The 69,784-nt window shown below is 52.6% G+C and overlaps 3 protein-coding genes and 1 pseudogene across 3 annotated transcripts; 1 reads left to right on the top strand and 3 right to left on the bottom strand.

The window, feature by feature from the left end:
* Window positions 1-7,407: 7,407 nt before the first annotated feature.
* On the bottom strand, window positions 7,408-8,548 carry LOC128820898 (olfactory receptor 6M1-like). Its single transcript, XM_054001740.1, has one exon. The coding sequence runs from the start codon at window positions 8,431-8,433 to the stop codon at window positions 7,432-7,434; it is 1,002 nt and encodes a 333-aa protein (XP_053857715.1). The 5' UTR covers window positions 8,434-8,548; the 3' UTR covers window positions 7,408-7,431.
* A 38,232-nt stretch (window positions 8,549-46,780) lies between these two features.
* Window positions 46,781-52,068, top strand: LOC128820883 (uncharacterized). The gene is made up of 14 exons (XM_054001723.1): window positions 46,781-47,055; window positions 47,398-47,462; window positions 47,907-48,055; window positions 48,377-48,524; window positions 48,770-48,957; window positions 49,045-49,182; window positions 49,458-49,572; window positions 49,746-49,886; window positions 50,082-50,258; window positions 50,392-50,547; window positions 50,707-50,808; window positions 51,055-51,157; window positions 51,421-51,477; window positions 51,750-52,068. The coding sequence occupies exons 1-14, from the start codon at window positions 46,935-46,937 to the stop codon at window positions 51,947-51,949; spliced, it is 1,860 nt and encodes a 619-aa protein (XP_053857698.1). The 5' UTR covers window positions 46,781-46,934; the 3' UTR covers window positions 51,950-52,068.
* A 2,667-nt stretch (window positions 52,069-54,735) lies between these two features.
* LOC128820894 (serine/threonine-protein kinase pim-1-like) lies at window positions 54,736-57,784 on the bottom strand. The gene is given in 6 exon segments (XM_054001735.1): window positions 54,736-54,916; window positions 55,145-55,294; window positions 55,550-55,729; window positions 56,374-56,740; window positions 56,945-56,995; window positions 57,139-57,784. Coding segments are annotated over 5 exon segments (1,269 nt in total). The 5' UTR covers window positions 57,703-57,784; the 3' UTR covers window positions 54,736-54,916; window positions 55,145-55,187.
* Window positions 57,785-68,626: 10,842 nt separating this feature from the next.
* Window positions 68,627-69,784, bottom strand: part of LOC128820900 (olfactory receptor 6M1-like) — a 1,418-nt pseudogene continuing 260 nt past the window's right edge.

The raw sequence follows: 69,784 nt of genomic DNA on the forward strand, positions 1-69,784 counted from the left end.
AACTGGCTAGATATTCCAACGGGGTTTTCCACTAAATTTCTTAGCTCTTTCCCAAATCCCCAGACTTCAGAAGCTGCCAAAGGTGCATCCACAAACCTAACTCCCCCAGCTGCTCTACCCATAGGAACCCCTCTAAGGGGAAAGAGCCCCTCCACCCTTGGTGCTTTGGATCGGGTGCTACAATACGGCCCTTTTTCTAAGGCACCAAGCAGGGAAATAGTAGTGGAGAGAGACACTGGAGGCCAGGGGGCATGCCAGGTGATGAACCAACCCTGGGCAAAGGTGGCCTCAGCTCCTAAGTGGGAGGAGGCAAGGAAACTCCAGCTGGAGAAGGGGAAGAGGGAGTTGGGGAGATGGTTGAGGAAACTAAGGGAAGGGACGATGAAACAGAGGTGGGAAAATGGGGGAAAGGAATCAGGGACTTAATAGGAGGGGCTGAAGGACCAACTGGGGAAACTGTTGGGGAAGTAACAGGAGCAGAAGGGGACAGGCAATGGAGGGGGTCCCATTCCTTTATTTTTCTAGTCTCCCCCTCTCTATTCCCTTTGTCTTCCTCTCTATTTCTTTGTAACTTGCATATTCTCACAGTCTCATTATTTATCGAATTCTCCAGCCAGCAAGCTGCATGAGATAGTTGTTCTATATCAAGGCCCTCTCTTCTGATTACACATCCACTGATCTTGGGTTCCATACCACGGCCACTCTCCCCGTAATTCTAACTTCGGCCATACTTCCTATACTGTAATGTATCATCTTACTCTTGTCTGGATCCTTCATGATCTCCCGAGAATCCCATTAGTCTAACAGTTGCCCCAAGGGGCTGTTAGGGGGAATTCTCTTTGCTTTGGAAGGATTTGCTCTTTTACTATAACCTCTTCCCATTTTCAGGCCTCAAAAACAAAAAAAATATATACCTTAAATGGTGCTTCTATCTAAAATGGAATATACTGACAGGCAGCTAAAACGCATCTGACCCCTCCCAACTTCGTATTTTGAATCACTTGACTAAACTTAATCTCTTTTAACTAAATTCCCCTCTTGGCACTTTACATTGTCTCTTGGCCAGGACAATCACTAGTCATACTCGCATCTATTATCTTCTGTTCTTTTTCTTTTTGGCCTAAGTTTTGAACTCCTTGATGGACTTTCTAGCCTTGTACCCCTGCTAAGTTCTGCCCAAACTCTTACTTGGCCTTTTGCCTAACCTTCTTACTAGGCTTGGGAAGCTTGGTCTCCCTGCCGAGGTAAGGTCGAACGTCCTGCCGAGCCTTACACTCGAACTCCGGCCAAGCCCCCTTGCCTGACCCTACTAGGCTTGGGAAGCTTGGTCTCCCTGCCAAGGTAAGGTCGAACGTCCTGCCGAGCCTTACACTCGAACTCCGGCCAAGCCCCCTTGCCTGACTCTCCTACTAGACTTGGGAAGCTTGGTCTCCCTGCTGAGGTAAGGTCGAACGTCCTGCCGAGCCTTACACTCGAACTCCGGCCAAGCCCCCTTGCCTGACCCTACTAGGCTTGGGAAGCTTGGTCTCCCTGCCGAGGTAAGGTCGAACGTCCTGCCGAGCCTTACACTCGAACTCCGGCCAAGCCCCCTTGCCTGACCCTACTAGGCTTGGGAAGCTTGGTCTCCCTGCCGAGGTAAGGTCGAACGTCCTGCCGAGCCTTACACTCGAACTCCGGCCAAGCCCCCTTGCCTGACCCTACTAGGCTTAGCTTGCTTGCCTTCCTGCCTTTCTGCTTACTCGGGTTATTGCCTGCTCTGACGGGGACATCCTGCCCTGCCTTCCAGGGACATTCCCCTATCTGCTCTGACGGGGACCTCCATCCATGCCTGCCATGGACATCCTACCTGCCCTGTTATCCTGTCCTGCCTACTGGGGACATGCCCTCTGCCTGGCGGGACTTGCTGCTCCTGCTTGCTAGGACATCCCGCCCTACATGCCCTGTTATCCTCTCCTGCCTGGCGGGGACATGTCCTCTGCCCGGTGGGGACATGACGCTCCTGCCTGCTTGGACATCCCACCTGCCCTGTTGTCCTGTCCTGCCTGGCAGGGACATGCCTTTTGCCTGTCGGGGACATGCTTTCTGTCTGCCAGGTACATGCCCTCTACCTGCCAGGTACATGTCACTCCTGCCTGCTAGGACACCCTGCCCTACCTGCCAGGGACATCCCACCTGCTGTCCTATCCCATCCTGCCGGCGCCGGGGACATGTCCTCTAGGACCTCCACATCCCACCTGCCCTGCTGGGGATATTCCCCTTGCCCTGATTGCCAGGGACTTACTTTGCCCAAAGGGCACCTCCACATGCTCAGAGGAGGGCCTGCTTTACTTCTAAGGAGACGCCTCAGTCGCTCCTCTATTCCACTCGCTTCCCCCCGTTCCCGGCCGGCCCCTTCGCAGGAGTCCGGAAACGCGGTACTAGCGGGTCCCTCTCACTTCGGGGGTCCAAGCTGCCGGCCCCCGTCTCACTCACTCACTCATTCGCTCGTCTCCCGGTTTTTCTTACCCATCCGATGCTCCTCTGCGTTGCTCGTCTCACGTGGATCCTAGGGTCCGAAGGTAGCCAGCAACTCCCGAGGGTCCCTCGAAGCAGATGGTCGAGCTGTCCAGCTATCCGGGGGTCCTCTTCGGGCGTGGCTATCCCGGACGAGTCCCCAAATTGAAATGAACAGGGCTAATGCCTTTATTAATGTTCAGCTCTTTATTAAAAAGATCAGCTGGGCAGGGGGCTCGACGCAGAGCTCGCCCCCGCAGTCGTAGCTTTCCCAGGCAGCCAGAAGGAAGGCGGCGTGCAGAGTCGGTCACTGGAGTCCCGAGCAGCAGCTGTCCTTTCTCCTTTCCTTGTGGCACACCGGTGGCCCGAGGATGAGGAGGCGTGGTGTGCAGAGTCTGTTGCTGAAGTCCAGAACAACAGCTGTCCCTGCTCCTTCCTTGGTGGCAGCACCAGGGCTCTCTGTCTCTATCTCCCTGCTTCTCAGAGCCTAATACAGTCTGTTCTTTCTTAGGTGATGGCGACGGTTAAAAGCCAGTCAGGGGATGTGTTTCCCTCTTCCTCAGCTAGGGCATTTGTCTAGACTCCTCTATTGTGTTCAGTTTTTGATTTATATTCATTTTTATCTCCTAAAAATACTCCCATGATCCTAAGGGGTTTTTATTTGCATGTTAGTCCCAGAATGGCAGCGTGGAGGGGTGGGAGGCCAGGTAGTTTAGAGAAAACAAACAGAGCAATTAGCTAATTAGCATTTCAATATTGGTACTTAGCTAGAGTTAGTAGTTTTCTTTTAGTGTTGCCATGGGAACTAGGAAAGCCCTGCCCGCGTCTCTGGGGAACACCTGGAAACTGTTCATAACAGAGAGGAGCCAAAAATCTCCCAAGATGGGGTTTGGAGGCCTCATCACATAATCAGCAGGTAGAGGCTGCGGGCTCTGGGCTCAGTGGTGTGGAGACTGAGGACAGAACAGGAGTAGCCTGGGAGGGATTGAAGGGTGGTTTCAGAGAGGCTGGAGCTTTTCTTCATAGAGGACATAAGCATGAGAAGGAAATAAAGACTCCAAGTACAGCTGGGGTGGCCCAGACTGGACACCAGGAGAAAGGAATTTCCCTCCCAGGGCAGGGCTGTGGTGCAACACGTCCCCAGAAGGAGCCTGGAGCAGCCCAAGGCTTTGTGTGGCCAGGCAGGGGCAGGCAGGAGGCAGAGCTGTCAGCAAAGGAAGGGGCCAGCCAGGTGGGGCAGCCGGGGGATGAGGACAGCCTGCAGGGACAGAGGCGCAGGGCAGGGACACCGTAGGACAGCCTGGGCTGCAGAGGGCACAGGCATGTGCAGCAGCTGCAAGGCCCTGACAGAGCCAACCTGTGCAGCACTTTGGCCGTGGCTGCTGGCCCTGGCTCCAGGAGGGGACAAGTGGCCCTTGCAGCCCTGCGGCCTCATTGCCTCCTTGTCCCTGCTCAGCAGTCACACACAGACACACAAACAGAAATTTAGAATAGGCAGGAAACAAACATGGATGAAGAAGATTGAGTAGGATAGGAGAGACTGTGGAGATCAGGTACCAGGACCAGCCAGCAAAGTCCACTGAGAATCCCCTTCTGCCCATGCAATCCTGGAATGGTTTGGATGGGAAGAGTTCTGCAGTGCTCATCTCATCCAAACCTCACGATGAGCAGGGACATCTTTCAGCAGATCAGATTGTTCAGAGCCCTGTCCCAGCTGGACCTGAATGTTTCCAGGGATGGGGCATTGACCACCTCCATGGGAACCTCTCCTGGTGTATCACCAATCTCATAATCAAAAATTTTTTCCTTATCTCTTCTTATCTGAACTTCCCTTCCTTTAGTTTAAAACCCCTCCCCTTTGTCCTGTTGTGACAGGCCCTACTAAAACCTTTGTCCATCCTTGTCTTTCCAATGAGCCGGGTTGCCATGGCAACTGCCAGGACAGGTGACCCAGGTGTCACAGCCAGTGAGGGTTGCCATGGAAACAGTGCCCAGCACGGCCCCTTTCTGTCTGGCTGACCTGGCCTTTGGCCCTGGCACTGCCCTTTGCTGCTGGTTCCGCGGCGCCTGAGCGGCCAGCGCGGCACAGGGCAGGTGGCCGTGGCACAAGGCCCCAGCACGGGATCCCCTCTGGCTCTGGGCACTGACAGCAGCCCTGAGCAGGGGGCCCAGGGCAGGTTTCCATGGCAACCAACCATCACAACGCCTCCAGGCCTTGGTTGCCGTGGCACCAAACTAAGGAACGGGTCCCTGTGGCCGTGGCCGTGGCACCTGGCGGCACCAACGAGTGTCACTGCAATTGTACCTCCTTGGAGGCAGCTTGGTCTTGGCACACCCTTGAGGAGCATGTCTGTTTTTAGTGGGCAACTTGGCAGATTAAGATTGCTTAAAAAAAGAAGAAGAAAACCCTTCTTTGGCTGTGTGCAGTGAGTTCTCCAAGCAAAGCAGGCCCCAGATGAGGAAGGAGAGGCAAGATGGGTTGGGGAATGTGGAGCAAGGTTGTCCCCACTGGGTTGCATCTCAAGGCACAGCTTCTCTGAGCAGGCCAGACCTTCTTAAGAGAATCCCTGGATCACTATGAATCACTGAATACTGCAATCACCTCTGCTAGAAAGAGAACAGTAATGAAATATACCCTTTAAAATAGGAATAAATATTTCTTAGAAGCTCTTTGAAATAATTCTCCATAACTGTAGTAGGAAAACTTACTGATGAACTGCACCAGGCCAGAGGGAAATCAAGGCAGAGCCATGGCTTATCCGGACTTGCTTGATCATTATGAGCCCCATGGAGCCCTCATTTGGAGCTGAGCCCTGGAACCTCAGGGCCCGAGAGGAGATTGCACAAACCTTTCCAAGAGTCCAAGTCAGATGAAAAGCCCAAAGTGTCTCAAAGCATTAATGGGACCCACTGAGGTCCATCCCCAACACAGGCTCCTGATGGACCCCTTGGAGGAGAGAACTGGAGGCCAGGATGGCACAAAAACCTCTCAGACACTCAAAATGGCACAAAAAACCTCTCAGTATGGAAAGGAAAATCCAAAATACCTTAAAAATCTTGAGTATCTCAAAGCATTACTGAGCCCCACTGAGTGTCAGTGCAAAGCTCTCAAGGGACTCGTTAAAGCAGATAATTGGGGCCATGGTTGCACAAACCTCTCACAGAGTCTGCATCTAAAGGGAAACACCAAGTACCTTAAAGTAACTGAGTACCTTGAAGCATTCATGAGCCCCACTGAGTGCTGTTCCTGACAAAGCCTCTCCAGGGAGTAATTACATCAGATAATTGGAGGCCACGATTGCACAAAGCTCTCAGAGACTCCAAGGCAAAAGCCAAAGCCAAAGTCCTTTGGAAAACCTGCAGTCCCTGGGAGCATTGTGGAGCCCCCAGGGCCATTCCTGAGCAAGGCTCCCCAGGGACTCCTTCCAGCAGATCCTTGAGGCCACTGGGATGTGGGCTAGGGGGAGATGCTGAGGGAAGGACAGGGGGGTGACAGTGCTCAGCCTGGCTGGGGCTGTGCCAGGAGGCCCCAGTGCCTCAGGACAAGGTGTCTCCTCACAGCCCTCGGTGGCACAGACACTGCTGTGCCCCGGGGCACCCAGACTGGGCTTCTCCTGGGCACTGCCAGCCCTGCCAGGGCCCTTGGCCATGTCCAGCACAGCTTGTCCTGCATGTCCCACAGCTGCTGCTGTGTCCCTGCAGGCTGCACACTCCCATCTCGCTGCCCCCGGCTCTGCCCTGCATTTCCCTTTCTCTTCTCCCTGATATCTAGTGTTGGAACATCTGAGAAAGGTTCAAAGCTGTACCGGGATGCTTTAGACTGGACAGGAGAAAAGGTTTCTTTACTGAGAGGGTGGTCAAGCACTGGAACAGGCTCCCTGGAGAGGTGGCTGATGCCCCAAGCCTGTCCGTGTTTAAGAGGCATTTGGACAGTGCCCTAATGCCTGCTTTAACTTTTGGTGACCCTGGAGGGGTCGGGCAGTTGGACCAGACCCTCATTCTGGTCTGAACTGCAGATCATTCCCAGCGGGACTATCCTGGTCCAGTCTGTCCCATTCCATAGTCATACCTGTGCACGGATCCCTGAACAGCTGTGCTGGGACACTCGTCTGCTCAGCAGCTTCCCCTGGATTCCAGTCTCACAGCTGAGGCATTTGGGCATCTGAGCCCTGAGCCCACAGCCCCATTCCAGGTGCTGGTGCAGACCAGACACACCCCACACCCCCAGACCCCTAAGTCCAGTCCCTCCGGTCACTCCGTGGCCAGCACCGTTGGCAGGTGGGCTCTTTGGTGCCCTCCCCCAACTGCTGCCCTCACACCCCCAGGCTCCCATGCTCAGGCAGAACAGAGATTTGCTCACACAGGGGGAGAATTCAAGTTTAATGAGAAGACAGGACAGACTGCTCTGGTTGGGGTCCTCCCCTCACCTTCCCACAAGTCCTGTGCTATCCAAAACTGCTCCTCCCCTTCATCCCAAAACGTGTCCTACATGCCAGGGCAGCAGTCCCCTTAGTCCAAATGGTGACCTGCTCTCAGTGACTTTGGGGTTTCAAACGTGGACACGAGGGCTGATGGCTGTCCCAGGAAAGGAGCTGGGACAAGGTGTCCATTGCTCAGGAGCTGTAATTTGGATTGCCACTTGCCACTGTTGCGCTGAGCTCTTCTCTGTTTTGGAGATGGGCTCTTAATGAGCTGGGGGCTCTCCAGTGATGGGCCTGGGAGCAGCCAGGGCAGAGAATGAACTGAGTTTCTCCTCCTGCCATTGTTGGTGCCCTGTCTGGGTGTGCAGATGAGTCTCTTATCTCTTAACCTGACACAAGCCAGCAGGAGCATCAGTCTCCTGAGGCAGCCGTGTTTGGAGGCTGCACTCACAGGCACTGGTAGTGTGCAACAGATGACATCAGATTCTTGGGATGGCTTTCCAGAAATGCACCATGGTTAGGGGAAAAGCTTTGTTCTTGCCCTGGCAATGGATTTGTTCAGGGCCAGGATCACAGATTTGTTCCGAAGGCTGTAGATGAATGGATTTAAGAATGGGTACAGGACTGTGTTGAGCAGAGCTACAATTCTGTTGGTCCTCAAGGAAACATCTTCTGCAGGACACGTGTAGAGAGCAATGCAGCTCCCATAGGCAATGGACAAGGTGATGAGATGGGAAGAACACGTAGTCAAAGCTTTCTTCCTCCCAGAGGCTGCTGGAAGATGCAGAACACAGAAAAGGATGCAGGTGTAAAATGCCAGAGTCAAACATAAGGAACCCAGCACGACACACGCTAAGAAGACAGAGTCTATTTTCCAAAGCAGGCTGGTGTCAAAGCAGGACAGTCTGAACAAGGGGGAGTTGTCACAAAGGAAATGGGGGATCTTGGAGCCACAGAAAGACAGCTCCGAGAGGAAGAACAGCCGGTAGCTCAGCAGGGCAAAGCTGAGGAGCCAAGCAGCAACAACCAGGTGGACACAGAGCTGAGGCTTCATGATGGCAGCATGGAGCAAAGGTTGGCAGATGGCAACATAGCGGTCAAAGGACAGGACAACGAGCAGGATGAACTCTGTGCAGCCCAGGGCAAAATAGAAATAGTATTGGGCACAGCAGCTGCTTCGTGAGAGAGTGTTCTGACCAGAGCTCAGCATCACAAACAATTTGATGCTTGTGGAGGATGTAAAGCAGATCTCCAGGAAGGCCAGGTTGCTGATGAAAAAGTACATGGGGCTTTGCAGCTGGTGATCCACACACACGAGGAAAATGATGGTTGCATTCCCCATCACTGTTGTCAGGTTCATGAGCAGAAGGACCCGAGAGAAAAATAGCTGCAGTCTCGGATCAAGCTCTGGGAAACCCTCTAGGATGAACTCAGTAACTGCTGTTTCATTTTCTGGTCCCATGCTGAATTCCAGCTCATCCTGCTGAGACAGGAACATGGCAAAACCAAGTGGGATCATTTCACAGTCTGGACAAACATTTCTATCCTTCCTTCTCTGCTGCTTTCTTTTCCTGCAGTCTTGCTATAGAGCACAGAGATTGTGCTTCAAACAATTCTCACACCCTGATTGTTCTCTTTCCCATTTCAGGTAGAGAGCTCAGAGATTTTCTTGTGTTCTTTCTACCTTTTCCAAACACTCCCAAAGAATTCTTTCACCAGAACAGAGGATTCTAAGGAGCTATTGGCTATTTCCCCCCATTCCTGGGAAATTCCCAGCTCACTCAGACCTACTGCAAACATCTGTCACACCCATGCGCCAAACACCTCTCATCTACAGCACAAACACTAAACGCTGAAATTACACCAAATCTGTGCATTGAACTTCCTTGTTTCTGCTTTTCAGTACTTGCCTTTGGACCAGGAGTCCCTGAGGAACTGTTGCTTCCAAAAGAAGCAATCCCAAGTATCTCTTTTGCAACCCTCTGCTTTCTTCCACAGCTTTTTCCTCTCTGTCTCTTCAGGAAAGGAATGGGGAGGGCAGAATAGGGACCAAGTAGAACTTGGATTTTTAGTACTCTAAATGAGGACTGGAATTTATTATGGATCCACACAGAGTGTCACAATCTGAGCTGTCACCTGTCTGCACCAAAATGAACCTGCACAGAGCAAGGGAAAAGTGCCAGGAAGAGATTTGTAATTTTTGTTTTATGTGCCAGTTGGTAGTACCCAGCCTCCAAATGTTCTATTGTCTCCACTGGCTACAGAGGGAGCCTCGAGAAAACAAATTCTCCTGGGTGCCTGCAGGGGAGTAGATGAAACTCACTTTTCAAGTCTCAAATCCCTGATTAATTAAGTAATTAAGTTACTCTGTTTTGAAACCAAAATACACAGCTAAGAAAAGATGTATGAGAAAAAATATATGCAATAAAGACTGGTGTTCTCCTTTTCAGGTTTTTTGATTTGCTTTTCAACATGGAGAAGAGCAGAGCAGATGACTGTGAAAATAGGTTTATTTAAAATGCCAGGGGAGAAGAGGAGAGGGAGGGTCTGAAGCAGTGAAACAAAGCTCTGTTCATGTGCAACCAGAGCACTGAAGTCATCGGTCCCCTGGGTGGCCCAAGGGCTCTCCCATCTCATTGTCCACACAGAGCAGAGGAGAGCCTGGTCTGAGACAGGCCATCAACTTGAAACCAAGTGACTGAGTTCAGTCAAGAGCCCTCAAAATGAACCAACTCTAAAATGAGCACAAATGAGTCACCTTCAAAATGAACTGTGGGACTGAAATGTTTGGGAGCTCTCCAGGTGGGCACTCGGGGCAGCCCTAGAGATGAGCACATCCTGCTGTGCCCAGGTTGATTCTTGTGCATAAATGCAGTGATCCCCACCCTGGGTGGAGGCTCTGACTGCTTCAGAGACCCCCCTGTAGCAGCTTCTGCCGCACAGCTGAGTAAAACGGAGCAAATTCCAATTCCATAGGATGCTTCCACACTCCAGAGACCACAGGGCAGGCGGATTATCAGAAGCAATCGGAACAGCTGTAAGTGAAGCCACATTTGATGCAGTTGAAGGCTCTGTTGCAAAGGACACTCTCCCAAAGTGAGTTATTCCACAATTCAGTCCGTCTTTCCCCTGAAGGCTCATCAAAGAAGAGCAGAGGAAGGAAGAAAAGAGACTTGCTGTTAATCAATGTGCACACTGTAAGAAAGAGAGGCGTTTGAAAAGGGACTGTCCGCAGGTACAACACGAAACTCCCCTCTCGTGGCCATCACCGATGGTCACTGCGGGGGACCAGAGGATTCTTTCCCAGCAGAACATCCGGTCACAGCTAAGCTGGGACAATGAGGAGTTAGGATTTTTAGTGGCTACAGGAGCTGGTTGCTCTGTGCTAAATACAGTAAAAGGAAACTTGAGTAATGATTCTATAACAATCATTGGTGCAACAGGGAATCATGAAACTCAGCCATTTTTCCAGCCCATTGATTTTAAATTAGGAAAACAATGGGTGACTCCCCAGTTTTTGTATCTACTCCATTTACTTAAGCCTCTCCTTGGACAATTTCTTGGAAAACCTGAATGCTAAAATCAAGATTAAAATGGCAAAATGCAGGTTATTACTCCAAAATCTAATTATGTGGAAGCCTCTGTTTTTGCACTCCAATCTTCAGATGTGATCCATCTGCCATCTGTATCACTTGAGGATGCAGTAAATCTGCTAGTCTGGACTGGAGAGGTGCCCCAGTGACCCAGAAAAGCAGAGCCTGTGAGAAACAAATTGAAACCCTGAGCAGGACCAGTAAGGCAGAAGCAATACCCTTTGAGAAAAGAAAGTTGTAAGGGGTTATTATCCCTTGGATAGATTTATAAAAGAAAAGAAAGATTAGATTTATAAAAGAAAAATTTATAAAATGAGGCCTGTTGAAGGAATATGAATCCAAATTTAAGAGCCTTATTTTGCAGTTAAGAAGGCAAATGGAGAGGATTAGTGGCTGGTACAGGATCCTAGAGCCATACATGAGACAGTAGAAGATATACACCCGTCCGTAGCAAATCCTTGTACCTTGCTAACAAGCTAGAGTGAAAAATTAAAATGGTTGAGAGTGTAGAATTTGAAAGTGGCTTTTTCTGTATCTCTTGGAGTAGTGAAAGTCAAGAACTATTTACTTCTGAATGGGACAGTCCAAACACAGTGAGAAGAGCCTGGCTGACTTGGCCAGTTCTACCCCAGGAGTTTAAAAATACCCCCATGATATATGGAAACCAAGTGGCAAAAGAACTGGAGGAATGGAAACATCAGAACCCTCTTTGGAGTCTTGTTCCAGTCTGGAGATGGCATTCATCTCTGAAACTGAAACTCAGCAGCAGTTCAGGGATCAGACTGTGGCATTGTGGAATTTTCTGGGCCTAAGTGGATACAGAGTACAAACAGTCCAGAGCACAGAACCCTACCTGGGATTCAAAATCCTCCAGGGACAAAGGAGGTTGGGACAGGAAGGAAAAGAAGCAATTTGGCAAGTCCCACAGCCACGAACAATGAGAGAGTCACAGGCATTTCTCGGGGTGTGGGATGATGTCAGCTGTGCATCAGCAATTATGGGCTGCTGCTAAAGCCTCTGTGTGAGCTCAGGCAGCTCAGCAGGGCTTTATAGTCTGGACTGGTGTGGCATGGGCTGCCTTTTCACAGCTCCAGCGAGCCCTCATGCGGGCCCTGTTTTGGGACTCTCAAACCCCATGGACCCATTGGATCTGTTTTTTCCATGTGAGAGACAAAACCCAGCACGGGGAGTGCTGTCACAGTTCCTGGGGACTGGAGCAGGGCTGTGCCTACTTTTCACAGCAACCAGACAATGTCAGCCAGAGCTGCTGGGCTGTCTGAGGGCAGTAGCAGCTATTCTTCTCTTCATCCAGAAAGCTAAAGAACTGACTTTGGGACGGAGTGTTATAGTTTAAAAATTCTTTCAACGCACAGCTCAAGATGAAACCTCCTAGGGATTTAAAGAAATCTGGGCCAAATTTCCTTCATGGTTACCCAGCTGGGTTTGGTTAAAACATCTGTTTATAATGGTCACCACAATAATTGCTGTATGGATTTAGCTTGCATCACGATTCAGTGTTAAAGTGCCCTACACTATAAAACAAAATAGAGATATTGAGAGACCGGTGCCCATAAGGAGCTGAGTCTCAAGAAAAGGGGGGACTTGATGAGGGCAGTAGAACAGAACAGCACAACCTTGGAGAAACAGATAAAGGATGTAACTCATGCAAAGCACAAGCAGGATGCCAGCTCTGCTCTGCAAGGCTGACAAAGCAGAAGTTATGCAAAAGAATGATATTGCCCTTACTCAAAAGCAGGAGTTGAGGAACAGCCATCTAAAAAGGACACTGGATGTTGGAGACAGACCCCAAAGAACCACATAAAGACTTCTGATAAGGGGTGCAACTATGTCAAATAATGTCAAAGGAAGTGGGGATAGCTCATGAATATGTAATCAGTGTGTCTGCAAAAAAATTCTTCACTCGATGTTCACTGCACTCAAATGGATGTAGGATCAGCCAAATGACTGCCATGCTGTATGTAATGAATAATATCTACTTTCAAATACTCAGAACTGTGTGAGAAGTTTTCTATCCAGCACATTTCAGTATCAGTGCTGTCCTTGACTCCATTATGCCCCACAGTTTCACAATGGCCCCTTGGTTCCATCAGGCCCTGCTGTATAACAATGGACCCTTGGTTCTGTACTCTTAAAACGGCCTCCTTGGTTCTGCACTGCCACAATGCTCTCCTTGGTTCCACGAGGCCTTGGTGTGTCACAGCAGTCCCTTGGTTCCATGAACTGCCATCGTGTCACCCGCTTTCTTGGATCTGCAGTATCACAATGGACAATTGGTTACAAGCAGCCCTGCTGTGTCACCATGAATATTTGGTTCCATGGGGCCCCACAGTGTCACAACGGCCCCTTGGTTCCACGAGGCCTCGCTGTATAACAACGGCCCCTCAGTTCCATGAGGTTTTGTTCTGTCAGCAATGGTCTCCTTGGTTCTGTAGGGTGAAAATGGCTGCTTGGTTCCATAAGGCTGTCAGTGTCACAGGGCTCTCCTTGGTTCCATGAGGCTCTGCAGTGTCACAATGTCCCATAGTTTCCAGGAGCTTCTGTCCTATCAACTATGTCCTTTGATCCAAAGACGCCCCACAATGTCACAGTGGCCCCTTGGCTCCATGAGGTTCAATAGCGTAAGCCGGTTGCCTTGATTCCAAAAGATTCTGCTGTATCACAATGGCCCCTTAGTTCCATGAGGTTCCACAGCATCACCATGGTCTCCTTGGATGCGCACTATCTCTGTAGACCGTTGGTTCCATGCAGCCCTGCTGTGTCATATTGGTTCCTTGGTACCATGAAGCTTCACTGCACAAAAATGGAATCTTGGTTCCACGAGGTTCCATGATGTCACAATGGTCTCCTTAGTTCTGGAGGGTAACAATGGAGCCTTGGTTCCACGAGGTTCCATGATGTCACAATGGTCTCCTTGGTTCTGGACGGAAAGAATGGAGCCTTGCTTCCAAGAGGTTCCATGATGTCACAATGGTCTCCTAGATTTTAGATGGTAACAATGGAGCCCTGGTTCCACGAGGTTCCATGATGTCACAATGATCTCCTTGGTTCTGGAGGGTAACAATGGAGCCTTGGTTCCAAGAGGTTCCATGATGTCACAATGGTCTCCTCGGTTCTGGACAGAAGGAATGGAACGTTGGTTCCACGAGGTTCCATGATGTCACAATGGTCTACTAGATTTTACACGGTGGCAATGAAGCCCTGGTTCCACGAGGTTCCATGATGTCACAATGGTCTCCTTGGTTCGCGACTGTTAACAGTGGAGCCTTGGTTCCATGAGGTTCCCTGATGTCACAATGGTCTCCACGCTTCTGGACGGTAACAATGGAGCCTTGCTTCCATGAGGTTCCATGGTGTCACAATGGTCTCCTTGGTTCTGGAGGGTAATAATTGAGCCTTGGTTCCACGAGTTTCCATAATGTCACAATGTTCTCCTTGGTTCTGGACGATAACAATGGAGCCCTGGTTCAAGGAGGTTCCATGACGTCACAATGGTCTCCTTGGTTCTGGACGATAACAATGGAGCCTTGGCTCCAAGAGGTTCCATGATGTCACAATGGTCTCCTCGGTTCTGGACGGAAAGAATGGAGCCTTGGTTCCAAGAGGTTCCATGATGTCACAATGGTCTCCTAGATTTTAGATGGTAGCAATGGAGCCTTGGTTCCACGAGGTTCCATGATGTCACAATTGTCTCCTTGGTTCTGGACGGTAACAATGGAGCCTTGGTTCCAAGAGGTTACATGATGTCACAATGGACTCCTTGGTTCTCGACTGTTAACAATGGAGCCTTGGTCACATGAGGTTCCAAGATGTCACAATGGTCTCATTGCTTCTGGACGGTAAAAATGGAGCCTTGCTTCCACGAGGTTCCATGATGTCACAATGGTCTCCTTGGTTCTAGACGGTAACAATGGAGCCTTGGTTCCACGAGGTTCCATGATGTCACAATGGTCTCCTTGGCTCTGGAAGTTAACAATGGAGCCTTCGTTCCAAGAGGTTCCATGATGTCACAATGGTCTCCTTGGTTCTGGACGGTAACAATGGAGTCTTGGTTCCACGAGGTTCCATGATGTCACAATGGTCTCCTTGGTTTTGGAGGGTAACAATGAAGCCTTGGTTCCATGAGGTTCCATGATGTCACAATGGTCTCCTTGGTTCTGGATGATAAAAATGGAGCCCTGGTTCCACGAGGTTCCATGATGTCACAGTGATCTACTAGATTTTAGACGGTTGCAATGAAGCCCTGGTTCCACGTGTTCCATGATGTCACAATGGTCTCCTTCGTTCTGGACGGTAACAATGGAGTCTTGTTTCCACGAGGTTCCATGATGTCGCAATGGTCTCGATGTTCTTGACTGTTAACAACGGAGCCTTGATTACATGAGGTTCCATGATGTCACAATGGTCTGCCAGATTTTAGACGGTAGCAATGGAGCCCTTATTCCACGAGGTTCCATGATGTCACAATGCTCTCCTTGGTTTTGGTAGGTAACAATGAAGCCTTGGTTCCACGAGGTTCCATGATGTCACAATGGTCTCCTTGGTTCTGGACGATAACAACGGAGTCTTGGTTCTACGAGGTTCCATGATGTCACAATTGTATCCTCGATTCTGGACGGCAACGATGCAGCCCTGGTTCCATGAGGTTCCATGATGTCACAATGGTTTCCTTGGTTCTGGTAGGTAACAATGGAGCCTTGGTTCCACGAGGTTCCATGATGTCACAATGGCCTCCTTGGTTTTGAATGGTAACAATGGAGCCTTGCTTCCATGAGGTTCCATGATGTCACAATGGTCTCCTTGGTTTTGGAGGGTAACACTGAAGCCTTGGTTCCATGAGGTTACATGATGTCACAATGGTCTCCACGGCTCTGGACGGTAACAATGGAGCCTTGGTTCCACGAGGTTCCATGTTGTCACAATGGTCTACTCAGTTCTGGATGGTAACAATGGAGCCCTGCTTAGAGGAGGTTCCAGGATGTCACAATGGTCTTCACAGTTCTGGGCGATAACAATGGAGCCTTGGTTCTACGAGGTTCCATGTTGTCACAATGGTCTCCTTGGTTCTCGACTGTTAACAGTGGAGCCTTGGTTCCGTGAGGTTCCATGATGTCACAATGGTCTCATTGCTTCTGGACGGTAAAAATGGAGCCTTGGTTCGACGAGGTTCCATGATGTCACAATGCTCTCCTTGGTTTTGGAGGGTAACAATGAAGCCTTGGTTCCATGAGGTTCCATGATGTCACAATGGTCTCCTTGGTTCTGCAGGGTAACAATTGAGCCTTGGTTCCACGAGTTTCCATGATGTCACAATGGTCTCCTTGGTTCGCGACTGTTAACAGTGGAGCCTTGGTTCCATGAGGTTCCCTGATGTCACAATGGTCTCCACGCTTCTGAACGGTAACAAGGGAGCCTTGGTTCCACGGGGTTCCATGATGTCACAATGGTCTCCGAAGTTCTGGACGGAAAGAATGGAGCCTTGGTTCCACGAGGTTCCATGATGTCACAATGGTCTCCTCGGTTATGGACGATAACAATGGAGCCTTGCTTCCACGAGGTTCCGTGATGTCACAATGGTCTCCTTGGTTCTAGACGGTAACAATGGAGCCTTGGTTCCACGAGGTTCCATGATGTCACAATGGTCTCCTTGGCTCTGGACGGTAATAATGGAGCCTTGGTTCCAGGAGGTTCCATGATGTCACAATGGTTTCCTTGGTTCTGGTCGGTAACAATGAAGCCTTGGTTCCACGAGGTTCCATGATGTCACAATGGTCGCCTCGGTTATGGACGGTAACAATGGAGTCCTGGTTAAATGAGGTTCCATGATGTCACAATGGTCTCTCTGGTTCTGGACGGTAACCATGGAGCCTTGGTTCCACGAGGTTCCATGATGTCACAATGCTCTCCTCTGTTCTGGACGCAAAGAACGCAGCCTTGGTTCCACGAGGTTCCATGATGTCACATTGGTCTTCTTGGTTCTGCACGGTAAAAATGGAGCCTTGGTTCCATGAGGTTCCATAAGGTCACAATGGTCTCCTTGGTTCTGGGCGGTAACAATGGAGCCTTGGTTCCATGAGGTTCCATGATGTCACAATGGTCCCCTCGGTTCTAGACGGAAAAATGGAGCCTTGGGGCCAGGAGGTTCCATGATGTCACAATGGTCTCCATGGTAAGGGACGGTAACAATGGAGCCTTGGTTCCACGAGGTTACATGATGTCACAATGGTCTCCTTGGTTCTCGACTGTTAACATTGGAGCCTTGGTTCCACGAGGATCCGTGATGTCACACGGGTCTCCTTGGTTTTGGAGGGTAACAATGGAGCCTTGGTTCCACGAGGTTCCATGATGTCACAATGGTCTCCTAGATTTTAGAGGGTAGCAATGGAGCCTTGCTTCCACGAGGTCACAATGTCACAATGGTCTCCGAAGTTCTGGACGGAAAGAATGGAGCCTTGGTCCCAAGAGGTTCCATGATGTCACAATGGTCTCCTAGGTTCTGGTGGGTAACAATGGAGCCTTGGTTCCACGAGGTTCCAGGATGTCACAATGGTCTCCTTGGTTGTGAATTGTAACAATGGAGCCTTGCTTCCACGAGGTTCCATGATGTCACAATGGTCTCCTTGGTTCTGGTGGGTAACAATGAAGCCTTGGTTCCACGAGGTTCCATGATGTCACAAGTATCTACTTGGTTCTCAACTGTTAACAGTGGAGTCTTAGTTCCACGAGGATCCATGATGTCACAAGGGTCTCTTTGGTTTTGGATGGTAACAATGAATTCTTGGTTCCATGAGGCTCCAAAATGTCATAATGATCTCCTTGGTTCTGGACAGTAACAATAGAGCCTTGGTGCCACGAGGTTCCACGAAGTCACACTGCTCTCCTTGTTTCAGGACGGTAACAATGGAGACTGAGTTCCATGAGGTTCCATGATGTCACAAGGGTGTCCTTTGTTCTGGATTGTAACAATGGAGCCTTGGTTCCAAAATGTTCCATGATGTCACAATGATCTCCTTGGTTCTCGACTGTTAACAATGGAGCCTTGGTTCCACAAGGTTCAATGATGTCACAAGGGTCTCCGTGGTTCTGGACAGTATAAATGGAGCCTATCTTCCACGAGGTTCCATGATGTCACAATGGTCTCCTTGGTTCTGAATGATAACATTGGAGCCTTCGTTCCATGAGGTTCCATGATGTCCCAATGGTCTTCTTTGTTCTGGAGGGTAAGGATGGAGCTCTGGTTCAAGGATGTTCCATGATGTCACAATGGTTTCCCCAGACCTGAACGGTAACAAGGGAGCCTTGGTTCCATGAGGTTCCATGATGTCACAATGCTCTCCTTGGTTCCAGACTGTAACAATGGAGCCTTGGTTCCAAGAGGTTCCATGATGTCACAATGGTCTCCTTGGTTCTCGAATGTTAACAATGGAGCCTTGGTTCCACGAGGTTCCATGATGTCACAATGGTATCCATGGTAATGGACTGTAACAATGGAGCCTTGGTTCCAAGAGGTTGCATGATGTCACAAGGGTCTCCTAGGTTCTGGTGGGTAACAATGGAGCCTTGGTTCCACGAGGTTCCATGATGTCACAATGGTCTCCTCGGTTATGGTGGGTAACAATGAAGCCTTGGTTCCACGAGGTTCCATGATGTCACAATGGTCTCCATGGTAATGGACGGCAACAATGGAGCCTTGGTTCTACGAGGTTCCATGATGTCACAAGTATCTCCTTGGTTCTCGACTGTTAACAGTGGAGCCTTAGTTCCACGAGGATCCATGATGTCACAAGGGTCTCTTTGGTTTTGGATGGTAACAATGGATTCTTGGTTCCACGAGGCTCCAAAATGTCATAATGATCTCCTTGGTTCTGGACAGTAACAGTAGAGGCTTGGTGCCACGAGGTTCCACGAAGTCACAATGGGCTCCTTGGTTCTGGACGGTAACAACGGAGCCTTGGTTCCATGAGGTTCCATGATGTCACAATGGTCTCCTCGGTTCTGAATGGTAACAATGGAGCCTTGGTTCCATGAGGTTCCATGATGTCACAATGGTCTCCTTGGTTCTGGATTGTAAAAATGGAGCCTTGGTTCCACGAGGTTCCATGATGTCACAATGGTCTCCAAAGTTCTGGACGGAAAGAATGGAGCCTTGTTTCCACGAGGTTCCATGATGTCACAATGGTCTCCATGGTTCTGGATGGTAACAATGGATCCCTGGTTCAAGGAGGTTCCATGATGTCACAATGCTCTTCTCGGTTCTGGACGATAACAATGGAGCCTTGGTCACATGAGGTTCCATAAAGTCACAATGGTCTCCTCGGTTCTGGACGGTAACAATGGAGCCCTGGTTCCATGAGGTTCCATGATGTCGCAATGGTATCCTTGGTTCTCGGCGGTAATCATGGAGTCTTGGTTCCATGAGGTTCCATGATGTCAGAATGGTATCCTCGGTTTTGGACAGTAACAATGGAGCCTTGGTTCCACGAGGTTCCATGATGTCACAATGGTCTCCTAAGTTCTGGACGGAAAGAATGGAGCCTTGTTTCCACGAGGTTCCATGATGTCACAATGGTCTCATTGCTTCGGAATGGTAACAAAGGAGCCTTGCTTCCATGAGGTTCCATCATGTCACAATGGTCTCATTGGTTCTGGACAGTAACAATGGAGCCTTGGTTCCACGAGGTTCCAAGATGTCACAATGGTCTCCTCGGTTACGGACGGTAACATTGGAGCCTTGGTTCCATGAGGTTCCCTGATGTCACAGTGGTCTCCTAAGTTCTGGACGGAAAGAATGCAGCCTTGGTTCCACGAGGTTCCATGATGTCAGAATGGTCTCCTCGGTTATGGACGGGGTACAATGGAGCCTTGGCTCCACGAGGTTCCATGATGTCACAATGGTCTCCTCAGTTCTGGATGGAAAGAATGGAGCCTTGGTTCCAAGAGGTTCCATGATGTCACAATGGTCTCCTTGGTTCTCGACTGTTAAGAATGGAGCCTTGGTTCCATGAGGTTCCATGATGTCACAATGGTCCCCTCGGTTCTAGACGGAAAAATGGAGCCTTGGGGCCACAAGGTTCCATGATGTCACAATGGTCTCCATGGTTCTGGATGGTAACAATGGAGCCCTGGTTCAAGGAGGTTCCATAAAGTCACAATGGTCTCCTCGGTTCTGGACGGTAACAATGGAACCCTGGTTCCATGAGGTTCCATGATGTCGCAATGGTATCCTTGGTTCTCGGCGGTAATCATGGAGTCTTGGTTCCATGAGGTTCCATGATGTCAGAATGGTCTCCTCGGTTCTGGACGGTAACAATGGAGCCTTGGTTCCACAAGGTTCCATGATGTCACAATGGTCTCCTTGGTTCTGGACAGTAACAATGGCGCCTTGGTTCTACGAAGTTCCATGATATCAGAATGGTCTCCTCGGTTCTGGTGGGTAACAATGGAGCCTTGGTTCCACGAGGTTCCATGATGTCACAATGGTCTCCTTGGTTCTGAATAGTAACAATGGAGCCTTGCTTCCATGAGGTTCCATGATGTCACAATGGGCTCCTTGGTTCTGGATGGTAACAATGGAGCCTTGGTTCCAAGAGGTTCCATGATGTCACAATGGTCCCCTTGGTTCTCGACTATTAACAATGGAGCCTTGGTTCCAAGAGGTTGCATGATGTCACAATGGTCTCCTTGTTTCTGGACGGTAACCATGGAGCCTTGGTTCCATGAGGTTCCATGATGTCACAATGGTCTCCTCGGTTCTGGTGGGTAACAATGGAGCCTTGGTTCCACGAGGTTCCAGGATGTCACAATGGTCTCCTTGGTTCTCGACTGTTAAGAATGGAGCCTTGGTTCCATGAGGTTCCATCATGTCACAATGGTCTCCTCGGTTATGGACGGTAATAATGGAGCCTTGGTTCCACGAGGTTCCATGATGTCACAATGGTCCCCTTGGTTCTCGACTATTAACAATGGAGCCTTGGTTCCAAGAGGTTGCATGATGTCACAATGGTCTCCTTGTTTTTGGACGGTAACCATGGAGCCTTGGTTCCATGAGGTTCCATGATGTCACAATGGTCTCCTCGGTTCTGGTGGGTAACAATGGAGCCTTGGTTCCACGAGGTTCCAGGATGTCACAATGGTCTCCTTGGTTCTCGACTGTTAAGAATGGAGCCTTGGTTCCATGAGGTTCCATGATGTCACAATGGTCTCCTCGGTTATGGACGGTAAAAATGGAGCCTTGGTTCCACGAGGTTCCATGATGTCACCATGCTCTTCTTGGTTCTGGACGGTAACAATGGAGCCTTGGTCACATGAGGTTCCATGATGTCACAATGGTCTCCTCGGTTCTGGACGGTAACAATGGAGCCCTGGTTCCATGAGGTTCCATGATGTCGCAATGGTATCCTTGGTTCTGGACGGTAACAATGGAGCCTTGGTTCCACAAGGTTCCATGATGTCACAATGGTCTCCTTCGTTCTGGACAGTAACAATGGAGCCTTGGTTCTACGAGGTTCCATGATATCAAAATGGTCTCCTCGGTTCTGGTGGGTAACAATGGAGCCTTGCTTCCACGAGGTTCCATGATGTCACAATGGTCTCCTTGGTTCTGAAGGGTAAGAATGGAGCCTTGGTTCCATGAGGTTCCATGATGTCACAATGGTCTCCTCGGTTCTGATGGGTAACAATGGAGCCTTGGTTCCACGAGGTTCCAGGATGTCACAGTGGTATCCTTGTTTCTGTACTTGACAATGGAGCCTTGGTTCCACGAGGTTCCATGATGTCACAATGGTCTCTTTGGTTCTGGATGGTAACAATGGAGCCCTGGTTCAAGGAGGTTCCATGATATCACCATGCTCTTCTTGGTTCTGGACGGTAACAATGGAGCCTTGGTCACATGAGGTTCCATAATGTCACAATGGTCTCCTCGGTTCTGGACGGTAACAATGGAGCCCTGGTTCCATGAGGTTCCATGATGTCGCAATGGTATCCTTGGTTCTGGACGGTAACAATGGAGCCTTGGTTCCACAAGGTTCCATGATGTCACAATGGTCTCCTTGGTTCTGGACAGTAACAATGGAGCCTTGGTTCTACGAGGTTCCATGATGTCACAATGGTCTTCTCAGTTCTGGACGTTAATAATGGAGCCTTGGTCACATGAGGTTCCATGATGTCACAATGGTCTCCTCGGTTCTGGACGGTAATGATGGAGCCCTGGTTCCATGAGGTTCCATGATGTCACAATTGTCTCCTTGGTTCTGGACATTAACAATGGAGCCTTGGTTCCATGAGGTTCCATGATGTCACAATGGTCTCCTTGGTTCTCGACTGTTAACAATGGAGCCTTGGTTCCATGAGGTTCCATGATGTCACAATGGTCTCCTCGGTTATGGACGGTAACAATGGAGCCTTGGTTCCACGAGGTTCCATGATGTCACAATGCTCTCCTTGGTTCTGGAGGGTAACAATTTGGCCTTGGTTCCACGAGGTTCCATGATGTCCCAATGGTCTCCTTGGTTCTGGACGGTATCAATGGAGCCTTGGTTCCACGAGGTTCCATGATGTCACAATGGTCTCCTCGGTTCTGGATGGTAACAATGGAGCCCTGGTTCAAAAAGGTTCCATGATGTCACAACGGTCTTCTCGGTTCTGGACGGTAATAATGGAGCCTTGGTCACATGAGGTTCCATGATGTCAGAATGGTCTCCTCGGTTCTGGACAGTAATGATGGAGCCCTGGTTCCATGAGGTTCCATGATATCACAATTGTCTCCTTGGTTCTGGACATTAACAATGGAGTCTTGGTTCCTTGAGGTTCCATGATGTCGCAATGGTCTCCTCGGTTATGGACGGTAATAATGGAGCCTTGGTTCCACCTTACATGATGTCACAATGGTCTCCTTGAATCGGGACGGTAACAATGGAGCCTTGGTTCCATGAGGTTCCATGATGTCACAATCGTCTCCTCGCTTCTGGTGGGTAACAATGGAGCCTTGGTTCCACAAGGTTCCATGATGTCACAATGGTCTCCATGGTAATGGATGGAAACAATGGAGCCTTGGTTCCAAGAGGTTCCTTGATGTCACAAGTATCTCATTGGTTCTCGACTGTTAACAGTGGAGCCTTAGTTCCACGAGGATCCATGATGTCACAAGGGTCTCTTTGGTTTTGGATGGTAACAATGGAGCCCTGGTTCAAGGAGGTTCCATGATATCACCATGCTCTTCTTGGTTCTGGACGGTAACAATGGAGCCTTGGTCACATGAGGTTCCATAATGTCACAATGGTCTCCTCGGTTCTGGACGGTAACAATGGAGCCCTGGTTCCATGAGGTTCCATGATGTCGCAATGGTATCCTTGGTTCTGGACGGTAACAATGGAGCCTTGGTTCCACAAGGTTCCATGATGTCACAATGGTCTCCTTGGTTCTGGACAGTAACAATGGAGCCTTGGTTCTACGAGGTTCCATGATGTCACAATGGTCTTCTCAGTTCTGGACGTTAATAATGGAGCCTTGGTCACATGAGGTTCCATGATGTCACAATGGTCTCCTCGGTTCTGGACGGTAATGATGGAGCCCTGGTTCCATGAGGTTCCATGATGTCACAATTGTCTCCTTGGTTCTGGACATTAACAATGGAGCCTTGGTTCCATGAGGTTCCATGATGTCACAATGGTCTCCTTGGTTCTCGACTGTTAACAATGGAGCCTTGGTTCCATGAGGTTCCATGATGTCACAATGGTCTCCTCGGTTATGGACGGTAACAATGGAGCCTTGGTTCCACGAGGTTCCATGATGTCACAATGCTCTCCTTGGTTCTGGAGGGTAACAATTTGGCCTTGGTTCCACGAGGTTCCATGATGTCCCAATGGTCTCCTTGGTTCTGGACGGTATCAATGGAGCCTTGGTTCCACGAGGTTCCATGATGTCACAATGGTCTCCTCGGTTCTGGATGGTAACAATGGAGCCCTGGTTCAAAAAGGTTCCATGATGTCACAACGGTCTTCTCGGTTCTGGACGGTAATAATGGAGCCTTGGTCACATGAGGTTCCATGATGTCAGAATGGTCTCCTCGGTTCTGGACAGTAATGATGGAGCCCTGGTTCCATGAGGTTCCATGATATCACAATTGTCTCCTTGGTTCTGGACATTAACAATGGAGTCTTGGTTCCTTGAGGTTCCATGATGTCGCAATGGTCTCCTCGGTTATGGACGGTAATAATGGAGCCTTGGTTCCACCTTACATGATGTCACAATGGTCTCCTTGAATCGGGACGGTAACAATGGAGCCTTGGTTCCATGAGGTTCCATGATGTCACAATCGTCTCCTCGGTTCTGGTGGGTAACAATGGAGCCTTGGTTCCACAAGGTTCCATGATGTCACAATGGTCTCCATGGTAATGGATGGAAACAATGGAGCCTTGGTTCCAAGAGGTTCCTTGATGTCACAAGTATCTCATTGGTTCTCGACTGTAACAGTGGAGCCTTGGTTCCACGAGGATTCATGATGTCACAAGGGTCTCCTTGGTTTTGGAGGGTAACAATGGAGCCTTCATTCCACGAGTCTCCAAAATCTCACAGTGATCTCCTTGGTTCTGGACTGTAACAATAGAGCCTTTGTGCCACGAGGTTCCACAATGTCACAAGGATCTCCTTGGTTCTGGATGGTAACAATGGAGCCTGAGTTCCACGTGGTTCCATGATGTCACGAGGGTCTCTGCAGTTCTGGAATTTAACAATGGATCCTTGGTTCCATGAGGTTCCATGATGTCAAAAGGGTCTCCTTGGTTTTGCAGGGTAACCATGAATCCTTGGTTCCATGGGGTTCCGTAATGTCACAAGAGTCTCCTCAGTTCTGGACGGAAAGAATGGAGCCCTGGTTCCATGAGGTTCCATGATGTCACAATGGTCTACTAGATTGTAGACAGTCGCAATGAAGCCCTGGTTCCAAGCGGTTCCATGATGTCACAATGGTCTCCTTGGTTCTGGACCGTAACAATGGAGCCTTGGTTCCAAGAGGTTCCATGATGTCACAATGGTCTCTTTGGTTCTCGACTATTAACAATGGAGCCTGGGTTCCATGAGGTTCCATGACGTCATAATGGTCTCCTTGGTTATGGACGGTGACAATGGAGCCTTGGTTCCTGTCGCCTTCTGCTGAGAAGGCAGGCGACCTGGTATCAAGACACAGCACGGCGACCCGGCCTCGCCCGGGTCACTCGGTCCACTGACATGCACAGACACCAATGTGGTGGATGGTCAGATGGCGTTTATTATCTCATCTCGTAAGGTTAAATAGTCAAGGGGCTTTACTACATCAAAGGGAGACGGTGGGTCCAGCTAGGGTTAATAAGGAGTGGAAAACTACTGGAGTTAGGAGGGGCTGCATGCTTCAGGGGTCATTGATCACTTATAGCAGGATGAGGGGGTAGGGTCTTGCTTTCCGTCACATCCCGAGATTTTCCGTTCGCCTGTCCCTACCACATCTCCCCCCCCCTTTTTACTAATGAATGAGGTAGTTATAAACATAGGCATGAAGGTGAGGTACAAAGTTATAATTTGATAAGGGAAAAGGGGTTTTGGTAAACCTGAGTAATCTTCGCAAGGCAAGTTTAGAGAACCTTTGCGACTGGCAGTGTCCTCGGTTTTTCGTTCACAGCATTTGTCGCTGACCTATAAACAGGATGTTGGCCCATTCTAGGCGAGCTTGAACAAATGAGACCAGCTTGTTTAGCAGGCATGGTCCGGATGTGAAGGTTAAAAGCAGTATTGCTAGTGGACCTATCAGGGTGGAAATTAGAGTGGTGAGCCATGGCGATTGATTGAACCAGGACTCGAACCAGCTCTGTTGGGTTTCCCTGTCTTTCTTTCTTTGAGCCAGTCTATCTCGGAGTTCTGCCATGGAGTCTTTAACGACTCCCGTGTGGTCCGCGTAGAAGCAGCATTCCTCCTTCAAGGCGGCACACAGTCCTCCGTATTGCATGAACAAGAGGTCCAGTCCTCGCCTGTTCTGTAAGACCACTTCCGAAAGCGAGGAGACTGATTTCTCTAGAAAGGAGATGGATTTCTCGATCCTCTGCAGGTCCTCATCGATGGTCATTTGCAGCTGAGCAAGCCCTTAGTGTCAGGTCGCGAGGGCTGAGACACCCGTGCCTGTGCCAGCTGCTCCCAGGCTGAGCAGCATTGCGATAGTCACTCCTGTTATTATTTCTCTTTTGTGGAGTCGGCTGGGTTCCTCAAAGAGGTGGTGTACCTCTTCGCCTGAGTGGTACAGGACCCTAGGAACAATCAGAACTTGGACACAGAAGTTGATAACGTCATTGAACTTGGCAAGGAACGCGCAAGGACTCACCCCAGATCTCTGACAAACCCACATCCCAGATGCGGATGGGACCGCCCACTTGTTGACCTTTCTGTTGGGCTTGACGACTTCGGTGCAGAAGTTGCCTTTCTGCTTTGCCAAGGCTGCATTGCCAAAGCATTTGCCCTGGCCTGTGACTTGACTCAGGGTGATTCCCCTACGGGGAGTGTCCCATCTGCACTGGTGGGGGGCTTCAGCTGTGGAGTAACTGAAGGGGGTGTTTAGAACAACTCCTTCGTAGAAAGGAGGTTTAACATCGTAGCAAAGCCAGCAGGAATTGGTTAGATTTGGGTTGGATTCGCTCAAGGATAGAAAGGTAGCCTCTAGCATGCGGAAGATTGGGTCTGAGTCCGACTCGGCAAAGCGGCCTATTTGGAAGGCATCTGCATGGCCGGTCGGGATATCAGTGGCCTTTGTGGGTAAGGCTTTGGGATGGGTTATGTTTCTCCCTTTCAGCACGTCCTTAATAACCTTATTGGGCCCTACCGGTCGGGGTGCCGGTGGTTGGAGCCTGATAATTCGCACATTCACCCACTCTTTTGGCCCTTTGAGGACTACAGTCCACGTTCTGCCTGTGGCCCAACTAGGGTGTTCTGGCTGCAGAACTGTCATGTTATAGTCTGTGCACTTCCGATATTTGGGCTGTTTATAATGGTTGCTATAGACCCCTTTCGCGATGGCAGGCTTTTTACAGCCGGTAGGTGCCCAGGTGAACTGTATAAATCTATCGGGCTCCTGCGGTTCCCACCCCTCTCCTGATGGTCTGGCATCTGCGACAATGGTTTCACAGCCCCAGTGTTCGCAATATCCCCACCCCGGGTAGTTACAGTACTTCTTCCCCGGGTTGGAGGCTGGACACCAGTAGGATAGGTACATGTACATGATGTGTGGGTGCTGGGGTTGTATTTTTCGTCGTCCTGGAAACAGGTCGGTGATGTGGAACACGAAGGATGGGGTGCCTGCCATGGTGATTTCTTTGAATATCCTGTCACTTGAAAGATGTTGCATGACCCACCTGAATGGCTGATGGGGGTAATAGTCTGGGTTGGCTCGCCCTCCGGCGATGAGCCCTAATAGCAAGATCACACAAAGCCACCGTTGCTGTCTGGGTCTCACCGGTGTAGGACTCTTGGGTGCTGTCTGGCGTTTTGGTGGTTCGTCGTTTTCCTCTGGAACCGGGATGTACGCGTTACGGGGACGGCCCATGAGCATGTCCTGTAAACAGAAACTCGCAATTCCCGTTAGTCTACTGGGTTGTGGCTGTATTGAAAAGAAGCAGTCCTTGATGTCCAGCACTGCGCATGGCTGCCCTTTGGGGATAGCTGAGTTCGTGGGCAGCAGTGTCTGAACTGGACCCATGGGTTGGATCGTCCTGTTCACTTCCCTCAGGTCGTGGATGAGGTGGTAACCCTCTCCAGACCTTTTGGGGATTACAAATACAGGGGTGTTCCACGGGCTGGTGGACGGTTCTATGTGACCCTTCTGCAGCTCGCGGCTGACCAGCTCCAGCAAGGCTGCTATTCGAGGCTTTGACAGGGGCCACTGCTCGACCCATATGGGGTCTGACGATTTCCAAGTCAGTCTGATTGGCAGCGGTGGGTGTACGGCAGTGGCCCTCAGGATAAATTTGTGATCCTGACTCCTAACATAGCGAGGACATCCCTTCCTATCAAGGGTGGAGAGCTTTGTAGAATGTAGGGGTGGATTGCCACCGTCTGTTCTGGTCCCTTTTTCGTGTGGAGTGTTATAGCCACCAACTGGGTGCTTTTCCACGCCCGGGATGGCCCTCCCACTCCGTTCACTGGGGGGACCTCTTTACATTGCCAATGCTGAGGCCAAAGCGCTTGGGGAAAAACCGAGCAGTCTGATCCCGTGTCCGCCCAGAACTGAAGCCCTATGATGTGGGGATCCTGACTGCCATAAAGGCGGCATGTCCCCCACACCATCAGGGGCTCCTTCCCTATTTTCATGGCCAAGGCCACCCAGGGGTCCCACTCTGGGGCGTCCCCTGCTGGCCCTGTGGCACAGGCGTGGCTTGTGGCGGTGGTGGATACGAAGGTGCCACTGGCGGCGCTGTCAAGCTCTGCGATTGTGCCGCTGGTGGGGGTGCGAAGCTGGCTGCCTCCTCTGGGGGCATGGGGTATGAGGGCCCCCCGCCCCACTGGGGGTTGGCATAAATGGGCCACTTCGCATTTGCAGTGGGAGGAGGCTGAGTGCGGCCTGTGCGCCCCCTCCCTTTCCCGTTTCCCTGAGGCCGGGACCAGCAGTCCCTAGCGAAGTGCCCCTTCTTCCCACAGCTCCAGCAGGGCCCTCTCGGGCGTGCTTGGGGTGGGGGCGCCGCCGCGGACTGCTGTGCCGGCTGGGGACAGCTCACTGCAATGTGGCCTGCCTGACCACATTTGAAGCACGCCATTGCACTGGTTAGGGTGCAGACGGCTGCTTGGATGGGTGTCAGGTGCTCCTCTCTTACGACGTGTCTGATCATGTCGGCTAGGCTGGCTCCGGCTGGCAGGGAGCGCAGGATGTCCTTGGTGACAGAGTTGCATTGCTGGCGCAAGCAGTCCGCCACCACGGGGCCCTTTGCCTCCGCAGGCAAGGTAGAGGAGTCTACTGCCGCCTGCAGGCGGTCTACGAACTGCGTGAAGCTTTCGCTCTCTGCCTGTCTTATGGTGGACCACGGTGATGGCTTGGCCACAACCAGAGAGGCAGCCCGAATAGCCTCCCTAGCAGCTTGAGTGGTGGCCCTGACTTCCTCAGCCCGCATCTGTGCGGCTTGTTGCTGAGGCGTAACCATCTCGTCATGTTTCCCCAGCAGCCTGGATAGGCTCGACCCGTGCAGTGGCTGCCCTGCCCCAGAAGCCTGGGCTAGCGCTTTTGTACAATTATCTTCCCATTCCTGCTTAAACACGATCATTCCCGCACCGCCGAGTATCATGCGACCTATTTGTTTGATATCAAAGGGGAGCAAGTCATCATTGCCAAAAAGGCTGTCCACGAGGGTGGAGACCATAGCTGAGTTGATCCCTTTCTCTGAGATCGCTTTGACAATTGCCTGTATGTCTTTGGGGTTTACCGGATTATATATCCTTTGCTGATTCCCCTCTGGCCCGGTGATCCTCACCGGGAAGGCTTGGACCGCGGCTGAAGGGGTCCATTCCGCACAGGCTATTTTTATTTTTCCCCAGTCGGTAAACTGGGCTGGTTCGCATTGTGATTGCCTTTCGATGTGGCTTAAGGTTTTATTCGTTTTTGTTTTAAACTGCGTTAGCTCCGCTTTTTCCGTTTCTGAGTCCCAGTCGGCTTCCGTCAGCTCTCCCGAGCTGGTGGAGCTGGTGTCGCCGGACTCAGAGCCGGAAGTCGAATGCCAGCGCACTTCCGGCCTTCGGTGCCTTTTTGTGCAGTTCTGGCCCCGCCCCTCCCTTCGGGGGTGGTGCCGCTCCCGCCCCCTGGGCTTGCCCTGCCGCCCGCAGGGGGAGGTCTCTCCCTTAAATGGTAGCAGCATTGAGGGTGGCTCCTGATTGGGCATGCGCTCTCTGCCGCTCCCCTCCTCCCCTTTTCCTCGCGGATGCGCACTAGCAAGAACTCGGGACTCCGGGCTCTTCCCGCCGAGAGCTTGCGTGCCCCGCCCATCCCCTTGGTCGCTGGCACCATGTTCGGCTGGGTAGGGCGGCGGCGCCGCCCGCGTCTCCTTCTGAGCCGCGTTCTCCGCGTCTCTGGCTTCCCTCGCCAGTTCCTCCCAAAAGGACTGCGCGCTCTGCCGCGCTCCCGGCACCGGATCGCTGATCAGTGGTGAAGGGACGGATGGGGATTTCGCGGATTTTTTGGGAGGTTCCGCAGGGGGGTTCGGGCTCGGGGAGGGGGGGAACACGCCCGGCCCCCCCGGGTCCTCGCTCCCGGGTAAATCACTTTCGGGGGTGGTTTGCGTTGCCGCTCCTACCCCCAGCTTGGGTGTAGCTAATAAACATGTGCGTGCAGCGCTCCATGTTTCCTGCTCCTCTAGCGCCCGGCATAGGGCTTGTTCGACTTTTCCCCACGCCTTGAGGCTTTTGCCGCTGCCTGAGGACTTTGTATCCTCGGCCAGCGCAGCCGTGCATTTCTCCCACACCTCCGGGTGTAATATTTCCACGGGACGTTCAATCGCCCCAAGCTCTAAGAGTCTCGCAATAGCGAGATAAAAATCCTTGAGCTTGCATTTAATCCCCCACTGCTTATAAACTGAACTCACGACCTTCGCCATGGCTTCCATGTCCGTCGCTGGTCCGGGGACATCTCCCCCGCCGAGAATCGGTCCAGCCGTTCCGGCCGCTGCTCTTGTCCAGACGATACCCGCTACCCGAGAGTTTCTCTTTTCCCTTTCCCTTTTTCTTTTCCTTTCCCTTTTCCTTTCCCGGGTTTCGGCAGCACTATGTCGCCTCCTGCTGAGAAGGCAGGCGACCTGGTATCAAGACACAGCACGGCGACCTGGCCTCGCCCGGGTCACTCGGTCCACTGACATGCACAGACACCAATGTGGTGGATGGTCAGATAACGTTTATTATCTCATCTCGTGAGGTTAAATAGTCAAGGGGGTTTTACTACGTCAAAGGGGGACGGTGGGTCCGGCTAGGATTAATAAGGAGTGGAAAACTACTGGAGTTAGGAGGGGCTGCATGCTTCAGGGGTGATTGATCATCTATAGCAGGATGAGGGGGGAAGGGTCTTGCTTTCCATCACATCCCAAGATTTTCCGTTCGCCTGTCCCTATCTACCACACTGCAGGACTGACAGGATGGGCTCTGGGGCTGTGAGGAGAAGCTGAGGGACCTGGGCTGCTGGAGCTTCTGAAGAGGAGGCCCAGGGCTCCTCCTGCAACTGCTCCAAGGGTGGTTTCAGAGAATCACAGAACCAGCCAGGCTACAAAAGACCTTGGAGATCATCAAGTCCAACCTGTGCCCTGACACCGCCTTGTCTCCCCTGAGCCTTCTATTCTCCAGGATAAACAACCCCAGCTCCCTCAGCTGCTCCTCACAGGACTCGTGTGGCAGAGCCCGCACCAGCCTTGCTGCCCTTCTCTGGACATGCTCCAGCCCCTCCATGTCCTTCCTAAATTGGGGGCCCAGAACTGGACACAGCACTTGAGATGCTGCCCAACCAGTGCCCAGTACAGGGGAAGAATCACTGCCCTGCTCCTGCTGGCCACACCATTCCTGATCCAGGCCAGGAGCCATTGGCCTTCTTGGCCACCTGGGCACACTGCTGGCTCATGTCCAGCCTGCTGTCCATCAGTGTCCCCAGGTCCCTTTCTGCCTGGCTGCTGTCCAGCCCCTCTGGCCCCAGCCTGTAGCTCTGCAGGGGTTTTTGTGGCCAAAGTGCAGGACCCGGTACTTGGTCTTGTTAAATCTCACCTTGTTGGACCTGGATCCAGCCTGTCCAGGCCCCTCTGCAGAGCCCTCCTACCCTCCAGCACATCCACACTCACACCCAGCTTGGTGTCATCTGCAAATTTCCTGATGGTGGATTCAGTCCCCTCATGCAGATCATCAATGCAGACATTGAAATCCACGCTGGCTGGCTCTGATCCCTCGGCCATCCTGTGGGTGCCCTGTGATGGCACTCAGGGTGCTGTGTTCCAGAACCTTGCCGGGCACCGAGGTCAAGCTGACAGGCCTGCAGTTCCCCAGATCCTCCTTCCAGCCCTTCTTGGGGATGGGCTCACACTGGCACCTCCAGTCCTCTGGGGCCTCCCTGGTGAGCCAGGACTGATGAGAAGTGATGGAGAGCAGCTTGGGGAGCTCATCCACCAGCTCCCTCATCCCCCTAGGATGGATCCCATCTGGTGCCAGAGACACCTGTGAGCATCTGAGTGGCTCAGCAAGTCCCCAGCTGCTCCCTCCTGGATTCCAGGGAGCTGTTCTGCTCCCTGTCCCCATCCACCAGCTCAGGAGAACACTTGTCCTGAGCATGATCTGTCCTAATGTTGAAAACTGGGGCAAAGAAGGCGTTAAGCAGCTCAGCTTTTCCTTATCTTTAGTTACTTTATTCCCCACTGCATCCAATAAAGAGTAGAAGTTCTACTTATCCCTCCTTTTGCTATTAGTTTATTTTTAAAACACTTGTTATTCGTTTTCACAGAAGTGGCCAGCTTAAGCTCTAATTGACCTTTCACCACTCTACTTTCTGCACGAGCTAACAACATCCTGAAAGATTTCCTGACATGCCTGACCTTCTGTCCAAAGTTGATGCACCCTCTTTTTTCCTGAGCTCCCACAAAAGCTCCATGCACAGACAGAACAGTCCATTTTCCTCGCTGGCTCAACTTCGGCACAGAGGGACAGGCTGCTCCTTCCCCCTTAGGATTTCTTTCTTGAGATGTGTCCATCCTTCCTGGACCTCTTTGTTTTTAAGGGCTGTTTCCCTGAAAGAATCAGTACTTGATTCGCTACTCTCCAAATCTGCATCCTGAATAAGCCCAGGTCTGCCCTCCGTAATTCCTGTGTAGAAGTTTGGTTGATGCCCCTCCTTCTTTCACAGAACATTGAAAACTTGATTATTTCATGGTCACTGTGCCCCAGGCAGCCTCTGAGCACCACATTTGCCACCAGCCCTTCTCTGTTTGTGAATAGCAGGAGGCAGAGCTTTCCTTGGGAGTGGGAGTTACCAAAAATTCGGTAAAACAGAAAACTCCTTAAGCCCAATGTAGCATTGGGAAGCAGCATTCTTTATTCAGCCGGATGCACGGGGGAGAGCTCCTCCCAAAGCCAAGCATGCTGAGTGCAGGAGAGTTTCTGTTCATATTCTGTATTTTGCACACATATTCATTGATTGTCCGGGACTAAACACACAGATGATAATCATTTCCCCAGAATCATGAACACATTTCCCCTCCCCTTTTGCATGCCTTCTTCTGTCCTGGGGGTCTCTCCGGTGGTCCCTGGTGGTCGTGGACCCCAATGTTCCCGTCAGCCTGGCGGAGCTGGCAGGACACTGAGGCTGGTGAATTTCAGTTCCCCTCCTCACACAATGGGCATTGTGTGGTTTCCATAGGCCCAGGGTTTTGGAGAACGAGCATTGTGTGTGCTCAGCAGGTGGAAACAATTTATCATCTGGGAACATGAGTTCACAGAGTGGGATATGACATCACAGAGTGGGTTATGTGAGGTCATCATGCAACTATGGTATCATAGGCTGTCTCTGTGACATCACAGAGTCAGCTGTGACATCACAGGGCAGAGGTCTGACATCACAGAGCAGGCTATGACATCACAGAACAGGCTGTGATGTTAGAGACCAGCTGTGTGACATTAGAGAAATGTAGAGGAATTTCTCATGGAACAAGGGCATGATATCCTTGACGGCATTTCTTTGCAGGAACTGGACAACCCTGGCCTGCAGATTACGGAGATACTTTAGTTACTTTAGAAGTATTTAGGACATCCTTGGAGAGACAATAAGCTTTGTATGAATACAATAGTCTGTGCTGGATGCTGAAAACTGTCACGTACTCTAACCTGATCAGACGCTTGTAGTATAACAGCCAATCAATAAGTGACTTGTAGATGTAATCATATGACCTTAACCAATGAATGTTAATTAGCTATTGTATTATGTAAGGCAGTAGGGTATAAAATATGGATAAATTAGACCATAAAGGAGGATGACATCGAGCCATAGTGGTTTGAGTGTCATTACTCCGGCCGGCTCCCCGTGGGACCCTCTTCATACTGGCACCATGAACAGGGACTCCTTTGCTTAAATGCGGATCACTTACATGCGGAAGGCTCCCAAGCATCAGGTAAGCACCTGATTTGGGAGCCGGAGAGCTGGAGGCAGGAGAGGCCTGGTAGGCAAACACAAAAGCAGAGTCTGGAGCTTGAGCGGCCGATCAAGCCCCTGCCAAGGTAAGACCAGGGTGGAATTAGACGCGGCAGTTAAATTACTGACAACTATCCTCTCAAAGAGAGGTGAGGACACCAAAGAAGAAGAAGTAATAGCGCTAATAAAATGGGCATGTAAAAAAGGAAAGCTTTCTGAACCTGCCCTGCTCTTTAGTGAACCTGAGTGGCAAGAGGTAGGAAACTTCCTCTGGGATATCATGATAGAAGGTGGAAAATATGGAAAAGAAGCAAGGGAGTTAGGAGTTACTTGGAAATCTATCACCAATACTTCAGAGACTATGAAAGCTGAGAAAAAGGTAGCTGCCGCAGCCATTGAGGATTTGGGCGGCGATGTGAGTGGAACAAAGCAACAAGTTCCTTCCAAGCCGTCATGTCTTGCTAACATTTTTGGAGTTGGAAAGGTCCCCATGAAAGGAATCTCTGCCCCCGTTTGCTCTAATTTGCAAGAGTTGCTAAATAATCCATCACAAAAAGAGGAGGTTGCCCCATCAGAGTCCGCTGCAGCTGATCAAAAATTAGAAAAAGTAACTGATCCCCCTTCAAGAGAAGCCATAGATATGGAAGCAGTGCCTGAAGCAGCAGAAATAGAAGATATTCCTGAGGCGGTGGGTGATGCAAGGCCGAAAAAGGCAGCTTCAGCTTGCGGGCAGACAGGAAAAGAAAAGAATGCTGCCCTTCCCTGTGCCCTTCTTTGCCTGACATAGCATCAGACGAATCTATGCTGTTGGCTGAGTCCGAGGGAGAGGAAAAAGATAGAGTTAGAAGGTGAAAGCGCTCTGAATCTAAGTACAAAGCTAAAAAATCGGATTCTAATGACTCAATTAAAGAAGTGTTAAAGAAATTAGCAGAATTATCCATACGGCAGGAACAATTGGAAAAACGAACAGAGACTGTGTCAGTGCTAAAGACTATTCCGACACCCCTTTCCGTCCCAGTCCCTGTGACACCCCCTAAGGAGCCGACTGCTCCACCCATGCCCGGATGCCTTGCAATACCCCCGCAAGCACCAAGGCCGGAAAAAGATCCAATTCAACAGCGATGGTCGGGTGTGATTCGAGATGCTATCCTAGAAGGTGAATGGCAGGCTGCCAGTTCTCTTGCTTGCCCTGTAATAGTCAGTAATAATTAAGCCAATTGGGAACCTCATGATTGGAAAATATTGCAACCAGCAAAACAAGCAGTTCCTAGCCATGGTATTCAATCAGAAGCTACCCGACAAGTTATTCCGTTTATTTCTACAGCAGATGTCCTTGCCCCTGCTGACTGTGCAAGAGTTGCTTCCCTTCTCCTCACTCTGTCTCAGTATTTGTTGTTTGAAAGAGAATGGAAAAGATTAGCAGTTGAAGAAGCAAATAAACATTTAATAGTAGGAGACCCTCTGTATGGTATACAGGCAGACATGCTAACTGGGCAAGGACCCTATTCTAACACACAGGTTCAGCTACCATATCCTATTCAAATGCACCAAATTGCCCAGACTTTAGCCCACTGAGCTCTTTTGTCTGTACCTGATAAGAAAATCCTGCACCTTAGACCGCTGTCCGCCAGGGAAGAACAGAGCCCTGTGGACTATTCCTAGACCGTCTGTCAGCAGCAATAAAAGATAATGCAGATTTGCCTCCTGAACTCCAGGAACATATGTTCCGCAATCTCGCTTTTGAAGGAGCAAATCCCAGAACGAGAGCAATCCTGGCAACATTACCACAAGGGAGCCCAGTTGACAAAATGCTTATGAGAGCCACTCGGGCAGAACAGAATAATCAGACAGCCGCCTTCACGGCAGCGATGAAAGAAACATTAAAGGAACAAGGTCATGTAATTGCAGCTGCTCTGTCTGGAAACAGAGGCAAGCAAGCTAAAAAAAAGGTCAAAATAACAGAAAGATTAAAACTGCTACCTGCTTCCCATGCAGTGAATTTGGGTATATGTGGCAAAGCTGTTCCAAAACCGTTTGGTGTCATGTGTGTAACTCTGACACTCATGCCACCGCTGCCTGTGCTCACAAACCGTCAAGAAACATGCAGAGCAGCGCGACCTGTCTCCGCACAAAGACACAAGTACAGACCCCTTCAACCCAACACACTCCTTCGACACAGATGAAAAATTCGGTTTCCTATACCAGCGCGTCCCAGCCACCCGAGGGAGTCTCGGAGTGGACGTGGCAACCACAGTAGAGGTAACCCTGAGCAACAAAGAGGTAACATTGATTCCAGCTGAAGTAAAAGGCCCTGTGCTCAGGGCTGAGTCTCCAGCCGGAGGGCTTTTACTTGGCAGGTCGTCAACAAGCAAACAAGGAGTAATTGCATTACCTGATGTAATAGATGCAGATTTCATAGGACAAGTACAAACCATGGCCTGTGCTTTACAACCACCTGTAACAATTCCTAAAGGCAGCAAGATTGCACAAATACTTCCTTATGAAAACTTTCTTGCACTTTGAGAGTATTATGAAAAACTCAAAAAACAAGGCCAAGTAGCTAAAGTAAGAGGAAATAAAGGTTTTGGATCCTCTGGATATGATGTGTTTTTCACATTGGACCGTAATCAAAGACCATATCCGAAAATTCAACTGAAAAAGGGCAGTCAACAAATTAGTTTAGAACCATTACTAGACTCTGGAGCAGATGTCACCATCATTAATCAACATATGTCAGCTCAGACATGGGAATTACAATCTCCAGTTGCCCAAGCAGTGGGGGTGGGAGGAGCAAAAGCACCAAAACCAAGTAAAGACTTAATTACTTTGCAGTTTGAAGGCGGCCAAACAATTGTAATTAAACCTTATGTAATGCAACTTCCACACACTTTACCAGGATTGATTGGACGGGATGTTTTGTCACAACCGGGACTGGTGCTGACAACAGATCAGCATTTTGTGCCACAGCCACTGGGCGGCAGCTGCCCATTCTAAAAAATTACATGGTTAACTGAAAAACCAGAGTGGGTAGACCAGTGACTGAAGACCTCAGAAAGGCTGCGCATTGCAGAAGAGTTAGTGCAGGAACAGCTAAAAGCAGGTCACATTCAACCTTCCACAAGCCCGTGGAACACTCCTATATTTGTCATCCTGAAAAAAATCTGGCAAGTGGCGACTTTTGCATGATTTACGAAAAGTTAATGATCACATGTTAGGTATGGGTGCACTGCAAAGTGGCCTTCCTGCTCCTACAACGATCCCACAAACTTAGCAAATAATAATAGACTTAAAGGACTGTTTTTTCACAATTCCTTTACACCCTGATGATACACGGAGGTTTGCATTTACTCTGCCATCTGTCAACCGGGCAGCCCCTGCCAAACACTATGAATGGGTAGTTTGACCCCAGGGGTCCAGAAAGAGTCCAAGTATGTGTCAAATCTTTGTGGATTGGGCACTTCAGCCTGTGCAAAAGCGATGGTCTCACATGCTCATTTATGACCACATGGATGATATTTTGTTTGCTGCCGAATCTGCTTTAACAGATAGTGAATTTGAGTGGATCATCAACCATTTGCACCCCTGTGGACTGACTGTTGCCCCTGAAAAGGTCCAGCGTTCTGTACCATGGAAATACCTGGGTTGGCTCATCTCGGACGCTCAGATCAGGCCACAAAAGGTAACCATCACTGCACAGATCGGTACCCTGCATGATGCTCAAGGGCTTTTGGGAGACTTACAATGGGTTCGTAATCTAGTTGGCATCACCAGTGATGACCTCCTCCCCTTCCAGTCTTGGCTGCATGGCACCGAGGCACATAGTCCCCACACCTGTTCACCAGAACAACAGGCTGCCCTGCACGCAGTAGCTCGTAAGATTCAAACAGGATGGAGTAATCGCCGATTGCCAGATCAGCCATTATCTCTTCTGATCTGCAACGCCACCACTTCTCCCCTTGCCATTATCCTACAATGGCAAAAGAAAAAGGGGGAGGACACGGCCATCATTCTTGAGTGGGTGTTTTTGCCAATGCAACTATGGCATCTATTTCGTGTCGGTCAGAAGCATTAGCAGCTTTGGTAAGGAAAGGGAGGGACAGAATCATTGAACTAGATGGAGCTGAGGCTGCAGACATCAGCATCCCGGTCCGTGGAGATGATTTGGAATGGCTCCTGTGGCATTCGATTGAAGTGCAAGAAGCCTTGATAGGCTCTACAGGAACTGTACATAATAATCGACCAAAAGGGCCTCTTTGGAAGATGCTTGAACGATACGGGTCAAAAGGCCACTCTGTTCTGAAAGGCCAGTTAAAGGGCCAACGGTGTTTACAGATGCAGGGCGAAAAATGAAGAAGGCTGCATGTGTGTGGCAATCAGAAAATCACTGGCAAAAGCACATCATCCTTGGGCAACAGAGAGACGACCTCCAAACCTTAGGACTGAGAGCCGTGTGCTGGGCTTTTGGAAACTGGAAAGATACGCCTGTAAACACAGCATCAGATTCATTGTGTGTAGTCGGCGTAGTGCAGCACATTGAAGATGCTTTGCTACGAGAAAGAAAAAAGCAGCAGCTTGGTGAACTGTTTGTACAGTTACATACCACACTTCAGCACAGAGTGCAAGAATTCTGCATGATGCATATCAGAAGCCATCAGTGGAACATTAGATTAGGCGAAGGCAATGCACGAGCAGATGAAGCTGTCGGTTGTTTTGCAATAACACCTCCAAGAAACAAATTCAAAGAAGCCCGAAACAGCCATGAAATTGTGAAAATGCATCTTTTGTGTCTGGCTTTTCACAAATATTAAAATGAATATGATATGCGTAATAGTAGAAAGTTATTCTGTATTAATTCTCTTGAGTGGTGTGTTAAATATAGTTTTAGGTTATGACATAATGTTAACATAGAAACTCTGCAATGTAAAATTTTTTACTAGCTCAAGAAAGGGATAAGATAATGGGGACACCAATATTTCCTTGTGGAACACGCCCAGGCTTGCCCCGTTGCTGAGCTCAACGGCAGTGCTGGGGTGGTTTAACCCCAGAGACACCCTTTGGCTCACCCAGAGGCTGCAGGCAGCTGCAAGCTTGCCAGAAACCCCAGCGGACGGTATTCCTCAGTGGAGAGACTTTGGGCTATGGCGAAGGAAGGAGTCACTTCTGCCAGAGGGTTAAATCCAGAGTGTTTATTCCAGCTACGAGCTTCTGAATCCAGCAACAGCTCCAACAGAAGTGCCGACCGCATGGCCGGTGCCCGGTTTTATCCTGGGGGCAGGGGGGAGGGCAGGGGCAGGGAATTAACCAACCAGGTGAGGGGAGATGGGTCCCAGGGAGAAAAAGGCACCTAGATTGCCCAATACTCCCTGGGAGGCAGGGGGAATCTTTTGAATGTGCCAATCACTCGATGCCCTGTCTGGACTTCTTCCAAGATTGACAAGTAGGGCTCACAGCAGGTGTTGGAGTGGGGGAAAGCGGAAGGGCTTATACATCTAGGAGGGAGAAGACACACCACAACAATAAGATAATCAAGAAACTCTCCGCAGAGAGATAGCAGTGACAGGACACAAAGAGTTACGGCCTCCTTATCGGAAAAGACAAACATTCTTCTACCTTCTCTCCATCTTTATGGAAGCACCAGGATTAAGGGGAAGAAGTTGACAAAAACCACTAAAGTTTTTAATTAGCAAGGAATTTATGCATCATATATGAGATAGATGAATATGCAACAGGCTGTTGCTTTTAAGGGTTATTCCTTTGTTCGCAAGGCATGTTTTTGGCAGCTTAGTGCACAAGAACATCCGGACGTCTGTAATTCTTTGCTTTTAATTCTCTTGTAATTGACCCAACCCTAAATTTTTATTGCTCTAATTGTATTGCTATTTTTATAACCATTTTATTATTATTAAACTTTTAAAAATTCTAAAAACAAGTGATCGCATTTTTCACAAAATATTTCATCCAAATGCAAAATCATTGCAACGACAGAACAGAATCCCTTTGGCAGACGCAAAAGGAGTTGTTCGTTCCTGTCCTCCGTGTAGTCATCGTGGTCCTGGTATAGCGTTTAAACCCAAAAGGTTTAAAAGCATTCCAAATTTGGGAAATGGATGTAACACACGTTCCTGAATTTAGAAAGTCTAGATGTGTCCATGTAACAATTGATACATACTCTCACTTCATTTGGGCCACTGCCCAGGCTGGAGAAAAGGCAGTTCATGTTGAAAGACATTTAACAGCCTGTTTTGCAGTTATGGGAGTGCCTGCAGAAATCAAAACAGATAATAGTCCTGCTTACAGTAGTTTATGGGTTGCTAGATTTATGAAAACATGGGGGGTGAAACATGTCAGGGGAATTCCACACTCCCCTACAGGACAGGCCATAGTCGAGAGAGCAAATCGCACAATAAAAGAATGCTTGAGGAAACAAAAGACAACTGAGATTGATGCAAGTAAACGGGTAAATAAAGTAATTTTTACATGGAATTGCTTGTCTCTAACAGAAGGAAGAGAGGGGCCTTCTGTTGTTATACATCATCAGGCTATTGAAAACAGTCAAAATCAAACCATTCCTGGGATGCAAGTTCATTATAAAAACACGTCTACGGGCAACTGGGAGGGACCCAGTCCAGTGTTCTTTATCGGTCAAGGATATTTCTGTATTTCCACAGGTAAAGAACCTTTGTGGGTCCCTAGCAGATTTGTCTGCCCTGCATGTCAACCTCAGAAGAATGAAGGGAATATCAATATCAACTCTACTTCTTCCCAATCTTCAAGAGACTCCACAAAGAACTCGGACCAATCCCACCTTCCATAGAAGACATCATGTCAAAAATAATAGCAGGACAATCATTTGGACTTCTAGCTTGTAATGCTGTGTTAAGAAAGTGCTATAAAAACTCTGTTTGTGAGAATTGTGGAAAGCAAGCTGACATAGTGGTACATTGCAGTAGTTGTAGAAAGAATTTTGTTATACAGTGGAACCTCTTGCAAAATGATCATGCTTTGTGCTCAGACTGCTGAGATGTCATTGTTAGTATTACCTTTGAAGAACCTGGTAGAGCATTTCTGAACCTTGAGCCAGATCAGCCTTTTCCAGAAACATGGATACCAGAAAAGATTGAAGGCCTATACAAAGCTTTCTTTTGGCATCTTTTAACCAAGGCTTACACTGTTGTCTTATCCACAAAAAGAACGCAAGCTCTTAGCCTGTGGTGTTCATTTTGCCAGTTAGGAACAAGAATTACAAAATTCTTGTTTCATTTGATTATAGGGCTGTTAGGACTTGCAAAACTGTCCTTGGAGAAGACAGCATGGATTAACATCCAACCATGAACAAATATGTGGGTTACCTGGGCCAAACAGACCGGGCAAAAATCATTCTGTTTCTCACTGGCTACCCCCTCTGATCCCTTTTGTACTTGCTTAATCGGAGTTCCTTTGAACAATCTCACAGAATTCAGGCCTTGGACAAAAAGTAAAGTATATCCCAAGCCTGAACAAGCAGCAGATGAGTTTTGTACTACCACCTGTTGTTGTTGTTGTGGCAGGACAGGAACAAAGATCTCCAGTTCAGAAGGCGAGAAGGAAAACTGATTTATTTCAAATGCACCACTCTCTTTAGAGAGAACATTGTGCAGACAAATTTCATTGGTCTTAAAGTAAAAACATCTCACACCATTGGTGCGCTCTGAATGACGCACGGTGGCAGAATATATTTATAAACAATATGAACAACAAGAGACATAGTGAATTCTTTACATTCTTTTCCAACTCTCTCCCAGGCCCAGCCTGGTAGAAATCTCTCTTTTTCCCTCTAACTGAACTGACAATATCCACAACAATGAAATTAAACAAAAGGCGTTCCAATTAATTGCTACAAACAACTCAACATTTCGACCAAATCCCCTAGGGTCCCGAGCATTCTTAATTGCAAAAAGGACTGAATACAGGTCCTTTTACAGGTATAAAAAGAACCTCAGGAGCTTGACATGTTAGGGTCTGCTCCAGGAAATTACTGTCTAGTTTTTGGATTTCAGAGAAAGGACATTAGCTCCGAAAACCTTCAGGCATTCAAACCAAGAAGTAATAGTACTTGCATTGCCCCTGGATCCTCTTGGTACAACAACATTCCTGCTGTTTGTGACAATTGGATTTGGCCTCTTCCATGGTTTAGGGCCACGGCACAGATGTAACCTCCAGGAGTATTCCTCATTTGTGGGGATCGTGCCTGGCCTGCCATACCTGCTAAAGCAGCAGGAGGACCGTGTTACTTTGGCAAATTAACATCATTTGCCCCCAGCATCCAACAGGTACTCAACATAAGTCACAAGTCTCAACGTGTTAAGTGTAGCGTACACCAATTAGAATTAGGACCTGACTGTAGAGATGATGTTCAATTGTGGGGACGACCATCTGTCATTTTAGCATCAATTTTTGCACCAGGAGTTGCTTCCGCCCGAGCTTGTGAACTAATGAGATGACTGGCTTGTTGGACAGGGAAACAAATTAATATCACCTCCAAAATATTAAGTGAGCTCACCACTGACGTTGGCAGTAGACGACACGCTGGATTACAGAATCGTGCCGCAACTGATTTCTTGTTACTGGCTCAAGGACATCGCTGTGAGGATTTTGAAGGAATGTGTTGCATGAATCTTTCTGATCACTCTGCTTCCATTCCCAAGAGACTTTCCCTACTTCAAGAGAATATGAAAAAGCTTACTATTGTTGAAAATCCTTTGGACAAATGGCTCAAGGAATGTGGAATTACTGGATGACTGAAAACCTTCTTGATGGAAGGAATTAGAATCCTTCTTGTCACTTTTGCTCTGCTTATTACCTTTGGCAGTATTTTTTCGTGTATGAAGAAAAGTTTAGAGTCTATTGTAAATAGAGCCTGGCTTGTCCAGAAAGAAAAAGGGGAATGTGTAGGGGAATTTCTCGTGGAACCAGGGCATGATATCCTAGATGATATTCATTTGCAGGAAGGTGCTGGCAAGAGCGTCTTGTGGGAACAGGCTCTGGGCTCTGGCTGGAACAGCCTGGTTTTGCTGCCGTGACCCCAGGCAGGCGTTCAGACAGCTGAAAAGGCAGCGGGCAGCTTGTGTTTGTAGAGGGCCTGGGGCTGCACCTCTGAACCTCCACCTGGAAACACACTTGGGGGAATAGGAGCTACAGCTGGACTGCCTGTCCTGAAAGGGCCTGAAGTCATTCAGCCTTGCCAGCTTTTCTTAAGAGTGTGCTAGTATTCCCCAGGATAGCTACACGTTTGGGGAAATGCCTTTGGAGGAAAGGGGCTTGCTTCTCAAGGGAAGTGCTTCCCAGGGAGGCAGGTGCAAGTGTCCCCCTTTGTCTCTCTGTGGTCCTTTCAGTCTTTGAGGCTCGTTGCACTTGGCAGAGGGGCAGGGCAGGGGAGAAGGCTGTGAAGAGCAGGTTTGGCATCTGCCTGGACCTATGGAGACCAACCCAAGCACCTGCAGCAGGGTGTGTTCCCCCCTTTGGACAGAGGTGTGAGCAGGAGCGCCTCTGTCCAGCCGCGAGCCCCAAAGCTCTCTTTGAGAGCTGTGAATTAAAAGGCCTTTATGCACACACTTTTCACATCTTCCCTGTCTGCTGGGTTTCAACTCTTGGCAAGATGCATTTGCCTCTTGCTTGGGGGATGCTGCTGTGGCCCAGGGCCAGCACAGAGCTGGGCTGTGTGGACCACGCAGTGTGGAGAGTCTTGTTTGATCTTGGTGTGTCCCTGGCCTCAGAAAAGGCTGGGAAGGTTTGCCTCCCAAGGCGTCCTGCTCATTGGCTCTCCCTGTGTATCTTGGAGAGAGCAAGGTAGGCATTTCTGGCAGCTGGGCATCAGCAGGCCTTAAAATGGGGCTGTGTTGTGGAGCGAGCCCAGCTGAGATACTCTGAGAGGAGTCCAGTGCTCCTTGCTCCCCTGTGCTGACACGTGAGCGTTTCTCTGGTTTCGGGATGACCCTGGCTGTGTCAGGGGGTGCTACGCGGACACGAGACAGCCGGTCCCGTCCCGCTGGGTCCCAGCAGTGCCTCGCAGCAGTCCTGCATCCACGTCAGGATGCTGGCCAAGAGAGGTCCTGGAAGCTGAGGCAGCTGATTTTAAGCTGGTGCAGGTGCCTTCAGGTCAAGGCCAATGGTGTTCCCTCAGGATACAGCAGTCCTGAGGGGTCTCCCTTATTCAAAGAAATCGGCAGACAAATGCACTGTCTGCCAAAAGCCCTTTTACTGACCTGGCAGGAAGGCAGGGGTCTGCAGCCACTGAAATGTTTCTCCACCACCTATAAAGTTCAGGGGGCTGATGTAGGAATTGTATCAAACATACCATCCATCTTTACACTGCCGAGGTGATTCGATAGGCAGGGGGTTAGAAATACATTGTGTCAGATTGCTGTACTTGAAGCTGATGTCCAGGCCCTGGCCAGGAGCCGTCTCCATGCCCCAAAGCAGCACAAAGTCTTCCTCATGGCTTCCCTGCACAGGCCTGACTCCACACTTGCCCTTAGTTCTTCTGCTAGACTATGGCTAAAGCTTTTTGTCAAGTCACTCTCAGGTCAAGTTAGGCCTGCCAGGTTTTTCTTATGCTAACTGCTGCTAAGTACTTCGGTATGTCTGTGCTAATTACTTCCAAATCTTCACCTCCTCAGGCCATCCCAATTAATTTGGGAAGTTTGCAAATTTTTGGAACTACTTGAGTTGAACAATGGGAAGGAAAGCTTTCCTGAAGTGAGGATTCTTACTTGCCAGATTCTTCCGTGCCTTGGCCACTAAGGTGTTTTTGTGCAGAAGGCAAGAACTTCAATGAGAAAATAATTTCAGCATGGAGTAAGAGCTTCTGACAGAGACCAAGTGTTGCCGGCAGTTACTCCAGGTGCTCCTGCCAAGACCCCCTGCAGGCAGGAGCGCAGCCCCCAATGCACGTGGGCTTTGGCTCCCTATGGCACAGAAGCCCCCCATGGGCACAGGTCTCTGGGGCAGGAGAAGGGCACCAGAGCTGCCAGGGCCCGGGGGGTGGCAGATCTGCTTGGGCAGGGACTCTGCCACACCTGCTGATGTCAGCGCTCCCCGGGCCCCAGGGGTCCAAGCAGCATTGGTGCCCTGGCCCACACGTGCCTTGTCTGTGTCACACCCGCGGGTTTAGGATGGCCACCAGCCGGGACGTGTCCCAAGGAGGCCGTGCCAGCTTCTGTGGAAGGCCCCGTGCCCTTCCCAGCACAGCTGCGTCGGCAGCCCTGGGGGCTATGAGGCCTGGGGGGAGGAGGAGGAGGAGGTGGAAGAAAAGGGGGGGGGAGGAAGAGGAGGATGGAGAGGATGAAGGGATGAAGGCCCCGGAGGAAGAGGAGGAGGAGGAGGAGGAGGAGGAGGAGGAGGAGGAGGAGGAGGAGGAGGAGGGAAAACGGGGGGGGGGGGGATGAAGACCCTGGAGGAGGGGAGGATGAGGAGGAGGAGGATGGGAATGGGGGGAAGGATGAAGGCTTGGGAGGAGGAGGAGGAGGAGGAGGACGGGGGGGAACGGGGGGAGGAAGAGGATGGAGAGGATGAAGGGATGAAGGCTTGGGAGGAGGAGGGGGAAGGACTGGGAAGAGGAAGAGGAGGAGGAGGAGGATGAAGGAGCAGGAGGAAGAGGATGGAGAGGATGAAGGGATAAAGGCTCGAGAAGAGGAGGAGGAAAGGGGGGGGGGATGAAGGACCAGGATGGAGGAGGAGGAGGATGAGGATGGAGGGCATGAAGAGATGAAGGCTCAGGAGGAGGAGGAGGAGGAGGATGGAGGGGATGAAGGCTCGGGATGGGGGGGAGAGGATGGAGAGGAGGAGGAGGAGGGGATGAAGGAGCGGGAGGAGGAGAATGGAGGGGATGAAGATCTGGGGGGAGGAGAAGGAGGAGGAAGAGGAGGAGGAAGATGCGGCAGCGGGAAGGGAGGAAGGGTGGGAGGAGGAGGAGGAGGAGGAGGAGAGGGAGGAGGAGGAAGGCCCGGGAGGAGGGACTGGGGAGAGGAGGAGGAGCGGGAGGAAGGCCCGGGAAGAGGAGGAGAAGCAGGAGGATGGAGAGGAGGAAGAGGAAGATGAAGAAACGAGGGGATGAAGAAGAGGAGGAGGAGGAAGATGAAGGAGACCCTGGGGGGGAGGAAGAGGAGGAGCAGCGTGAGGAGGAGGAGGAGGATGCGGGAAGGGAGGAAGGCTCGGGAAGAGGAGGAGGAAGATGAAGAGGAAGGCGTGGGGATGTGGAGCCGGGAGGAAGAGGATGGAGCTGGGAGGGGATGAAGGCTTGGGAGGAGGAGGAGGAGGAGGGAAAAGCGAGGTGAGGAAGAGGAAGGAGCCGCAGGGAGGAGGAAGATGAAGGCTCGGGAAGATGAGGATGGAGACGGGAGGGGAGGAAGGCTCGGGAGGAGGAGGAGGAAGAGGAAGGCGAGGAAGGAAAAGTGGGAACGGGTAGGAAGATGAGGAGGAGAGGAGGGGGGAGGGATGAAGGCTCCTGAGGAGATCTGGGGGAAAATTCGGGAATTTTGGGGGGGAAATCGGGAATTTTGGGGGGAAATTTGGGGATTCCTCCTTTTCTATTTGCTGATGGTTTCAGCCGTTCCTAAAGACCCTGTCGGGCTGTCTTAGACACTTGGGGTGAGGAATTCCTTCCAACCTGGGCCACTTTGGGTGAGTCAGGGGCGGCCCCAGGGCAGGGGGCAGTGTGTGCAGGGGCCCTTTGTGACACGGTGCTGCGTGGTCACCGTGTCATGGAACGGGACAGCGTGTCCAAGGGCCCTTTGTGACACGGGGTGACATAGGAGCTGGCGGTGACAAGACCACGCCAGAGTGCTTGGAGCACGCGACGGGACAGGACGGGACAGAGCGGTGCCGTGAGGAGCCCCCGCACAGCGCACTCGTTCGTGTCTGACCCGGAGCTTTTCCCAGGCGTTATTCCTGCAGCTGACCTCGAGGCCAGACCACAGGACTTGGTGACCTGTGGCCTTCCCGAGGCTTCTCTTCTGCAGGTGCCCTTGAGGGCAGACCGTGGGACTCGGTGCCCCGGAGGCATCTCCCATCCCTGCCACCGGTGCCCTCGAGGCCTGACCACAATCCTTGACAGGAATCTCCTGTCCTTGTGGCAGGAACGCTCAAGACCAGAGTGCAGGACTCGCTGTCCTGTAGCCTTCCTGAGGCTTCTCTCCTGAAGGTGCCTTCCAGGCACGACTGCAGGACTTGCTGACTCGGAGCTTTTCCGAGGCATCTCTCCTGCAACTCGCCACAAATCCAGTCACTGCCATGGAGCAGAGATCCCTGAGAGGGCCCAAGCTGGCCTGGGTGCAGGAGGAGGAAGAAGGCCCTGGAGCTGCCCCAGTAGAGGAGATCAAAGAGGTGTTGCGGTTCAAGACTCTACAGGAGGGTGAGTGGCAGAGCTGGGCTTAGGGTTGGTGCTGGCAGCCAGCTTGGCACCATTGCATCCCATCCCACTGCATCCCATCCCATGGCATCCCATGGCATCCCATCCCATGGCATCCCATCCCAAGGCATCCCATCCCATCCCATTCCATCCCATCCCATCTCATCCCCTGGGGACATGCCCACGGACAGGACAGAATTGGGGCTGGGCAGACACCCCGCAGCGGCCGTGCTCCATCCCCTGGGGCATCCCGGGGCTGTCCCTGCCTGGGGAGCGCGGGGCTGGGCTGTGTTCTCCGGCCTCTCCCGCAGCCCCTCAGCTCTGGCTGCGCTCGCTCTTTGCCAGATGCAGCCGTGGACCGCACACAAGAGCAGGACCCCGCCCGTGGCCTCTTCCGCAGAACAGTGGAGGTACCTGCAGCCATCCCCACCTGGGCTGGGCCTGCTGGCACCGCTCAGCCAAGCACCGCGCTTGCAGCATTCCGTGGAACATGCCTGGCTTCCTGCCCTTCTCCTACACTTGGTTTGCAAATTCATCAAGAGGATTCAGGAGAAAGAGCCCAGCACCATGGGCAAAGGGCTCAGAGCATATTCACACACCTTCAAAACCAAGACCTGTGCTGCCCTGCTGGATATGCTCGTAGAGGAGGGGTTTTGCAATCCAAAGCAAATAAGCAGCCTGTGGTTTGAGGGTTTGATCCTCCCAGGAATTGCTTGGCCTCCCAAGCCACTCCCGCTGGTCACTGGAAGCCTTTGAGGCCATGGCAGTGTGGTGGGAAGGGAAGCACTTCTCTGGGGAAGCTGGGGACATTCCTCCCTCTGGCAGCTTTCCAAGTCTCCCCGTGCCTTCTCCAGGTGCCCGCCATGGTGAGGTACATCCACGAGTGGCTCATGGACAATCAGTTTGCTGAGCAGAGGCTGAACAGGGCCCTGCTGGATCTCACTGAAGAACAGCCTGCCGATGTAGTAATGACACTCCTGTGTGTGGCCCCATCCTGTGACAGGTATGGGGCCACCTGCCCAGAGGGCTCAGGGCTCCCCAGCCCATCAGCCTGTACAGCCTGTGCCAGGTGTCTGACCAACAGAGAGTCCCCAGGGCCCTCTGGCTGCTCCCTTTGCCAGCCCTGGCACCTCAGCCCCCGAGCCTGCTGCCATGCTCCCTCGCTGCCCCTCAGGGGCCTGTCCCCACAGGCCTGGGCTGCCTGGGTGCTGCTGGCAAGGGGCAGTGGCAGAGGCAGAGCCGGCAGCCAGCTCAGGTCCCCGCTGCTGCCCAGGCCACGGTGCTGTGTCCCAGATCCCCCTGAGACAGAGCTCTAACCCCGCAGAGCTGCTTTCACCATGTGGAAGAGCATCATGTGCTCGCCCAGGACTGCCGAGCCAGTGCAGCTGATACTCCTCGATGTGCTGGGGAGTTGGCCAGAGCACAGCACGTTCACCTCTGATGGGGACAAAACGGGTGTCTTTGTCCTGGCTGTGAGTTTCTGCAACTGGCCTTTGCTGGCCCCAAGGCCACCTGCCCAGCAGCTCTCCATCCTCCTTGCCCCACTGCATCTCCCTGCCTCAGGCGCTGGGCTGAAACCTGGCCTCGGGGCAGCTTCAGGGGCACCAGGCCCGCTGTTCCCCCTGCGTCTCTCCGGGCCTCTCCCTCCCGTGCTCGGGCCCTGCCACACGGACACCTCGGCACTGAGCGCTGTCTCGGGGGGCTTTGTCCTTTGCAGGCAACTCTGGTGATGTGGAAGATCCTCCAGGTGCCCTGTGTCCCACAGATGGTGACGGTGTATTTCCCCCACCTACTTGTGCATCTGCTATTCCAAGTGTTCTTCAGCACTCTGGATATGCCAGAGGAGGTCGATACCTTCTGGAAGGGATGCCAGCAGCAATACGGCCTTGCCACCAGCCCCAACAGGTACTCCATCCCACTCCTCTGTCCCTGCCACATCCCTGGGCAGGAGCCAGTGCTCCCAGTGTTACCTGGGCTTTGCTCTGCACGCAGGTTTGCAGTGCAGACCCTGAAGTCCCTGCTCTGCCAAATGGAGCACGAGGATGTGGTGCTGGCAATGGAACGCAAGCGTGGCTGGGACACGCTGCTGTGTGCTGACACCCACCACTATGCCGTGGGTCTGCTGGCCAGGTGAGACCCCCTTCTCCCCGCTGCCTCTGACATTTGTGCTCTGTGCCCAGGGTGCCCCACACAGTCCCAGTGGTCGTGGGCCAGAGGGCCTTGTCACCGAGGCACAGCCAAGCAGACTGGAAAAGGCTGGCAGAGGAGGGTACCCACAAGGAGCTGCCTCCCAAATAGCCCAGGGCCCCTTGCAGGATGCTGGGGAAAGACCAGACCTCTGTGAGTCTGTCCTGGGAGAGGTTTGTCCCCCGGCCCAAAGTCTTGGTTACTTTTTCTCCTGCCAGGGAGATATCCCGTGTCTCCATCCCCTTGTGCTCCCGGATCGCTCGCTACCTGCTCCAGCTGCTCAACACACTGGAGCCACGCTGGGAGCTGCCCGCCCTGGCCTTCCTTGTGGAGGTGAGCCTGATGGCCAGCGCTGCCTCGCTCAGCTGCCTCCCAGCTCTCTGCCCTCTCGTAGCCGCAGCTGCCTGGGACGGGTGCCCGCGCCCTGTGCTGCTGCCTGGGCCCAGCCCTGTGCGGTTCCGGGCTCCTGCCGGCCGGGTCCCCTGTCACTGCCCTGTGCCTTTCAGGTCCTCGAGTGCCTGAACTTGAGTGGAGGCAGTGCTAACAGAGTCCTGCAAATCTTGTCAAGGCACCTGCACAGCAAGTGCAGGGACAGGCGTCGCCTGGCGCTCAGGGCCCTTCTCAAGCTCATTGACAATCCCTCGATGGTGAGAAGGGGGCAGCGGCTGAGGCTGCGCTCGGGAATGCAGTCGCTTGGGCTTTGCTGGGCTTTAGGCACTGGGGCAGCTGCTCCCAGCTCTCCTGCCTCCTGCTTCAGCTGCCCAAGTGCTCCGCAACAGCCCTTTGGCCTCTTAGGCCCTGCGGCAGCAGGATGGCGTTTCACAAACTTGTGTTCCGCACAGAGTGAAAAAATGGGGAGCCTGACTGAAAGTCTTGTGGAGCTCCTGTGCGACGCAGATGGAGAGATAGTTAGCATGACAGTCACGCTCCTCAGCTTTATCTCCCGGGACAAGGACATGCTGATAGGCAGCTCCATTGCACTGCGGCTGGTTGAGGCGCTCCTGCCACTCTTTCACCACGTAAGGCTCGCTGCCTCCAGCCACAGCCACTGGCTGCTGCCCGGACACTTTGTGCCCTGTGGATTTCCAGGCCTGAGACAAGCTGAGCCCCGTGCAGCCGATGCTCAGGTCTTTTTTTCTTCCTTTAATACAGGACAATAGCCAGGTGCAGCTGCTCTCCATCCTGCTCTTCCAAACATTGGTGTCTCTTCCACTGCAAAAGGACAAAAAGGCCCTGAAGACACACGCGCGCCAGAGTCTGCTGCCACTCTTCTTCCACTGCCATGATGAGGATGGGCGTGTGGCACAGGTGAGGACTCGTGGGCTGCTGCTGTCCCCCTGGGAGGCGGCTCAGCTGCCTCCTGCCCTGGTGCCTGCTGGGCTGCAGCCTCCTCCAGGCCTTGGCACAGGGACACAGGTCCTGCGCCCTGGGCTGTGGGGCCATCTCCATGTCTCTGCTGCTCTCCAGGCTTCTCAGGAAACGCTGCTTTGTGTGGCCCAGTTCCTGAAGAGGAGGGATCTGGAAAAAGTGGTGAAGAACAAGAAGCTGTGGAAGTTCACCGAGTGCCTGGTAAGGATGGTCTGGAAGTGCCAGCCTCAGGCTGGAGAATCCCCCTGAGCGCGGTGCTCAGTGTGCGGGGCTGGCAGCTGTGCCCCTGCCCGCTGCTGCAGCCAGAGGCGGCGCGGGCTCTTCTCCAGGCCCCTGTGGGCCCGAGCTCACGGCGGTGCGGGCAGGGGAGGCTGGGGCTGGGCGCAGGGAGTGCCCGGCCCAGGGGCCGAGCCCGCGCCAAGCCTTCCCTCCTGCCGCTCTCTCCAGCTGGCAGACGACAGCAGCAGAGCGGCCGAGCACCTGCGCCAGGCCATGCCCTACCTGGAGAGCCCAGAGGAGCCCCTGCGAGAGGCGGCCATCAGGTTCCTGGGTGAGCCGCGAGCCCGGGCTCCCTCCCCGCCCCGCCGCAGCTCGGCCCCAGCCCCGCCTGCTGCCCCGGCAGCTCCATACGGGCCCGGCGGGGTGGAGCCCCGGCTGGCCTGGGCGCTGCTGCCGCCCTCTCGCAGCCGTGCCCTTGGGCGGCAGCGTGCGGCAAGGGCCCGGCTGAGCCCTGCCGGGCCAGGAGGCCGTGTGGCCACAGCGCCGCTGGCAGGGAGCTGTGCCGCTGGGCCGTGACGGGCTGTGTGTTGGCAGGGATGGCCGGGCGGCAGCTGAGGGGGAAGAAGGAAGAGCTCCAGCTCATCTGTGAGGGTGAGTGAGGGCAGCGGGCTGTCAGCGGGGGCTGGCGGGGGAGCTGCAAGCCGTGCCCCGGCTGCGCAGGGCTCTGCTCCCTGTGCGGACGAGGGGCGGCGTGGGCAGAGCACACAGAGATTTCAGGGCCACCTGGGGGATTCGTGGCCAGCAGCTTGGGGCTGATCCCGTTGGTCCCTGCTCCCTGCGGCCGGGATGGCCCTGGCAGGGAGGTCTCCTCGGGTCCCCTCAGATCCGGGATCTGACCACGGCTCTGTTGCTCTCTCTTTCAGCCCTTGAAGGCACGGCAAATGACATCAGCGTCGCCGTTGGAAGCCTGGCAATTCAAACGTTGTACATCCTCCAGGCAGTAGAGAGAGCTGGATATTCCCTCTTGGACAGCCTGCATGATCAGCTGCGCAGGGCATGGAGGACACGGCCTCGTCTCTTGGGGCTCGGCTGGCTGCGCTGCTGGAGCTGTGCAGAGTGCTGATCCCAGAGGCTCTGTCTGCTGGGGCCACCTGAGCCAGCAGGAGTGTTTAATTTCTTCAAGATTGTTCTTTCGTTGTTTTGGCTTTTCTTTAGCATTTAAATATAGGATGTGTTGTAATAGACAGACTCCCAGGATCTTTCTTTTGCTGCCCAGGCTCTGCAGGGCATAGGGGAAGAGGGAGCAAAGGGTGCCTGGGCTCAGCAAGCTGCCCAGGCACGTGCAGGCTTGCAGGGAAAATGGCCAGAAGCCCCTTGGCCTTTGGTGGTTCTGCTGAAGCCTTTGTGCTGCCAACAGAGCCGGTGGGCAGGGGCCGGAGTTCCAGGGATCCCTGTGAGACCGGTGCCTGGAGATGGCCACAAGCCCTGTCCCAGGCAGGAACCGCCATCTGTGTCCTCCTGCCCGTGTGTTGCTGGCTGCATTGCTGAGGGCTCCGAGGTGCCTCTGGATGGGGCTCCTCGGGAGCTCCTGTGGGGCTGCGGCGCTGCTGCTGGGCAGGTTGGCTGGGCTGAGGGAGACCCTGAGGGGATGGGGCCACCAAGGGATGAGGGGCTGCGAAAGCCCTGACAGGACAAGGCAGTGGGAAGGCACGGGGGGGATGTGGGAGGCAGTGGGTAATGTTGGCTCGAGAAGGAAAGTGGGTTGGAGCCAAAGAGACCACTCAGCCCAATGTTCATGGGGCAAACAGAGAGTGTTTGTGCTCAAGCCCTTCCTTCTAAGGGGCCTTTGAAAAAGCCAGTCTGGATAATTTCACTGGTCGGATCTCTGCGCCCCTTCAGATTCTGGCCTGTGAAATGCCTGCAGCCTTGGGAGAGATGTGATGGGCGAGGCCCCTGTCAGTCAAAGCAGGGGCTGGTCCATTCACCCAGTACAAGGCAGCCTGCACTGTGACACACGGCAACAGAGTGCCAGGCACAGCTGCGGGTGCTCCCCATGAACCTCAGCTCTGGGACCACTGTCTGCCCCAAGCTTCAGGGCTGCAGTGGGAGCTGAGCTCTGCCCTGGGGCCATCCTGCAGGGACAGCTGCAAACAGGGAGCATTCCCTTGCCACCAAGAGCCAAGCCAGGGCTGCAGGGCAGCTGCTCCAGCCCGGACGGCACTGTTGGGTGCTGCGCTCTGGGGCTGGGGCTCCCCGCACAGGGGACTGGACTGGTGTGCCAGAGGAGACAGAGAAGCTGCAGCTTCAGCCTAGCTGAGGTGGGTGCATGGGCTGGGAAGAGTGGGGAGGCCCAAGGGGATTCACAGAGCTCATCCTGCTGAAAGGACAAGGAAAAGGGAGTGGGAGCTCAGCAGTGAGGAGAGTTGAGGGCTGGAGAGCAGCTCTGAATGCCACTAAAATCCAACCAGACCTCTGAGACATTGCTGCTCCTCAGCCAGTGACAGGATGAGTCCCTAAGCTGGGGGCTCGGCCTTCCTCGTGGTGAGGGGCATCAAGGAAGGCAGAAGTGTGATGGAGACTGCCACAGGCTGGGAACTCACTGGGGGAAAAGAGGGAGCAGTTGGGAAGTAAAATGCAGGTGGGGGAGAGAACTGTTCAGAGAAGGGCTGAGCTACAGCTTGAGCAAGCTGCAAAATGTCATTTGGGGTCATCCCAGATTGATTTCATCTCAGAAAAGTATTGAACAAGTTTAATTTTTGGGTGGTGGCATGTTTTCCCTTGGAGGTGTACACTCTGCAAACTTGAGCTGTGTTGCTGAAACGCTCAAGCAAGTCTGTGCTGCAGGTCACACCATTTCTTCTTTGGCTGATTGGGGCCCGGTGCTGAGCTCCAGCAGAGCCCTGGCAGAGCCCGGAGCAGCCTCAGCACCCGCAGAGCCCGGCTGCAAGGAGAGAAACCAGAAAGTGCACCTCAGCTGAAGGCTCCTGTCCCCTTGTCCCAGCCGCCCGCGGTGCCCAGGCCATGCTGGCCGTGCCCAGAGCGGTGCCCAGAGCTGCCCATCACTGCTGCCTTTGGCAGCAGAGCAGGAGGGCAGGACATGTGCCCAGCCTGCAGCCAGCCACGGCACATCCAGCCCTCAGCAGCTGCCCAGAGCAGGATGCTCCTGTGCTTGCTGCCATCTCCCCAAAGCTCTGATCCCACCATGCCAAGCAGACGGGACCCACCTGACGCCATCCACCGCTGGAAGAAAAGCTGGTCCCAAACGATGTCCTCAGCCTTCTCCAAGGGCACGGCCCATCCACGCCGCAGCTGCTCCCAAGCACTTCCCCATCCAGACTAGACCCCACCTAGAACGCTTCCTCTAGAAAAACACACAACAAATTATTGAAAGTAGATTACAGACAAAAAGGGGAAACAAGAAAAAAGGTCAAAAATCATATCTCTCTCTGGGGCTTGAGGAAGGCCCAAGCCCTGCATGCCAGGGAAAAACCCACCCACGGGTGAAGGAAGCCCAGGCTTTCTCCCTTCCCCCTGCACTGCCCCCCAAAATAAGAGTGATCCCAAAGCAAACAAGGGCAGGGGAGCAGCCCAAGCCCTTCCTTGCCTGTAAAGCAAAGCAGCCCCTGCACAGGTTCTGGAGTCCCACCTCTGCTCCCACCATGGGGGTTGGTTTGTGTCGGGCTGGCTGCCCCAGCCCCAGCCCCAGCCCGGGGCACGGTGGGTTGTGGGGGCTGTTGGCAGGGCCAGGAGCCCACCCCCATTTCATACCCACCCCAGCCCATGCCCCAAGCCCTGCCAAAAGCAGCTGGGCAGCCAACTGAAGGATCCCAGCAAAAGGGGAACCTTCTGTTCCCAGCCAGGCTGTGCAATGCCCAAATCTGGGAGCATCCCCTGTGTGTGGACTCATCTGCAAATTCCCTGTGGAACCTGGCTTTGGAGAAGGTGCCAGAATCAAAGTGACGTCATCTTCAGCCTGCCGGTGACCAGGTGGAGCAAGAGGTTGTCATCCTTGATGTCTTCCTCGCTGTCTCCAGCAGCAGCAGCCCCACCTGGTACAGCTTCTCCAGGGGCTCCTTCTCCTTCCCTGGGGCTGAGACCAGGCTGTCAGGGTTCTGCCCAGGGCCCCAGCTGTCAGGGAACCAAGGACAAGCAAAACCAGCTCAGATGGCGGCCACCAGTGCTGGGCAGAGCAGCTCCGCTCCAGCACAAGGGCTGCGTGTTCCCATCTGATGACCCCTGGGCAGTGACACAGGCAGCACAAAAAAGTCTGGGTTCCTGTGCTTCTGATTGCCAAGGCGTGTGTGGGGCTGTAACTTACCAGGGCCTTGCATCAAAGTGTGCCTGTGGCTCTCTCCCTTCTTCTAGGGCAGATGAACGTCCTGCATCCAGGGATCACACAACAGCTCTTCTAACGAAGGCCTTTCCATGTCCAGCATGGATAAACACCTCCTGATCAGATCTTGGCACTCTGGGCAGAGAAACCAGAACCCGCCGGTCAGTTGGAGAAGGCTCCTGTTGGCTTTGCCCCACTATTCCCGTGCCCAGGCCATGCTGGATGTGCTCAGAGCTGGGCCTAAACTTTCCCATCAATTCCCAGTTGTGGAGGAGAGCAGGAGAGCAGGACATGTGCCCCCTCCTCAGCAGCTGCCAGAGCGGGATGCTCACGAGCTGCTGCTGTCTCCCAGCACTGGTATTGCCCCTGTGGCCAGAGATGGGGATCCACCTGGAGAGAGCCGTTGTGGCAGCGAGAGCTGATGGTCCCAGCTGATGTTCTGGCAGCCCCTGAAAGGGTGCTCCCCGCAGACCATCTGGTGCAGCACGATGCCCAGGGACCAGACAGTAGCTGGCTTGCCGTAGTACCAGCCAAAATGCATCCATTCCGGGGGGCTGTATGACCGTGTTCCTATGGAATAGAGATGGGCTTCAGCAGGGGGGATGCTGCTGCTCCCAGAGCCTGGCCCCAGCATCCCTGGGCATGCGGGGGCTGCCCCAGTGGCACACGGGGTGACCGCTGCCCTCTCGCCAGCACCTGGGACTTGTGTACAGACTTGGGGTTGGAAAAGAAGCCACTGGTCTTGAAAGAGGGCAGCTGAAGCCCTGGCAAGGCCCAAGTATGACAAGGAAAAACCCACTCAGTGCTGGGGAAAACCATGCCTTCATCCTCCCTGCCTGCATTGCCCCAAGAAACATTATGAATCCAAAGCAAACCAGGTGAGTGGAGCAGTCCAAGCCCTTTCTCACCTGCACACCAAACCGGCTGGGGCACAGGTTCTGGCCCCCCCTCTCTGCTACCCCCACCCACGGGTGTTTTTGTTGGGCTGGCTGCCCCAGCCCCAGCCCCAGCCCTGGGCAGAGTGGTGGGCAAAGGCTGCCAGCAGGGCTGGAAACTGGCTCCCCACCCAGCCCTGCTGAAACGCAACTCGGCTGAAATCTCAGTGCCATCAAGGGCAGCAAAAGGGACAATCCCCGATGCCACAGCCAGCTTGGGCTAGGAGATGTTGGGCCGTGAGATGCTGGGACCGGGAGCACACCCCTGTGTGGACTCACCTGCAAAGTGAGTGTAGGCTGTGTCTTGCAGGTAGGTGCCACAGCCAAAGTCGATCAATTTAGCCTCCCCGGTGGCCAGGTCAACCAGGATGTTCCCTGGTTTGATGTCCCTGTGGAGGACCCCTCAGCTGGTGCAGTGCCGCACGGCCTCCAGCACCTGGCGGAACAGCTCCCGCGCCACCTCCTCGGACAGGAACCCCCGTGCCCGAATGAAATGGTGCAGGTCCTGAGACCGCTTTGGGCGCTCCAGCACCATCACGATGTCGTTGGGGAGCTCAAGCCACTCCAGCAGCTGGACAACACCGGGGAAGCCAGTGGACACCTTGGCCAGCAGCACGACCTCCAGGGGTGCGCTGGTGCCGTCGGGCTGCGGGAGGAGCGCGATGCCGTCAGTGGGGCTGAGGCCGTGCCGGGGCTCGGGAAGCCCTCGCCCAGCCCGGGATGCTCTGCGCCCTGCGCTGGCCCCACGCTCGCTCTCCCTCGAGGCGTCCCGGCGGCTTCCACCCTGCCGGGCCCCGGCTCATCCCCGCCCGGCACGCCCCGGCTTCTGCCGCTGGCCCCGCTCACTCACCAGCTCGCCCCAGTGCAGGACGCGGTTCTGTGGCACCCTTTTGATGGCCACCTGCAAGCCAAGAGAAGCAGCGGGCTCAGCTCGCCGCCCGCCCTGCCCAGCCCCATCCTCCTCCTCCTCCTCATCCTCCTCCTCCTCCTCCTGTTCCTCCTCCGCCCCCTCCTCCTGCGCCTGCCGCCGTCCCTGCCGCTCACCGGGGCGCCGTCCGAGAGCCGCGTGGCCGCGAAGACGCTGCCGAAGCCGCCGCGGCCCAGCAGCGAACCCAGCCGGTACTGCTCCTTCAGGCCCTGCTGCGCCTTCCCTGCCGGCGGGACGCGGCTGTCAGCGCTCGGCCCGGGGCCAGGAGCGGCCCCCGAGCGCCCCTCAAGCGCCCCGGGCCGGCCATCCCCAGGCGTTCGCTCCTGGCAACGGGACAGCGGCGGCTCGGGGCCGGCGGCCGCGCTGCCGAGCGGCGGAGCTCGGGACGGGGAAGCCGCAGCGGAGGCGACGGCAGCGGCCGCGCCGCCTGTGTCCTCCGCGGGGCCCGGGAGGAGCCGGCGCCGGGGCCGGGGCCGGGGCCGGGGCCGGGCTCGGGCCAGGCGGAGCCAAAGGGAGGCGATGCCGCCCCAGCCCCAGGCACTGATGCCCGCCCAGCAGCGCCAGCGCCAGCACGGCCAGAGCCGGGCGGGGGCGAGACGGCGGCGGGACGGCCGGGGACGGGGACGGGACAGCCCCGCCCGGGGCCGGGGGCGGGCCGGGGGCATGGCCCGGCCGGGCATGGGGAGAGAGAGACCGGGAGAGGAGGGGACAGCGGGAACGGGAGAGCGGGAGAGGGAGAGGAGGAGCAAGAGGGACTCCACAAAGTTGCTGCTTTCGCTGCTCTGTCTGCTGCTGCTGCTGCTGCTGCCGCTGCCGCTGCTGCCGCTGCAACTGAAGCTCGGGGGCTGTTTGTCCCCGTGTCCGTTTGTCCTTTGCCCGCTCGCCCCCGCGCCCAGCCCCGCGCTCCCCGGGGGCAGCCCCTGAGCCTGTCCAAACACGGGAACTTTGCCCCGTTCAGCCCAGACCCAGGGTCTGGACTCCTGCACAGGGGCCCATGGATCCCCTCGGTCGCTGCTGTGCATTGTCCCTGCTGAGGATCAAACCCTGTCGGGGCACATTCCCTGAATGCAGAATTTGTACCTGACCCAAGCACTGCATTTAGTTTACAGCATTGCTTTCCAAGAAAACCAGGGGAAGGCACACTGTGTCTAGCTCATGGTATTTGCCAGTGTCTAGACCTTGCCATGTCATGGATCTTAGAGGTGAGATGCATTTGGAATTCATGGCATAGAGAAGTAGTGCAAGATGGAAAAGGGGAGCATGAAAATAAATAGAGAAAAACGTCTTGGATTGTTTCTTTCCATTTTCATTTCATTTCCTAAAAGCTGTTTCAGTTTTCCCAGACTCTACTCCTGGGAGTCCTGTTTGCTCTTTCCAAGAACTTTTCCTGGGGAATGAGGTGCAGCTTCTGTCACAAGATGTGCCACCAGCTGCAGCTTCTCTTGGCTTTCCACACTGTGTGTGCAGCACAACTCTTGCAGCAAAGCAGGACAAATGTTTGCGAACCTTGACAGCTTGTTCTTTCTCTTCCTTGTGGGCTGGGCAGCTGTGCCAATTCCTCAACGCGTGTCCACCCCAGCCAGGCCAGAACTCCTGTCAGGGGTCTGCAGGGTCCTTGTGACGGCCATGAGGCAAATGAAGGAAAGTTTGGACCGTCTCTTACAGGGGGATGGCATGAGGTGGGTCCCGTCTGCTTGGCATGGTGGGATCAGAGCTTTGGGGAGATGGCAGCGAGCACAGGAGCATCCTGCTCTGGGCAGCTGCTGAGGGCTGGATGTGCCGTGGCTGGCTGCAGGCTGGGCACATGTCCTGCCCTCCTGCTCTGCTGCCAAAGGCAGCAGTGATGGGCAGCTCTGGGCACCGCTCTGGGCACGGCCAGCATGGCCTGGGCACCGCGGGCGGCTGGGACAAGGGGACAGGAGCCTTCAGCTGAGGGGCGCTTTCTGGTTTCTCTCCTTGCAGCCGGGCTCTGCGGGTGCTGAGGCTGCTCCGGGCTCTGTCAGGGCTCTGCTGGGCTCAGCCCTGGGCACAGCTGGGCTGGCTCTGCCCTCACATTGCTCTGACAGCTTTGCATCAGACGAGCCCCTTCTGAGCACAGCCCTGAGCTTTCTGCTTTGGCAGGTGAGCGAGACTCTCCTGCAGGCCAGGAGATTGCACTTGGGGACACACATCCCATTGGCAAGGACTAAACTCTCCACAGTCCCAGCTGAATGCCTGGATCTCCCCAGGATGTTTTGTCTGTCCCACTCTTCATTCCTTTTTGGCTGGAATGGTGCAGTTGCACTTTCTTCCTCCTCTAGAAGTGCCATGAGTGGGCCAAACCTGGCGAGTGGGCTGTGTTCCTGAGGCAGTGCAGGCTGGAGCTGATGGATGGAGAATTGCCCTTCCCACTTCCAAACCAGAGCAAAAAGCTCTAAGTGGGACTTTGTGTCTTTAAGAAACCCCTGACAGTTTCAAAGGGAATGTGCAGCTCATTCACAGGGTGAGAAGGAAGGGCATCTTCTGAAGGGTTTGGGATTTGACAGAGTTTAGATTCCCAGTCCTGCTTGGAGCTGGAAGGGCACAAAGCAATTTCCTCTTGCTTCAACCACAATTTAAAATAACAATGTTGGAAACAAACCCCTAAAACTTTTAAAAAGGCTGCTGAGGTCAGTTAGATGGATCCATGCCATCAGCTCATTCATAAAGTAAATAACTGAGTTCTCTTTTTCATAAGATCAGTTACCCCTTAATCCTAAGCTAGAGAGGTTTTTTCACAACACACTTAGGTTTTGTTTTTATCTTTCACATTTATATAGTTTTTTATTGCTTTTTCTTTTTTTTTTTCCCTTTAAATAGAAAACATGTCCTATAAAAGGAGTGTCCTTTGCTCCTGGTTCCCATGGGGAGCAGCTCCCTTCAACCTGGCTGAGCTGCTCAGGCAGAGCCCGGCAGCTCCTGGCCCTGCAGGGCTGAGGCTTTTCCCCGTTGCTGGGCACAGACTGATGGAGCAGCACTGCTGAACACGGGCACACAGAGGGACCAGCAGCAGCTGCCTTTGGCCACCTGAGGCTCCAAGGCCCAAACTCGGAGCAGACAGGGCTGGAAGAGACTCGCAGGCTCCCCGCTGGCTCTGCTGCCCCACTTGTGCCCGGCCCAGTTCTGGGTGAGGCAGGGGGAGAACAAGGGGCAGCTCCCTCCCAGCCCAGGGACCCCTCTGGCCCCGGGGCTTGGGGCACTGTCAGCACCCGCTGCTGCAGCCACTGCTCCTGCTGGCCCTGACAGCAGCACCCAAACTGGGGCTGATCCCCAGGGAGCAGCAGCAGGGCCTGGATCTGACCCCTGACTCTGGGGCAGGGCTGGACAAATGACCCCCCAGCAGCAGCAGCACATGGAGCTGACTTTCAGCACAGCCCCTGCCACTCTTCCCTCCCCTGTGCAGCGGTGTCACAGCAGCCTGAGGCACCTGGGAGCCCCCAGGGCCAGCAGGGACTTGAGGTGGCAGCCCTGGGCTCCTGGAGGTTGTTCAAGGAACAGAGCTGGGGACAGCTGTCCATGGGGAGCTTCCAGATGGAAAAGGCTGCTGTGCCCAGGCAGCTCCAAGGGCAGAGAAAGGAGGGTCTCGCCCACTGGATCTGTGCCAGTCCCACAGTCCTGGGCAGCAGCCACCAAGCCCTGGGGGAGCAGAGGGCACAGCAAGAGGGACAAAAGCAGGCAAGGTCAGAGACTGGAGAGAGCCAGAGCGGGGAGCAGGAACAGCTGCTCCATTGCACTCTTGGAGAAAGCTCTGGGCTGGTTCAAAGCGCTGAAAGGCGTGAAGGGCAGAGAGGAGGCCACAGCAAACAATGCTCCTGTTTCCACAGCCTCCCCTCTCCGTGTCCCAGAAGGAATTGGATGGACTGTGTTCTTCTCTCCGACTCATCTGGTTCAGCATGAGCAGCTGAGCAGCAGGAGCTGAAGGGGCTGAAGCCTCAGGCCTCAAGGGATGAGCAAGAAGAAACTTTCTGAGCAATTTAATGCTGCTAACATGGAGCTGGCTGAATGCAGCAGATGGAATCATGGAATTATAGAATCCTTTCTGTTGGGAAAGTCCTCTGAGCTCATCCAGTCCAGCCGGTCACGCAGCAGTGTCAAGCCCAGCACTAAACCACGTCCCTGAAGTGCCAAGGCCTGGACAACAGCCCTGAGTGAGGCCTGAACAACAGGCCCTGAGCCAAAGGTGGCCTCTGGATGAACCTTCCAGCCAAAGGTTGTCTTTGTATCTGCTCATTAATGAAATATGCATGGTCATTAGTGCTGTGATAGATGTATCCACTCATTAGTGAAACATGTATTGACCTTTCTGTGTTTAGAAGCAGGACAAGGCCATGAAATCTGGCATCTGGCCTTGTCTGGGGCTGTATGGTCAAAGTCACCTCCCTTGGTTCCTCTTGGGCCCTGGCCAGGCTTTGGGAGGAACCCAAGAGGAGAATGAAACCAGGTGTTCCCACACCAGAAGTGCTGTCAGTTTGTTCATTCGGCACTGTCAGAGCTGGGCCCTCTCACAGCGAGGCTGGAGCCTCACCTGTGGCTGGAGGCACCTGCAGGAATTGCCAGAGTCCGGGAGTGGCTCTGCAGCCCTTGGCTGTGACAGCTTCCCCAGCTGCTGTGTGGATCTGGGGGATGGTAAAGCCTGAGGGTAACTGGGGCTGGATCTTTCTTAATCACTGCTGCAATCTTTGGTGGTGATGGCTGGGTGCATTGCTCAGCTGCTCCTTTTGTGATTCTTTGCTGCTTTGAGCTACAGTAACTGATACTGATTCCTTCAGTTGGTGTCTGTGTCTTTGGTGCTGACCCTGCCCACTGGTAAAACAAAAGTGGCACAGTCTGGCCAGATGACAACAAAATGTCACTTTTTAAATGTAGATGTGAGGAATCAGTCCCATCAGGAATTCCCAGATGGGAAGCCCTTCCCTGGAGTTCCCTGGCTCTGGAGTGGGCTGAGGTCAGAGCACCGTGTGAGCAGTGGGGCAGTCGGTTAAAAGAGGCTGAACCCCTGGATGTCTTAAAATGCATCCAAAAATTGCATATGGGAAAAGGAAAAGATCTTGTGGGTTTGGGAAGACGGAGATGGATTTTGTTAACAGCACATTGGAAACAGCACCAACAGAAGGAAAAACTGTTGTTAGAATACTCCCACATGGAGTGACAGAAGAAGGTTTAAATCATGAACTCAGGTTAATTTGTTCAAATGATATAATAATAATAGCTATATATAATATAACCCAATTATCTGTATTCATATCTGTATAATTTAAAATTGATAATGTGAAATAATGCTGACAATACTAATTTGACAGCTTTGACTGCTCCCTGTGACACTGAATACCCCACAGAAAAGGACTGGCCAAGACCCAGCTGTCAGTGGTAAACTTTGTGAATTGTGTACAATGAAGAAAGGAGGAAGGGATGAAATTGGCTGTTTTTATAGGATTTGCTGATACTGTGATGCAGAATGCTTTTTCTATTACTGTGAGAAATAAAGTGATTAAGACTGCTGGGTTTTTCATGTCCCAGACAATCCCCAAGCTGCAGGATTGGTTGAACGGGTGAAGGGATTGCTAAAAGAGCAGTTGACAAAAGCAGGAGATGGGAACCTGTCCCCATGGAGAAGCCATCTCCCAGATGTGCTCCATGCCCTTAGCAATGGCCCCTTGGGGAAATGGAAACCCCCTGGCTGTGCACAGCTGCTCCCAATTTGCAAATACAGCCATGGACAGTGAGACTTGGACTGCCTGGGAAATTGTTCTGGCTGTGATGGCCCTGGCAGGGCCAGCCCAGAGGCTGCAGGGCTGGACCTTCATGCATTGGAATTAGTTAGGATAAATCAGAAGCAAATGAGAGTTAACAAGACAGGAACAGGAATCCAGATTCCTCCAGGACACTTTGGTTCCATAACTGTTCACTGGAGCTTGGCCTTGCAAAGTGCTCATGTCATGGGAGGAGGAACTGATGCAGATTTTCAAGGAGAAATTGAAGGAAATTGGTTAAACAATAGTGAACAAGATTGGATTATTCAAACCCACGACAGGGTAGCACAATTATTGATATTGTCAGTTTTAAAAACAATTGGGAAAAAGGAGATCCACCTCAAATCACTGCTGTTGGTGGAGATAAAGGGTTTGGATCCAGCAGTGCTAAGAATGGAACCAGAGTGTGGGTCCAGAGGCCAAAAGGCCCTCCCGAGGCAGCTGAAGGGACAGCTCCTGGGAAAGACAGCACTGGTTGAATCCTGAAACCTGGGTAGGAACGATGGGAATGTGTCCCTGCAGCCAAGTGCTCTGTGTGAGAACAAGTAGATATTACAGGAGATTGTTTTACACATGCTGCCAGACCAAATCTCTCTGTTTGCCCCAATGGACAAGCAAAGGACCTCGGGGGCATTATTCTGGAATTAAAAAGGTGCCAGCTTCATGGACAACAGAATTATTGTCCTTATCCTGCATGAGATTGAGGAAAAAGAATGATTAACCTTGTCACTGAAGTACTGCTGATATCTGTAAGTTGTACGTTGAGAGTCAGCCAGAATCTTTGCCACAAACACCTCTAGAGGTTCACCAAGGATTAGTCATGGAAACTGTTTTGAAAATTTAAAGCTCAAAGTAGCCAAAGTACTCAATGTCACTGATGGCTGGGTGTGTTCTCAGCTGCAGTTGGGAGGAATGGGGTTCCCTTAGAGGGCCCACCCTGTGGAGTGGCCAGAACTCTGTCCATGGGCTCTGCCTGGTAATGGAGTCAGAGCAGGGACAGTTACAGAAAACTGCTGTGGAACACAGGGATACAAGGATCAGTTTGACAGGATTCACTAGGATTTCCCTTCCGGAGAAACCAAACCCTGTTCTAGTTCTAGAGGCCACGGTGTGAGAGGATTTCTCTGCTTTACCATCACTCCCAATGCCAGTAGAACTCGGAGTGCTGGAGCTGGTCAGTGTCAGTGTCACACCACTCCCAGCTGCAGGGCCACCATTTCGGGTCCTTCAGCAACAACCACCAGGAAAAGCTGGCGTCAAGAGAACACTCTCCCCCCAGGGAGTGCCGTGGGTTTCAGAAAGCAAAAGGATCTGGTTCACCCTGTGCCCCACGTGCACTGCCTCGTCCTGTGGAGTTTGCATGAATGAGCTAAATCAAGTATTAGAAGAAATAGCAGATGCTCCTGTGAAAATATCCAAGAGCACATCCCGTGAGCTCCAACAAACACGAATAGGGCTCTACAGAACTGCATGGCCTTGGACTATCTGCTTGCTGGCCAAGGAGGAACCTGTGCTACCATGGGACAGGAATGTTGCAGGAATGTCTATAAGTGCTGGGTTTGAGGTCCAACAATCAGGAATCGCCTCAATAGAACAATCAGTAGAAGAGTGGCAGCAAGAAGAAAATTCTTCATGCTGGGATTGGCTTCTAAGTTGGAGGCTGCTGTGAAATGAATTCATGCAGTCACTGTGATCCTTGCAGTGTGAGCACTTGGTGTGTTATGATTCTGTATTCGAGTTGTTGTGACACTTCATGCTGGAAATGGAGACTTGTCTAAAAAGAGACACAGTCTCAAGAAAAAAAGGGGCATTTGCTAAAGAAGAGAGAATAGCATCTAACTAGGCATGTTTTAAAAGGAATCAAATGATAGCTCTGAGTAATGAATTTGAACAGCACTTAATTGAAGAAGAAGAGGCACTGCCTTTATGCATAACACCTAAATCTAAGCTCTGTTATCCAAAGAGTTGTTATGAACCTTGTACCTCCTCTATAGATCAAAGCACTGATTGAAGTTCCAAGGCCTGAGCACCAGGCCCTGACTGAGGCCTGAAGAACAGGCCCTGGGCCAAAGCTGAGCTCCACATGAGCCTTCAAACCAAATGCTATATTTGTGCCCGCTCATTAACAAAGTCTTATTAGCAATAGGATCTATGTATCTGTTCCTTTCTGAAAGACGTATTTTTCTTCCTGTATTTAGAAGCAGGACAAGGCCCCATCTGGCTTTGTTTGGGGCTGTAGGATCAAAGTCACCTCCCTTGGTTCCTCCTTGAGTCCTGGCCAGGCTTTGGGAGAAAGCAAACAGGAGAATGAAACCACAAGTTCCCACACTAGCAGTGATATCAGCTTGTTTGTTTAACAGTGTAAAAGCTGGGCCCTCTTACAGAGAGGTTGGATCTGGGGGATGGCAAAGCCTGAGGGTGACTGGGGCTGGATCTTTCTTCATCACTGCAGGCAATCTTGGGTAGTGATGGGTGGGTGCATTGCTGAGCTGCTCCTTTTGTAATACTTTGCTAATGACAATGTGCTTTGCTGAGCTTATCCTTTTGTGATTCTTTGCTGTTTTGCATTACATAAATGACACAATTTCTTAGGTTGGTGTCTGTGTCTTTGTTGCTGACCCTGCTCTCTGGTGAAACATGGCCCCATCCTGCCAAGTGTTACCTGGGATGACAAAAACCCTCACTCCAAATGTCCCCCCTTCCTCCTTGTTCCCCCACTTTATACACAGAGCAGGATGTCCGATGGTCTGGGGTATCCCCAGGCTCAGTTGGGGTCACCTGTGCTGGCTGTGTCCCCTGCCAAGCTCCCCACAGCCCCAGCCCCTCCCCAGCATGGCCGGACGAGGGGCAGGACAGGCCTTGGCTCAGTGGGAGCTCAGCAAGAACAAAACCATCTCTGTGTGCTCAGCCCTGTGCTCAGCACCCGGCCCAGCAGTGTCTGAGTGCCAGTGTCTGTGCCATCAGTGCCTGCCAGGGGTTTCCATGGCAAGTGCCAGGACAGGTGACCCAGGTGTCACAGCCAGTGAGGGCTGCCATGGAAACAGTGCCCAGCACGGCCCCTTTCTGTCTGGCTGACCTGGCCTTGGCCCTGGCACTGCCCTTTGCTGCTGGTTCCGCGGCGCCTGAGCGGCCAGCGCGGCACAGGGCAGGTGGCCGTGGCACAAGGCCCCAGCACGGGATCCCCTCTGGCTCTGGGCAGTGAGAGCAGCCCTGAGCAATGTGCTGGCACCGTGGGGTCAGTGCAGTGACCATGGCCACAGCCCCTTGCAATGGCCCAGGGCAGGTTGGCATGATGATCCACCCTCACGGCTGGCCCAGGGCAGCTCTGCAGTGCCCTTCCCCACAGCCTGTCTGCACAGAAGCACTTCCAGGGCTCTCTGCACTTCCCTTTCCTCACTCTTGGGTCACTCCCACACCTCCCAACAACCCACTGGATGCTTTGGAGTTCCAAGCTGCTCTGGCCTCCAGGAGCTGGTCAAATTCTGCCCTGAGCCAAGTCTGCATTTGTGTTTATTGCAGAAATTCCTGCGTGTCTAAATCATTCCTTGCATGGTTCTGCCTTGGGGAAGGGGAACCACCTTGGAGGCACCTCGGGCTTGGCACAGCCTTGGAGGAGGGTGTCTGTTTTCAGTGGGGAAACTCAGGAGTTTTCTATTGCTTGAAAAAGAAGAAGAAAACCCCTCTTTGGCTGTGCACAGCCACTTCTCTGAGCAAAGCAGGTCTCAGGTGAGTGAGGAGAGACAGGATGGGCTTGGGGAATGTGGAGCAAAGTTGTCCCCACTGGGTCACATCTCAAGGCACAGCTTCTCTGAGCAGGCCAGACCTCGTTAGGAAAGACCCTGGATCAATATCAGTCACAGAATGCTGTAGTCATATCTTCTCACAAAAGAACAGGAATAAAATGCATCCTTTATAACAGGAATGTGGCTTTTTTAGAAGCTTTTTGAAACATTTCTCCATAATTGCAGTAGGAAAGCTTACTGATGAACTGCCCTAGGCCAGAGGGAAATCAAGGCAGAGCCATGGTTTGTCAGGACTTGCTTGATCCTTATGAGCCCCGTGGTGCATTTGGAGCTGAGCCCTAGAACCTCAGGGCCCGAGAGGAGATTGCACAAACCTTTCCAGGAGTCCAAGTCAGATGAAAACCCCAAAGGGTCTCAAAGCATAAATGGGATCCACTGAGGTCCATCCCTAACACAGGCTCCTGATGGACCCCTTGGAGGAGAGAACTGGAGGCCAGGATGGCACAAAACCTCTCAGAGACTCAAAATGACACAAAAAACCTCTCAGTGTGGAAAGGAAAATCCAAGGTACCTTAAAAATCTTGAGTATCTCAAAGCATTATTGAGCCCCACTGAGAGTCAATACAAAGCTCTCAAGGAACTCGTTAAAGCAGATAATTGGGGCCATGATTGCACAAACCTCTCACAGAGTCTGTATCCAAAGGGAAACACCAAGTCCCTTAAAAGAACTGAAGTACCTTGAAGCATTCATGAGCCCCACTGAGTGCTGTTCCTGACAAAACCTCTCCAGGGACTAATTACATCCGATAATTGGAGGCCACGATTGCACAAAGCTCTCAGAGACTCCAAGGCAAAAGCCAAAGCCAAAGTCCTTTGAAAAACCTGCAGTCCCTGGGAGCATTGTGGAGCCCCCAGGGCCATTCCTGAGCAAGGCTCCCCAGGGACTCCTTCCAGCAGATCCTTGAGGCCACTGGGATGTGGGCTAGGGGGGGATGCTGAGGGCAGGACAAGGGGCTGACAGTGGCCAGCCTGGCTGGGGCTGTGCCAGGAGGCCCCAGTGCCTCAGGACAAGGTGTCTCCTCACAGCCCTCGGTGGCACAGACCCTGCTGTGCCCCGGGGCACCCAGACTGGGCTTCTCCTGGGCACTGCCAGCCCTGCCAGGGCCCTTGGCCATGTCCAGCACAGCTTGTCCTGCATGTCCCACAGCTGCTGCTGTGTCCCTGCAGGCTGCACACTCCCATCTCGCTGCCCCCGGCTCTGCCCTGCATTTCCCTTTCTCTTGTCCCTGATATCTAGTGTTGGAACATCTGAGAAAGGTTCAAAGCTGTACCGGGATGGTTTAGACTGGACAGGAGAAAGGGTTTCTTTACTGAGAGGGTGGTCAAGCACTGGAACAGGCTCCCTGGAGAGGTGGCTGATGCCCCAAGCCTGTCCGTGTTTAAGAGGCATTTGGACAGTGCCCTAATGCCTGCTTTAACTTTTGGTGACCCTGGAGGGGTCGGGCAGTTGGACCAGACCCTCATTCTGGTCTGAACTGCAGATCATTCCCAGCGGGACTATCCTGGTCCAGTCTGTCCCATTCCATAGTCATACCTGTGCATGGATCCCTGCACAGCTGTGCTCGGACACTCGTCTGCTCAGCAGCTTCCCCTGGATTCCAGTCTCACAGCTGAGGCATTTGGGCATCTGAGCCCTGAGCCCACAGCCCCATTCCAGGTGCTGGTGCAGACCAGACACACCCCACACCCCCAGACCCCTAAGTCCAGTCCCTCCGGTCACTCCGTGGCCAGCACCGTTGGCAGGTGGGCTCTTTGGTGCCCTCCCCCAACTGCTGCCCTCACACCCCCAGGCTCCCATGCTCAGGCAGAACAGAGATTTGCTCACACAGGGGGAGAATTCAAGTTTAATGAGAAGACAGGACAGACTGCTCTGGTTGGGGTCCTCCCCTCACCTTCCCACAAGTCCTGTGCTATCCAAAACTGCTCCTCCTCCTCCTTCATCCCAAAACGTGTCCTACACGCCAGGGCAGCAATCCCCTTAGTCCAAATGGTGACCTGCTCTCAGTGACTTTGGGGTTTCAAAGGTAGACACGAGGGCTGATGGCTGTCCCAGGAAAGGAGCTGGGACAAGGTGTCCATTGCTCAGGAGCTGTAATTTGGATTGCCACTTGCCACTGTTCCGCTGAGCTCTTCTCTGTTTTGGAGATGGGCTCTTAATGAGCTGGGGGCTCTCCAGTGATGGGCCTGGCAGCAGCCAGGGCAGAGAATGAACTGAGTTTCTCCTCCTGCCATTGTTGGTGCCCTGTCTGGGTGTGCAGATGAGTCTCTTATCTCTTAACCTGACACAAGCCGGCAGGAGCATCAGTCTCCTGAGGCAGCCCTGTTTGGAGGCTGCACTCACAGGCACTGGTAGTGTGCAACAGATGACATCAGATTCTTGGGATGGCTTTCCAGAAATGCACCATGGTTAGGGGAAAAGCTTTGTTCTTGCCCTGGCATTGGATTTGTTCAGGGCCAAGATCACAGATTTGTTCCGAAGGCTGTAGATGAATGGATTTAAGAATGGGTACAGGACTGTGTTGAGCAGAGCTACAATTCTGTTGGTCCTCAAGGAAACATCTTCTGCAGGACACGTGTAGAGAGCAATGCAGCTCCCATAGGCAATGGAGAAGGTGATGAGATGGGAAGAACACGTAGTCAAAGCTTTCTTCCTCCTAGAGGCTGCTGGAAGATGCAGAACACAGAAAAGGATGCAGGTGTAAAATGCCAGAGTCAAACATAAGGAACCCAGCACGACACACGCTAAAAAGACAGAGTCTATTTTCCAAAACAGGATGGTGTCAGAGCAGGACAGTCTGAACAAGGGGGAGTTGTCACAAAGGAAATGGGGGATCTTGAAGCCACAGAAAGACAGCTCCGAGAGGAAGAACAGCCGGTAGCTCAGCAGGGCAAAGCCGAGGACCCAAGCAGCAACAACCAGGTGGACACAGAGCTGAGGCTTCATGATGGCAGCATGGAGCAAAGGTTGGCAGATGGCAACATAGCGGTCAAAGGACATGACAATGAGCAGGATGAACTCTGTGCAGCCCAGGGCAAAATAGAAATAGTTTTGGGCAAAGCAGCTGCTTCGTGAGAGAGTGTTCTCAGCATCACAAACAATTTGATGCTTGTGGAGGATGTAAAGCAGATCTCCAGGAAGGCCAGGTTGCTGATGAAAAAGTACATGGGGCTTTGCAGCTGGTGATCCACAC

This window comes from Vidua macroura, chromosome 32 (assembly GCF_024509145.1).
Source record: "Vidua macroura isolate BioBank_ID:100142 chromosome 32, ASM2450914v1, whole genome shotgun sequence".
NCBI lineage: Eukaryota > Metazoa > Chordata > Aves > Passeriformes > Viduidae > Vidua > Vidua macroura.

Coding starts and splice junctions, on each gene's coding strand:
- LOC128820898 (XM_054001740.1), bottom strand. CDS start 8,433: ATGATCCCACTTGGTTTTGCCATGTTCCTGTCTCAGCAGGATGAGCTG.
- LOC128820883 (XM_054001723.1), top strand. CDS start 46,935: ATGGAGCAGAGATCCCTGAGAGGGCCCAAGCTGGCCTGGGTGCAGGAG. Junction 47,056..47,397: donor GTTCAAGACTCTACAGGAGG/GTGAGTGGCAGA, acceptor GCTCTTTGCCAG/ATGCAGCCGTGGACCGCACA. Junction 49,183..49,457: donor GCCGTGGGTCTGCTGGCCAG/GTGAGACCCCCT, acceptor TTCTCCTGCCAG/GGAGATATCCCGTGTCTCCA.